Source organism: Gymnogyps californianus, chromosome 1 (genome assembly GCF_018139145.2).
Source record: "Gymnogyps californianus isolate 813 chromosome 1, ASM1813914v2, whole genome shotgun sequence".
NCBI classification, from domain to species: domain Eukaryota; kingdom Metazoa; phylum Chordata; class Aves; order Accipitriformes; family Cathartidae; genus Gymnogyps; species Gymnogyps californianus.
In genome coordinates this window covers 171716911-171785063 of record NC_059471.1, presented here as the reverse complement: position 1 = coordinate 171785063, position 68153 = coordinate 171716911, and the positions used below count along the sequence as shown (strand labels likewise).

The 68153-nt window shown below is 37.9% G+C and overlaps 2 protein-coding genes across 2 annotated transcripts in view; one reads left to right on the top strand and one right to left on the bottom strand.

The window, feature by feature from the left end:
* Nucleotides 1–7606: 7606 nt before the first annotated feature.
* On the top strand, nt 7607–20597 carry NTS (neurotensin). Its single transcript, XM_050914958.1, has 4 exons — nt 7607–7667; nt 11864–11925; nt 18176–18400; nt 20444–20597. Exons 1-4 carry the CDS (start codon nt 7607–7609, stop codon nt 20588–20590), a joined length of 495 nt encoding a protein of 164 aa, XP_050770915.1. The 3' UTR covers nt 20591–20597.
* A 34293-nt stretch (nt 20598–54890) lies between these two features.
* MGAT4C (MGAT4 family member C) overlaps nt 54891–68153 on the bottom strand; it is a 22364-nt gene continuing 9101 nt past the window's right edge. Inside the window, exons 3-5 of the mRNA XM_050902292.1 lie at nt 62667–62822; nt 57935–58082; nt 54891–56047 (exon numbers count right to left, since the gene is read on the bottom strand). Of these exons, the coding sequence (XP_050758249.1) occupies nt 54891–56047; nt 57935–58082; nt 62667–62822 (1461 nt within the window). The remainder of the gene's footprint in view (nt 56048–57934; nt 58083–62666; nt 62823–68153) is intronic.

Genomic DNA, 68153 nt, shown 5'->3' with positions numbered 1-68153 from the left:
ATTTACAGATACAGACAGGCTTAAGTTTTAGCATTTGAGTCATGCTACTCATCTTCTTAAAATTAGGCATGTATGGAGGTGTTTGCAGGATTGGGGCTACATCATCAAGTGATTAGAAAACAGTCCCCTCTGGGTCTCAATTAAACATGGCTCCAGTAGCACAAATCAATGCACCAGGGGGGCAGTTTGAAGCTGAGATCATGTCTACAGCACAAGGCATGGCTGACATCACTGTGTTAATCTGGGGTGTGAGCGCTCTGTGCTCACTGAATCCCCTAGTATACCTGCAGTTATAACAGCACAACTGTTCTCTTGCCAGTCTAACATATTTCTGTTGGGAGGAAGGGGGGGGGGGGGATGAGAGAGGAGTGAGTAAACCAAGGCTTGATGCAGTTATGATATGGATGGCAATCACAGATGTGGAACTACTGTCATGAAACCTGTACAGGAGGGTGCACTGCTCTGGATGGTTTTGATAAGGGATAGAGGTAAAGATTGCAGCTCTTCAGCATTCCCTGTGATAAGCCTTACCAGTAAAAACAAGGCTGGTATAGGCTGCCACAGATGACTAACTTTTTTTTTTTTCCCAGAGCAGTGTATATTTATAAGCTGTATTCTAGTTTAGACATGGCTATAGTTAATTAATGTTTGTAAAGCACTGAAATTGAAAGGTGTTATGCAAATGCAAAATATTCTTCAGATGCAAAGCCTTACTTTATTTTTCAGAAAGGGTGCTTTCTTTCTTTGTCAGTTATGTTTTTGCTTATGTTGTAAATGATTGGTTGCCTGTGTTTGCTGTTGTAACATGTATTCTTATTACCACTTTGTCTGTCTTTATTGGGATGTCTGCTTTTCAATCTCCAAGGAATTTCTTAAATGCTATGCATGCAAATTTCAGTTCACAGATGTGCAAATTACATAGATGCTTTCTATCCCTCATAGGTAAAAAGGCTGGAAGTTGCAGAAGGGGTGTATACTTGGAATGTGCATGCTGGCACAGTACTGAAACCGCAGCTCTTTGAATTCATATTTTGCTTCTGAGGATTACTCCTAAATCAAAAACCATCAGATTTAACAATGATTTTTAAATGGTCTACTCATAAATGGTCAAACCAAGCACCTTATATACGGAGAATAAATTTAGAATTAGTGCTTCTGCCCTGCTTAATGAAATTTTCTGAAGAAGAAAAAATAACTAACAAATTGAATAAGGGAAACACTTCTATGAAATGAGACAGTGATTCTTAGTCTTTTCTCATGTTTCAGTAGAAGAACTGTGGAAGACTGTCCATGACTCTTGAGGCTCCCTTTTATAAACAAAAAAAAGAAGAGGTTACTGGTTGTTAGGAAACCTCTTAAGGACTCCTGGCAAAGAACCCATGTCTGGCCAAGATGAAGGTCTCAGCATAATCTCACTGATTTACAGTAATAATAACATGTTGCCTCTCTACTGTCCACAGAGGAAATATTCCCCAGTATTTTTAGCTCAAAATCTTTTCATGGCTGTGTGATTCTAAATAACTAAAGTGAAATTGTCTCCTGGGTACAAGGAAACAGCATGATTATTTAAGAAATTTGTGAAGGTGGCAGGAAAGAAAAAATAGAATGATTTCAATAGTTTCACAGTGTGGAGTCCAGTTCCTACTTATGTGACATAATTAAACCAGTGCAATATAACAGTGCATATTGCATGTCTTCAGTTACCATGTTCCAGGAAGAACTGAAGAATAACTGCAGACAAAAACTGAATATCACGGGAAAAAGAGAGTCACCCCTCTGAATTCAGATCCATTTCATTTTGCTCTTTCAGGAATTGTGGATAATCACTGTTACCTCATCAGTTCAACAGTAACACTATTAAAACAATAATTGTGCATCTTGTAACTATTTCATCAATTTAACACAGAATTTCAAAGCATGATCACTCTGATGAACAGTGGATTACATGAATATGCAGTCTTCAACAAAGTTATATCAGGCTTTTCACCCAGGTCCATTTGTCATGGTTTAACCCCAGCCAGCAGTTAAGCACCACACAGCTGCTTGCTCACTCCTCCCCCGTCCCAGTGGGATGGGGAGGAGGACTGGGAAAAAAAGTAAAACTCATGTGTTGAGATAAGAACAGTTTAATAACTAAAGTAAAAAAAAAATAATACTAATAATGATAAAAATATAATAATAATTTTAATGAAAAGGAATATAACCAAAAGAGAGAAATGAAACCCAGGAAAAGACAAGTGATGCACAATGCAATTGCTCACCACCCGCTGACTGATGCCCGAGCAGCAATCTGCTCCTCCTGGCCAGCTCCCCCCAGTTTCTAGACTGAGCATGACATTCTATGGTAGAGAATACACCTTTGGCTAGTTCAGGTCAGCTGTCCCACCTATGCTCCCTCACAGCTTCTTGCACACCTGCTTGCTGGCAGAGCATGGGAAACCAAAAAATCCTTAAGATAAGCGCTACTTAGCAACAACTAAAACATCAGTGTGTTACCAGCATTATTCTCACACTAAATCCAAAACACACTGTACCAGCTACTAGGAAGAAAACTAACTCTAGCCCAGTCGAAACCAGGACATCATTGTATATATTATATCCTGAAATTTAAATTAAAATATTCATAGCTCACTGGAGAGAAATGAAAAATTGATTAATTTAGGTATTTGGGGAAAATGTGTAATCAGAGAAATGAGAAAGATGCAGTCTGGCCTGGGAATGCATTGCTGAGAGGTGAAAGTAAAGAGGAGGTGCCCAAAGCATAACTCCCATGACACACTGTGGTGGCACATCTAACTGCACTGTTTGCTTTCTCAGATAGGAGGATTCCAGTAAAAGCAAAAAAAAAGGAAATGGAAATTAGGAGTAGGAGGGAAGATTGTTTTCTTATGGCCTTTTTTAACCAAAATGACTTTTCCTAAACAATTTCCAAACAGTTACATATAAATATATATGACCAAAAGGTTCACATTTTTAGTGGTTTTAACTGTAGGTGTGTAGATGCATACGTGCTGTATTTGCTTTATAGTAATGGAAATATAGAATCTGTTTTTTCATGAGAAGGGTTAGAGAACCTCAAAATCCTGAAAATGTAATGGCTGTGCTTTAATGGAAAAAAAAATTGAATTCAAAAGAAGAAATGATACTTCAGATCATTCTGTTGAGATGATACTTTAAAATATTGTGTGATTTGAGAATCATGATCCCCTGGGATACTGAGATGTTGTTGCTGTTTGAAATGTCAAAGCATCAAGGAAAAAAGCTCTGCCATGCATGTAGACCTCATATGTAGAGGCTACATAGAATGCCACTTTCACAGTTTCAGACTCCGGAACTTTAAAACATAAAGAAATAGCTCATTAGACGTCCAAGAAGTTTCTGCTGATTTGCAGCTCCTTACAAAATGTGGCATAGATTTGCTGCATGTTAAGAAATATTTCTGATTCAGACAATAACATGGTTGCTTATGTGTTTGGGTTTTTTCTACAGCAGTAAGTTCTTGAATATTATTCAGTTGACTCCTCAGGGTTTCCTTAAGTGCACAACCTCACAAATCTAAAAAATGGAGTCACAGAATGGCTAAAGGAGATTGGGTTTGAAGTAGAGAGTATGCTTAACATTTTACTTACTTAGGAATGCTCCAGTGTGTTAACCATCATCTCCTTTTTTCTTTTCAATTTTTTTCTGATATCCTCTGCAGCATAGGTGATATCTGGGATTTTCAGCAGGTGAATACACCATCAATTTTTGAGCATCACTGTCCTGACCAAATATAATAAAAATCCTAGACATATTTTAAGCTCTGAGAAAGAGATGCTGAGAACTCACAATGCCTGGGAAATTCAGCTGCAGTGTCTGACTACGCTTTATGCTTTAAATGTGCTTTGAATACCCTTCCCTGCCTGTCCTGCAGCTTTGCTTGAGCTTATTGTCGCTTGAGCTGACATGATAGAAATTAATTTGAGTCACCAGTTTTCTGCCCAGCATATTAACCTAAACTGCTGATAGCCAAACTGTTGTAGGGGCAAAGCAGCTTAATCACCACAACTAAATTCAAATTTGAGATTGTGAGTGAGCATCTTGAGCCAGTTCGTTGTATGAAATTTTGTCTTGCTGACCACCTCCAGAATGATTCCTCTTCTAGTTTCCATACTTCTATAACTACCACAAGGTTTGGCTAAAAACCATTAAAAAAAAAAATCCACAAACATTAATATATTTAATGACAAGATTGAACAGCTTGAATTGCCTTCCATTCATTCTCACTGTGTTTATTTCTGTTCCCAAGGCATAAGACTGCTAACTGGAACATCAACTGTTCCTTATTATCGTCTCCAGTACCTTCTACTGCAGGATCATTAGCAGAATGGTTTTCTCCATCTGTTTGGTGATTACAGGTTTTGTGTTTGGTGTCATCCGTATGTTATGATGGTAGTTTTATGTTCCAGTGACAAACTAAATGGAGATTCATGTATCTGTTCTTTCATGAATCTGCCATTCGCCTGATTGTTTCATTATCTTCAGATGCCTCACAGTTGTGAATGGAGCTGATTTATAGGCCTGGACAGGCTGTTTAAATCACATGTTGAGGGCAAGTAAAGATAAACTGAGTTTCCCAAGCTGACTGACACTAATGAATAGTTATAAATGTTTTCTTTAGCTGAGGAACATTTAAAAAGAAAGAGGGAGAGAAAGAGGGAGACAGATCTTCAAAGAGGTTTCTTTTCTTATAAAAGCTTCTCTGGAGCACATTTCTCATTAGGAGAAATCTGATATGAAGATGACATGAGGAAGTCAAGGTGATTTAGGGAATTAATTGTTGAAAGGGTTAAAATTCCTAGTATGCAATTCTTAATGGAGCAGTAGAAGCTACAGATGTAGGAAAGAGGTACAAAAAGTAAGTAAAGGAGCATCTGAGAAACAGAAGACAGTTCAGTCCTACTGAGAAAAAAATATAATTGTCCAAGCTCAGTTGTGCCTGATCCAGGGGACTTGAAGATAATATGTCAAGAGCATTCGACGTGATAAGAAAGCAAAGAAGATTTTTAGCACTGAAGTTTCTGCCTTGTTATTTTCCAGGAAAAAAAAAAAAAAGGTGAAAACAGAGCAATGATAAAAAAGATTATGGCCCATAACATAACATACATTCATCCTCTTGAAATCTCTAATAATTAGTATCTCAATATTAAAAAAAAAAAAGGCAACAATTAGATGATCACAGATTTTAATAGCAGGAAAAATGGCAACTACTCTCTTCCTGAGGAAAAAATAAAACTTCATTCCTATAAATTCCAGTTACATAAGAATCTGGGCAATTACACTATTGAAGAAATCTGTGACAGAGAGTAGGCACTAGAAAACATCTATGAAATATGGTTCTCATTCATAGAGCTTTCTGAACTGCAGAACACCCACAGAGCAAAATCAGCTGCAGATTGGTCTTTCTACATCATGGAAATAACAGAAAATAGGACTAGAGGGGAGTGTGAGAGGCTATCTAATCTAACCTCTGTGCTAAGGCAGATGAGCGATAGCTGAAGCTTTCTGGCAGACTAGCACAGCCCGTACAATGTGATAAACATATTTGGGGGGGGTTGTTTGTTTGTTTTTAAATTCTCTCTTAGTAGCACAGAAAGATGTGTTCCCAACTGTATGCAAAAATCCGTGCTCTTAAAACAGCTAATACCACTGGAATACATTCAACTTTATTTCTGCGTGTATTTATTAAACATAAACCAAAACAACATTCAAATTTGAATTTTGTTGTGCTGCAAAAGTTGATTCAGGGAAGAAGGAATTCAGTTAATTAAACGTTTCTCACCAGATGTTCCTTGTGGCAGGATTTTGAAAATTCTGCATGTTCTCTGTTTCTGCGGCATCTATTCAGTCGCATAGATAGGCACAGAGGGTACGGGAGGAAAGCAGCACCCACCACTGCTCTTCGCATTTTAAAGGAAACTTTCTGCAGTGAAGAGAACATCCACGCTAGCAGAATCTACCATTCACAGAATGCGTTCCTGCTATGTGTGGCATGTGTATCTGTCCTTAAACGTATTCACAGAGCTCAAAATGTTCCGCTTTGTAGTATCTGCATTCAACAGATGGAGCATTTGTCTGTATCTGAGAAAAAAATCACAGTAAAAGCCGTAGCGCGATGGAGGCTGATGCAAGTCTTCAGCTTTACATTTATATACTCATACGTTAAAGATTATGCTGCCCTACCCTCCACTTCGGATAATTCTTGTGGTTTTTACGGCTCAGGAGCTGAGACCTAAAAGGCAGGAGAGCCCGGAACAGATACCGGCTCCCGTGCACGCAGGGAGGGCAGGGCGTGCGATGAAGAGACGGGGGACCCCGCGCCCCCCGCGCCCCCCCGCAGCCGCCCGCTGCCACCGCGCCCCCTCCTGGGGCAGTGCGCGCCCGCTCCGCGCCCGCACCGCCGCCGCGCTGCCTCCCGCCTCGGGTCCCCTGTGTGTTTTACTGCGTCTTGAGCTCTGGATGCTGTTCACCGAGCTTGTTCTTTGCTGGTCGTTGAAGAAAGATATCTATTGTAAAATTCAACCGGGAAAAGTACATCTTAAGAGAAATGTCTCTTAGGAGCGCGTACTCTCTTGAAACCGTAGCTGTTGCCTTATGGCAAGCACTCTTCAGAAGTAATAGGAAGTCTCGCCGTGTCGGGTATCAGAATTTTTTGTGCATCTACAAAAAATTTTCTATCAAGTGACTTTCCCGTTATCTTTCTCCATCTCTCTCTCTCTCTCACACAGAGTTCTCCCCCCCCTCCCCCCGCTACCCATGCCCTATGTCACATCCCTGCCCATGCCCAGGGTTATACCCCTGCCCGTGCCCGGTGTCACACACCCCCTGCCCATCCCCGGTTTAACACCCCTGTCCCCGAGCGGTGTCACACCCCTGCCCGTGACCGGTGTGCGGTTCTCTCCCCGTTTTTTCCCCCGCTGTAGGGAAAGGTAAAACAGATGACAGACAAAGCGCATCAGATTGCGACCGCACGAGGACCGCGGCGCTAGGCGCGGTGCTCAGGCTTAGGCGCGGCCGTTTCCCGCCCCTGACCCAGCGCACAGCACGCGCCAGCGGTCCGAATAACTGCACTAACTTTTTTTTTTTTTAAATAATAAAAGAAGAATTATTTCGGGGCTTTTTCGCATCACAGGATAGTTCCCTTTCGGGAAAAGCCCGTTCCGGCCGCACCCCGCGGCGGTGGGTGCGGGGGTTCGCTGCGCGCCCCGCTGCGCGCCCCGCGGGGCTCCGCGTGCGTCAGGCGGCGAGTGGCGTCAGCGCTGGCGGGCGCGGAGCGGCGGGGAGGGGGCAGCGGGAGCGGGGGGGGGGGTGGGGGGGTGGAGGGGGAGGAGGGAGGGAGCTTCATGAGGAGGCGATGGCGGCACCGCCGTGACATCACCCCGCGGCTTATATAGTTGGGGAAGGGTCCGGGTCCCCCGTCTGGTGCCTGCAGCCGCCCGCCAGAGCGCGTGCTGAGGGCGCGGAGCGGCGCGGAGCGGCGGGTCTCTCTGTCTCTGTCTGTCTGTCTCTCTCTCCGTCTCTCCCCAGGATTTATGGACTTTACTTTCTAGAGGGCGGCGCGGCAAGGATGAGAGCCCAGCTGGTGTGTGTGGTGCTGCTGGCCTTGGCCTCCTGCAGCCTCTGCTCAGGTAAGCCCCCCGCCGGCGCCCCGCACCGCCCTCCGCCCGGGCGCGCCCCCACAGCGCGGGCTTGGCCCTCGCCGCCCTCCCCCGAGGTCTCTCTGACCCGTAGGCACGGAGCCGCTCCCGGAGCCTTGAGAGGAGCCTAAAGAAAGGAGGTGAAGTCGCTTCGGGCTGCCGCGGCTATACTCAGTCGGCGCCAAGGAGCTGGCCCTGATAGCGGGCTCTGGCCAGCATCATTTTTTATATCACTCACATAACTTTCTCCCTTCATGTAAACCACTCCTCCTCACAGCATCCATACCATGGCAGTTAGTGCAGACCAGGCATTGGAAATATCAATCAGTGTAGACCATCTGCTTGATTATGCTGCCTCGTTTGTGAGTTATTGAATACCATGTATTTCCAAACTATCATAGAAATTATAATTTCTGCAACTTATATGAATAGCTGCCAGAATCCAAATCAACATGAATGTATCTGCACTTTAGTCACTTTTTAGTGGCAGAAATACAATTCTGGTATTCTGGGGGAAAAATTGCTAGCACCTGATCTGAAATTATGACAAAAAATGCTGAATCAGATGCAGATCACACAATACAGAGGTTAATGTAAGTGCATTTCTACTCCAAGAGCAATTGCTTTAGAAACCTAAAAAAAGAGGATCATATATTAAAATTCATTGCCTGCTCCTTTGGAAAATGACACAGCTAAGTGTGTGTCATTTATGCCCTAAGCTTATGACCAAAAACAGGTATGATGGCAATTAAACAGGTGTATACACACAGACATGAAGCAAAAGAGGCTTCAAAATCCAATCTTATCTAACTTGCAAATTACTTTAATTATTAACTCCACAAAATTTAAAGAGTAATTTTAAAAGTAGCTTCATTTTTCAGCTTCAGTATTCGGGAGGACTCAGAATTCCTAATTCTCACTTTAGATGAAAGTTTCCAATTTGTATTCCCCTGCAGAAGAAAAAAGTAACACATGTAGTACCTGCATTTTATCACAGTTTAAACATAATCATTCTGTATATCATAGAGAACTGGTGATCTTAGTGACAAAGCTTAATATTTATTATTTTCTCCCAATATATTTGAAGATTTTTAAACAAATACTTGACTAGTATTTTCAGTGAGGCAGTTTCAAATTCAATTGTTCATAGAGCCTGAATGAAAGCCCACTAAAGTAAAAAAATTCAGTGGAAATTAAAATAGGCTCATAAAAAAACCCCGTAACAAAATTTTGTGTGTAACTGACATGATGGTTTATTTGCTTGAAAATTTGAAATTATATTTAAATGAGAAATGCCATGGAGAAGCTTGTGTGGAGGTGTCAAATCAGTTTTAACTAATATGGACAGTTATGTCCATATTAGTTCATTTTAATTTTCTTTTGAAAATGTTTGCCCTCAGGGGAAAGTGTGTACCTGTAGAATGTAACTATTCCTGTAGAATGTGAATATATGAATAGAAGCTATACTTCTTGTCAATAAGAAGTGAATCAAGAGAACGTCAAACTGTATGAATTTCCCTCTGATTTGAACACTAATGTGTAATGAGACTTTTTATACATTGCTCTCTGAGAGCCTGCTCTTTTTATGCTTTTACTCCTCATCTGTCTCTCTCACTCCTGAATTACCTAGATGTGCTCCCTTCTCCTCCTCCAAGCCTTGCTTTATTTTTCACTCAAGGAATCTTGACCAGCCTCCTAAATAACGTCCTCCAGACTTCTTTTCTCAATCAAAATGTTTCTTAATACCTACCTATCTTCCACATCTGCAGCTATCTTCCAACCTCAATGGTGTGGAAGCTATCTTCCATCCTCTATAGAATATAAAAACCAGGTGCTAACCAGACACAAGTCCTTTCATTGTCCTCAGCTGGTATGACCCAGGACACCACAAATCATGATACTATCACAAGTATGCCGCTCACCCATTCACAGGAGCTGCTGCTATCATTAGTAGAAATTCAGCTGAGGTGATCTTGTGCTGCCAGCAGCACTGTAGCTAATGGTAAAGCGGTTAAGAGATCAGGTAACACTGACAACCAGTAGTGCTGAAAGGGCTGAAAGGCATTAGGTTGGAGATTAGTTACTAGTGACTTGCTGTAATACTGATCTACAAACCAGTCTTATTTAATGTTTTCAATAACAACTTCAACGCGAAAAGTAAGAAGGAATGAAAGTAGTGTGCTGGTAACACAAAGGTGAACAGGAGCATCACTACAGAGGAAGATCAGCATAACACACAGAAGTTTTTGATGACCTGAATAATAGAAATAAGAATCAGTACAACGGTACAAAATGCAATAGCTTAGGAAATAATAGAAGTTCCTATTAAAAGCTCCTTTTAACAGAAGCACAGCTGTTGGAAATGTCTGAGGAGATAAAAGACTTGGTCATACTATCTGACCTCATTTTTTTGTGAGATACTAAAGTTTTTCAGCCATGAAAGACGAGCAAAATCAAAAAATGTGTAAGAGAGCTACTTCCTGTAGCTAATGGTAAGCATTAAGGTAGTTAAGTAGTGAGGCTTCCAAACTGTACTATGCTGTGCTGCCTTGAGATCACAGCAGGCACAGAGGAGGGCCACTCTGATGAGTTGGGGAATACAAGGCTATTACAAAAGAGGAGAATAGATGAGAGTCTAATAGCTCTGGGCATAGCCTTTCAGTGAAGTATTTATGGGATTTCCAGGGGAATGGTTTATGTCCAAAAGGCACAGTGATCTTGCATTTTTTTGCTAATCACCATGTAAGCATACCCTAAAAATCTAAGCTGGGAAGGGCTGTGATTGCTCTCAAAAAATACATGAGTTGGGTAAATATTACAAGTAGAAAGGTATCACTTGTAGTGAAGGAAGTTATATACAAACCATTAATACATTTGTAATTAGAAATAAATTAGTCTTGAAATTAGAAGAAGGTGAATAACCACTGACAGTTTGGAAGAATTCCCCAAAGAAGAAACACGGTAGTGGTGGTGAGATCTTGTTACTAAGATTGAACATGATCGATTTTTAAGAGCATTTTAATGGTTGGTTTCCTGTGCTAGCAGAAATCTATGACAGATTAGCACATATTTGTATAAAAGGTCCCTTATAGACTCATGTTCTGTGAAAGGTAGTGACACAACATGATGATGATCCCTGAAATGAAGGCATAGGCAGAATCTATCCACAGATTCTGTGGTAGGGTGTTATATGCCAACAGCATTGATCATTTTAATGAAAGTGAGATATGACTTTTATGAATATGGAATAGATTTTGGTTTAGTTTGGTTTTAAATATAAGTAAGTGTATTGTTTGGCTTTGGACTGCTGGTATTCCAGGAAAGCTAAAAGCCACGTGGAGCTCTGTTTCACCTGAAGACTTAACTGATTTCTGTATGTATCTCATCTTTGAGCTGTGATTGCTGCTACATTTTCAAGGCACCAGATCTTCCTTATGATTACGTACAGCACAAAGCAGAAGAGTTTGTGGCTGTTTTCTCTTTCTACAGCAATTTTTACCCTATTCACCAAATCACAGGTCTTGCAAGTCTGTTCGGCTATCAAACGTCAATTAATTAGTAAAGAAAATCCTAAGACTTTCAGTCAGAATACTTTCTTTTGGTATATGCATTGTCAAGAGCTTGTATCACAAACTGGTCAAGCTCAATCCCTTCATATCAGTAAAAATATTCTTAATTTAACTAACAATAATCAAGACTAAATCTTATCAAGTAATCACAACTGCCATTCACCTAAATACTTAGCTGTTACTTAAATAAGTATTCTTTGAAAATAAATATCCAAAATCTTCTTCCAAAGTAAGTAGAGGTGACAAACAGTGATTATGGAAATCATACTGATTTTGAATGAAGAATATTGCAGCTGTTTTGTTTACTGAAAGGGCTGCAGATTAGTGGGCCTGTCTACCAGTGAACTGAGATATTAATGAATCTTTTCATTCACTTCAATAAGCTTGATCATACTTTAAAAAGGTAGTGAGTATCCATTTTAGCATAATGTTGCTGTTACGTGAAGATTCCTCGCAGTCTCTCTAGATCACTTTGCTGTGTGTTTATCTAAGTTGTTTTTTTGTTTGTTTTTTGTTTGTTTTTCAAAATTCATTGATATATCTAAATTCTGTATGCTGAATTGAAATGTCCATGATTTATGGTGAAATAATAAACATATGTTTCTGGTTTATTCCCAGATTCAGAAGAGGAAATGAAAGCATTAGAAGCAGATTTATTGACCAATATGTACACATCAAAGGTAATTATTTTTCTTCTTTTAGCTGACGGGTAGGGAGCAAATGAATTCTCATTACAAACCCAGAAGTCTTTGCACAAAGTAATAACCTATGGTCTAGACTGAAAAGTTCAGTGCTAGACATTACTTTGGTGGAAGATTTTCTCCAGTTCAAAGGAAATTTAAAGGTGTTGATGTGACACACTAAAAGTGCTCCTCACTCCTAACACTGGTACTTTCATTAAACTGTCAAAACTGTGTTATGTGCAGAGATGTAAATTTATATGAGGAAATGTGTTTCCAATAGGATTATGCCCGATGAAAGCTAAATTAACCTTGAGTCAAATCGGTGAGTGCTATTTTTATGCAGAACTTTTCCTATATGCATATAAAATTAAGACAGTCATAAAGCAAAAACTGTTAATACATATGCTGATTTTGGTTTAGGAATTTAATCATAGTGTTAGTACAGGAACATGGGGACATGACTGTGAAAATATTAATCTGATAAGTGACATTCCCTTCACAAGTTGCCAGACTGTGAGCGATGTGCATGTTATTTAATACAAATAGACAAGGATTCAGTTCCAATCTCATATTGACAAGGTGAAGCAGCAAGTGTTGCACATATGTATTGAACAGGCTGATAGACAAACACTTTCGCAACACTGTTATTTTCCATGAATGATCTAAGAAATAAATACGTTTAATATTTCTTCAGCAGCATATTAAAGAACAAGCCCTGAAACAAGTGCCATGGGCTTAAGGTTGAATGTTTTAATTCTTTGTTCTAATGAAGTTCAAGTCATGCTTAAATTCAATGGAAAATAAAATGAGAAATGAAAAATTTCCCCAAAAAAAGAATTTCATAAGCCAATGACTACTTGAAGGTTAAGGATAAAACCTGCCTGGAAGACTTCTGTATTTACTGTATTTGCTTATATGTGAGCTTTTTCACAGGATCCTTTGAACAGACTAGAATAAGAAATGAGGTCAGCAAACACATTGTTTTGATCTCTCTGGCAGTTCGTAGGTTCCCATGTTCTTTACTGGCATGGTAATTAACGTTAGATGCCAAATAAACCTGCTTGCCGCTCGCTTCTCTAAGGTACAGAAAGATTTAATAGATATTCTTTTCCTGAGACAAATTTAAATGTAGGAGGCTGACAAAAATAGTTCATTCTCTGTGTGGCAAAGCATAGTCTGTCCTGGGAGGAAACCCTGCAGCTATTGGTATTTCTGCTACTGACTTTAGTGGAACTGTGAACCTAACTTCCACTTCCATCTTTTCCTCCCTCTCAGCACAGAGCACGATCTCAGGTAACTAAAAATGCACAAATATAGTGCACCAGTTGATAATGTAATGATGTTTGCCATAATATTCTTATATGTTGTTTTACATCATGTAGCTTGCTATTCAATTTCCTTATGGTATATACCATAAGTCAAGTGACACCTGAAGTTGACAGAAGCAGTAGATGCGTGGTGGAGACATTGCTTTAATTCTACGTTATACTGCCTTAAATCACCATCTAAAATTCATTAGTTCAATATATATTGTCTCTTGACGTCAAAGTAAGGCATGGTGGAACCGCTAAAAAGAGTGCATAAATGCTTCTACAAGAGGCATACTACTATTCCATGCATTACTGAAATGACAAATTCTTTTTATTTTTTTTCTGTTGTCCTCTGCTAGCTTTTAACCCTCATTAGAACAAAAGTATGGTTCTGGTGTGAGAGACAAATTTGAGGATGGTATGTGTGATAACTGTCTTGTATTATGCCTGAGATGTGGTCCCAGCTAAGGGCAATTACTGTTAAATTGCATTAACCATCTTTGACACTGACTTGGTAATAAGCAGCAAGGGAAATCCAGACAATTTAAATAGTATTAAGATGGGGGAAAAAAAGGAAAAAAAAAAGAAAAAAATTGTTTATGAAAGCTTAGATGTAAAAATACAGCAAAGTGGATTATCACTTGTTGTTCTAGTATTTGGCAGAAAAAATCTTCCTAAGTAGGCACTTGTGAAGTATGGTATCAAGACTACAGCTAGGGTTTAAGCACACACCTTTTGCAACATTCAGTAGTCTATCCAATATTATGGAAAGAGTTACCATATGCTTTTGACTTCACAGACTGCTGTCCAGTGTCTACTGGCCCTTTTCAAACTACTCTTTAAAGTCATCTATAAGCTGAATCACTCTCCATCTTTAAAGGACATCCATGCTTATTACAACCTGTCTTCAACATTTAATACAGTTTATTACCCTTCTCTGCTGTTCCATCTCAAAGAAGATACAGGGATCAAACAAGTCCCTAAAATACTTTAACTGTCTTTCCTCTAAGATAAAATCCAAAGAGCCATTTGGAAGATCTGGTAAGACAACACAACCTGAAGTGTCACAAATATGCGGACAGTTATCTACTGTCTTTCTTTTGTATCAAATTGATAGCTCTATTCCCAGTTTCCTAAATGCTTGCCTGAAACCACTTGCATGAAGAATGTCCTGAACTCAAACAAGATTGAGATAATGTTAGTTAAGGGGGGGGGGGGGGGGGGGGGGAAAAGAAAGTGTTTCCTTGAAGAATATATCATCACTAGAATATACTCCACCTTTGGGATCCCCACTCACATTAATTTTCTGAAGTCTTGGACCCTCTGAGCTTCTTATTGTTCTAGGATGCCTCTTACTGACTGTATGCGCCCAGACAGTTTAGCCTCCTTGTCAGAGGCAGGCAAGGTTACAGCTGCCTAGGAGTTACTGACATCCTGACTCCGTCATCACATAAAAATTCATTACATTTACAGGCATTAGTATACATCATGGAAGAAGTAACAGAACTCAATACCATATCTGCTTAAAGACAGAGAGCATTTTTATTATTTCTATGGTTATATTCTGAACAAAATTCAACTACTATTCTGAAAAGGAACCATAGAGATCCTACATTACCTTGGGTTTTACTTGGTTATGAATTTGTTTTTCATCTGCTTTCACTCGATAAAGATAAGAATATAAAAAGCAGAGAATTGAACTTTCTTTTTCTAAAAAAAAAAATAGCATTTGGGAGGTATGCATTATAACATAAGAAGTATCTTAAACAAACTATCAGGGGTATCATTCAACCAGAAATGGAAAGAAAAAGTTATCATATAAGTTATAACTTGGGATTCTCTTTAATCTTTCATAGGACAAGCCTGTTGTCAAAGAAGGAAATATTCTCAAGCTCATTTCAGATTCTTAGATGATTTAAAATTCTTTTTCAAGATATATGAGGTGTGGGAAACCATATATCTGAATCTTATTTCAGAAGCATGTTCAACAATGGAAATGCATACATCATATTCACTTCAGCATTAATAACTTGTAAATTCTGATTCATACTGCAGTCTCTTTTGTTCCTTCAGATCACTCCCAGATATTTTTCAAGTTAGTCTTAAAAAAATTAGTTCCATCTTGGCAGATATGGGTTCCTTGATCTCTTGTGTAGGTGTTTCAAATGTATCTTGAGCAACTGTAGTTGGTATTGCTTAGACCTGTGTGGAAGATGCATCACACACAGAAAATGTACCTGAACATTTGAGTTATGGTCATCTTAAACTGTATTTTTGCATATTCCTTTAGGATAACCACCTCAGATTTCCCACAACATATAAACCAAAGCTGTCTGATTGTAATGCTTGCTGTAATAGTGAAGTGGAGTAGAAAAGCAACATGACTACTCTGTTCAGTGACTGGACATGATCTGGAGAGCTCCATGTTCAGTTAAAAAAAAAAAAATCACTCTTGACTGAAGTTCTTGATGCTTTATAGTCGCATTCTGTGAGCTGGGAGCAGTGTAAGTCAGAAGCAGGTGTACCCAAGTAAAAATACTTTGAGGTGATATATGAGTGGTATTAATGGGAATTAGACTCCCTTATCAAACGAAGTATGCTTGCAGACAGCACTGCAAAATTTTTTTCCCCTAACTTCATAAGTAGCAGCTAAGATCAATTTCACCTAATGAAGTCTGCTATTTAAGTATTTTAGTAATATACAGAGGAAAGTTCCTTTAAACATAGACATGCATCAGGCTAACATAAAGCAGCAGCTTTAGATCAAAAACATTCTATAAATTATGCAAGAAGGCATAACAAATTTCCCTATCCTTTCCTCTTCTCTTCTGTTCTCATCCACTGGAATATTTTTGGGTTTTTTTAACTCAAAACTCTTACTTGCTCACGTAGCACTGCCCCTAGATTTTATTCTTCATTGCAATTTATCTATTGTAGTGCTAGCTCACATTTCTTTCGTATACCCAGGAGAGAGAAGTGCACTGTAAAAGCCTCCTCATTTGTCATGGAAAGGTTCATATTTTTATATTTCACAAATATTTTAAAACAGACCAAAGAAGATTTTGAAATTGCAGTGGACACTTGCTCTTTTTGCTAGTTTAACTTCTGTTAATTAAATTAGACATTCTGCAAAGAGGTTAATTTTTGTTTTGAACCTGTCACATCTTTTCAAATAATTTGACAGACTAATTAGGGCACCTAGATGGGACAACAGATGAGCTCAAAGTAAACAATGTAGAACCAATTTCAAGCTTCTTAATAAGATTTGAGATTTGTTTTCTTCTTAGCCTCAAAACAAAATACTCTTTTTTTTTTTTTCCTGAGCCCTGTCAGGAATCTGAGAACACATAGTGGTTTTATTAAAGGGCTAAATTATTCTCATTTCAAAAGGCATGTGTATATCAGATGTATATTGGAGTAATGATTATGGCCATAACGGATTTTTTTTGTAACTAATGCTAATAATGATGCCAGCTTTTCTTGTTTCTTCCTCACTCCTCTCCATTTTCTTTCTTTTCCCTCAAAAAATAGTAAAGTGTGGTGGTGAATATGCATGTATCTTGCATGCAATGCCCCTTTGTTAGGAAGGTACTTTAAAGAAACAACTGATTATGTGATTACCTAATGTTCAGCTAAGCAAGCACTGCATCCACACTCTTAATTAATGCTGTCAGTATGTAAAAGGCAATGTCTGTGTTAATGTAATACCTGTATTTAACTTTGTACATCCAGGAAAAGAAGCAACTACATTTGAGTTCATAGGTAAAGTGTGATCCTAACATGCACAGCAAGGAAGCCCTTGCCAAGTAATAAATAGGAATTTGCTATTTGGCTTTTGATTGGAGGTTGCTATGTCACCAGTTCTAGTTTAAGGAAACTAATTTCTATACTCACCACTAAAAGGAATATAATTTGAAAGACATAATTAATAGTGGGAGAACCAGGAAAGTGGCAAAGACATGAAAAGCAGTGAATGAGGTAGGAATTAGGTTTTTCACTTATTTTTTTCTATTGACAATCAGAACTAAAGAAGACTAGTGCCACAACTGCTTGGAAAGAACAGTACCAGTAGAAAAGTAAAAAATTTTTTTCTCCACATTTTTTAAAAAGGTTTAAAGTTAAATAGCTACTAAATAATGCAAGATACTGGAGCAAGAAAAGATTGAGACAAACCATGGTGAAATTTCTCTGTTTCTGTCTTTCTGTAACATCTCTGAACAGGTCCATTATGGACCACCTAAGTACAGTTGGTCTGAGTTTTTCAGTCCGGTTACCAAGTCAGGAATACATTGTTTGCACAGCTCTGTTTCATCTTTCCTCCATCTTCATCTAAGGCCGTAGACCTTCGATACACATCTCCCAGGCTCATGACTCTCCAGCATCCAAAACTCCTGGGGCTTACAGATTCCATAACTTCAGACCCAGCCTCATCAGACAGCTTGCCCTGAAGCAGGGACTCCATTCCTTTTCTCAGGGAATTTTGAAATGACTGGTATTTGTTCTGAACTGGGGAGGTGCGTCTAGTTAACCACAGGCATCCACCTTGGATTCCAGTATTGGGAATTTATCCAGTGGGTTTGACTCATTGTCCTGATTTACACCTGTGAATTTATATTATATTAATTTCCATCTGTGTTTTTGTTTGCACCTGTGCAGAATGACTATGAAATGCTACCATTCTGGTTGGGTAGCAGTTTAGTTTTTCATCATATATATCTACCTGTGGGGTAAGGCTGTGGGGAAGCAGACTTGGTGTGTTTAATAAATGAGTTGTCCTAATTTCAGCACTCTCTAATTATTGTCTAAAAGTTGAGCAGATGAAAAGTACTTCAAACACACAAACTTGTTCCTACCAAAATGTTTGAATGTCACACATTATTACCAAAAAACAAAACAAAAATTGCAACACGTTAAATAGTGGGTATTTGTATTTTCAGATTAACAGAGCAAAACTTCCTTACTGGAAAATGACCCTGCTAAATGTCTGCAATCTTGTCAACAACATAAACAACCAAGCGGGGGAAACAGTAGAGGTAGATGAAGAGGATCTTGTTTCAGGAAGACAGTTTCCTGCTGCTCTGGATGGCTTCAGCTTGGAAGCAATGCTGACAGTATATCAACTTCAAAAAGTTTGCCACAGCAGAGCCTTTCAGCATTGGGAGGTAAAACAAACTGTCACAAATGCATGTTTCAACTGCTATTAAACTCTCAGGCTCTGTTTGTAGTGATGTTTTAAACCCATATCCATGTGACCCCCATCACATTGCTGAGCTTTCCTTCCTTTTTTTATATTCTCTAATACCTCTAATATACCTCTTATTGAAAGAGTTGTGAATTAATGTATTTTCTGACAAGCTGTCTGTTTTTTATAACAACCCATGGATAAATGACAACTATTCTTAACTACATACTTTCTCCACTCTTTGTAGCCATTCCAAGGAACCAACCAAACATATGAAAGTGAGCTCTATGCCAGAACACAAAATTAATATCTGCTTAACAGACGTGAAGTTACCACAGATTTATTGAGGCATAACTAAATGTAGGCAGAGTTTCTGAAAACCCTTTTAAGGCCCTAAGACAAACTGGATTGAAAATGCACGGACACATGCCCATGTGTACGTGTAATTTTACCAGGTACTCTGGGCTTCTTATCATTGCTAGGAAACTGATAGCAAAGGAACTCTTGCTTTTCACTTCCCCACACCTGAGGGCCCTGGAAGTTGATATTGTGATTGTATGAGGATTGCTGCTCTTAAATAGTGATTGTTTATAGTCCATTTGTGGTATTTATCTTAGTGCAATGATCTCACAGAGGCACACTGGGCTTGCGTTGTTATATATTACACTAAAAGCTGCTTTGTATCCTTTGAAAAAGGGTATCTCAGTTTCTTCAGCTATCACCACAGGTTCACGGACAGTCTGGCTGAATCTTGATCCTCTTTTGTTTGCTGAATCACGGCTCTGTATTTGCAGGCTTATTCTCAATCCTTTATATTAGCTGGGGTGGTCCATACAAAAGACTGCAATATCTTTGAGAACCAGAGTTTTCTGAGGACTCTCTTCATCAGTACATTTATTGCTGAAAAGGAGCTACCATAGACCTGACTATATGCAATAGCCCATATGATTTAATCACAGTTCCTTACTTTGCATTTGCATCACCTCTTGCGGTGGTTGGGAATCATCACTCCTAACAGTACTGCAGGTGAAATTGAAAAAAAATATTCTTCTCTCAGCTTAGGAACACACTTATGCAGTGCAGAGGTTTATAGGACACAATGAAAGAAGAAGGGATAGAGCCAGAGGGAGAAGGCTTGCAGAAGGCTTGCAATAAACAATTTATCTAATGAAATAAGTTCTTGTGATCTTATTCTTCCAGGATTGACTCCAAAGTCTGTTGAAACCATGAGAGTCTTTCCATTCATTTCAATAGAATTTAGATGAGCACTCATTTATTAAGTAATTAAGTGAGTAACAAAGTTTGATTGCTTAGGGAAATACTGAGGTGAGTATAAAAATGTTTTCAGTTTAATGCCTTTCAGCCAGACAGTAGGACTGTACTTGACCATGGAAGAACGTGGTGAGAGAATGGATGAAATCTTAACAGATAAAGCAAGAACAAATCTGAACAAAACACTTTAAAAACTCCAAGTAAAACTCAAAACACAGTTACATAAGAAATTTTGATTGACAAAATTTTGGCTTTCTTGTGCTTTATTTCATTTCTTATTTGTTTATTACACATTTTGATTTTTTAGCTGTAGGAAGTTGCAGATAAAAATATTGCTTAAAAGCTGAAACCAGCAAGCAGTGGGTGTTTTAGGAGGTGTTTAGCCTAAATGAGTGATTACAGAGTGACAATCATTAGGAAGTTTTCAGTCAATCTGAGTTTTAGTCCAAGGAGAACATACCAGCTTTTCTCTAGTCAAAACCGATGATCTCATTTGTTTCAGTGGAATTTAAATATCACCTCTGTAGGATTCAGCTCATCTTTAGCCTGATCTTAGTTTTGTGTCTTGAGTTTTGGGCTTTTTTTTTTCCTTCCTTTTTTTTAAAAAAAAACCAAAAACCTGCAACTATTATGGTAAAGATTTTTCTTGGTGGCAGATGTTAAAATAAAGTTTTATAAAACTTTCTAGGAATTGATAATCTTCATTACCAAAAAAAGCTGATAACATTGTGTCTCTTCTTGCATCCTGCAGTTACTTCAGCAAGATGCTTTTGATCTAGAGAACTCAAGCCAAGACAAGGAAATAATGAAAAGAAAAAATCCCTATATTCTGAAACGGCAGCTACATGTGAACAAAGCTAGAAGACCATACATACTCAAGAGAAGTTCATATTACTGATGCAGCAGAAGAAAACAATGTATATTTAGTTTATAGGTAACTGTGCGTTATGGTTATCTTATTTAAATCTAAAATCATACTTGTGTGAAAATATACTATGGAAAATCATCAAGATGATAACATAACTGTGTCTTTTTTGCAATTGCTGTTTCTTGATTGTGATTTTTTTCCTACTTGAGATTAATTGGACCAATACATTTGCAAATAAATCTAGTTTCTAAGCATGATGTATTGTACAAAACTGAGATTTCAACATATTTCCAACAATATTGTAGTCTTTTCCTATTTTATAAAGCACACCAACATACACCAAGTAAATTGATATTGTCCATAAACCCTGCTGAGATCTTACAATTTCTTAAGGCAACACCTCATACATATATATGCTTGCAAATTTTTGTGTAATGCACTCGTCAGAACTGCCACAATATTTTATATATTGGTCAGTTTAATTTATTAGGGATTAGGTCGAAGGAAGGAAGGAAATACTATCAGCTAACTATTAAATGGCAATTTCAAAACTCATTTTTTAAATAGCCTGCTTGTAAATGAATTTTAAGTTCTTGACTCCTAACTTGCCACTGAAGAGTCATAATTTAAGAAAACAATACATAAATGAGACTTTAACAAAGTATGCTAGTGAGAACAAACCCAGATGTTCTTCAGAGTCTTGTGTATCGCCGACTAAATAAGGAAAACAGTTTATTAAATCAGTAAAAGAATTTACAGTGTTTACCTAATCTATGAATGCTCGGGGTGGGGGGGGAAGACAAAAAGCAAAAGCTGATTCGTGCTCCTGTGCTGTCACTGTTAAAGTCAAAATACTAATCCGGTTATATGAGAAACTTGGGAGAAATATTTGAAAGAGGAATTAAAATTAGAACATCTTAAACTTACAATTAAAAGGCATTTCCTTTCCCTCCCTCTACAAATTCGAAATAACAACAGGCAGTTTCAGGGGTTAAAGACAGTCTTGGAAACTGATGGAGAGGGAAGCTCCCAGCATGGAAAAAATTGTTTTCAAGCCATGAGGAATCAAGTGCCACCTGAAACTTACACATTTTCCAGCTCTGTGTCTGTGATGTGTACATGAGACTTGGGATCACAATGATACTGGGTTCCAGTCTGGAGGAAAGCAGTCTGAAAGAACTGGGGGTCACAACAGTCAAAACAGAGGGATAGTCCAAGACCCATGAAGCCTGGATGCTTAGACCAGGAGGCAAAAAATGGGACAGACACTGCTTTTGAAAACCTACCTGTTTTCTGTTTGAGGTATTTCCTCAAAGCAATACTGTTCCATCAAATTGCCAGAAAAAAAATACTCAGAGAATTTCCAAATCCTCTCACAGGTCAGATTTTCTGTCAATTATTATTGAACATATACAGGGATATGCATAGAAAAAACACCCATACCAATGGTTTTACCAACTTTGTTACATGGGGGTGAATGGTTTTTTTACAGTAAAATGTATTTTCACTATATTAAAGCTAATTATATTTCCTTTTCTGACTGCAAATGTTATTAATCAGTTTATTTATTCAGTAGCCACTAAATGCATGCGCTCACAAGATATAACCGAGCATACACTAATTACTGTAATAATTGTTATGACTTGAATACAGCAAAGCACTTAAGCACATTTGGTCTCAATGTTTTAAACGCTTAATGCGCTTAAAGGCTTTGCTTAAATAAGGTTCTAGTAGATTCATATCCTTTATTTTTTTTATGAAACTGTCGTAGAATTAGACTGGAGACACAGTATGCTCTCAAATGGCTAAGAAACATCCCTCTTTCCAACAAACCTACAAGCTCCCTAGTGCTGTTATGCACACTTTAAATTCTAAATTACCTGATGGTCTGAAATAACAAAGCAGAGCAGAGTTTGTTCCAAAATTCACTGCTAGCAATATATGAGGAAAAAAGAAAAGAAACTTCAGATCCCTGTTTCATGGGGAACACAGAAGAATAAGACAAAAAGAAACAGGTTGCCATGATATTTTTCTCTCATGTTCAGTTTAAGAGTATAAAAGTTAAAAAAAAAAGTAAGGTAAAGTAATGTGGTTGCCATCTGATAGAGGATGTTCAAATTTTTGAAAGCAAAAGCACCCTTCCATTTTTCAGTTTGGAGGTGATTTAGATATTCAGGGTGATGGCAGAGGACCTCAAATGATGATGATTAACTGTTCTACCCTCATCTAGTGCTCTGCACTCAAGTGGGACTTACTTACCGTGTGACTGTGTACTTGTTCCTTGCAGTGAAGAGTTAACAGGGCAGCCAGACTGACTGGCTGAAAATGGCTTAAAATAACCCATTTCCTTTCAGCATGCTGTGAATCCACACACTGTCAGCTACCGTGTGTCACTGGAGGAGGCAGAGCTTAAAGTATGGCAGAAGGCAGCTTGTTCAGTTGTTCCCTAGCCTCTGATGGAAGTGTTCAGGGAGCTGTCAGAGGAATGTCATCCAGAGTGAGAGACAGTCCTAACTAGACGAGGAAACAATATCCATAATTTTAACATCGTCAGTAAAGATACAAAAGCCAATGCTGGCATTTCAGCTTATTGGTCAGTGGTGAAAAGCAAGCATAGCAGCATTAAAATGTTAGAAAACACACTTAAACCATACGCTTAAGCCAGATACACAGAGCTGTTAAGGGATATTTTGATGTCTGGGGGACCCTTATTTTCTTGAAATCTCTCACTTCTACCTGTTGCTACCTTCTGATGACCTCACTGCTGTGGAATTGCAGCCTTTCTTTAGTCCTCCTTTTTGGATTATGGCAGCAAAAAAATAGGCAGGCTTATGCATATTTGCCTCTATTTCGCACATTCTTTCAGTGAGATCCTCAGGGTACCTGCCTTAGTCCTAGCTGTGCATTGCCTGCAAAATTAGTGCTGTATTTGCAGCAGCAATGGGTGCTGAATGAAGTTCAAGCCAGAGGAGGCCCTCACAATATGTAAAGATTTGTAAATTCAGACAGCTTTTTTTTCTTTTCTTTTCTTTTCTTTTTTCTGCAGCTCATAATTGCCTTAAGTTTAAAAATGTTGTTTTGAAGACCATTAACTCAGATTGCTACCTTGGCTTAAAGAACTGCCTCTTGATATGGACAATTTTGTTTTATAAAGGCAATTACTGAGAGATTTGCTGTCTTTCTCTGTCTCCACAGAGGAGCACATTTTTCCTGCATATTCCTTTGCTGATGTTTTTATGAAGTTCATAGATGAATAATTATACCAATTATTCAGAAACTTTACACTTGTTTATTTCTCATACTCCTAAAATATTGGATATTGTCATACAGAGCAATTGCAGAAACCTCTCAGTTATTTCTAATGTAGAATTAAATGTAACTGAGATTTAATTTGTTTTTATATATTTTTAATAGTTACCATCCATAATCTTACAAATGCCCTATACAAGAAAAGTGAAACATAGAGAAATGAATAATTTTATCATCTCTGAAGCATATATTTGTTAGATTTTCTTTAAAAGAAATATTAAAAAATAATAGTTACTGTTCTCAAGGTTAAATGTGGTGATAAAATAAGTCTTCAGCTTTCTTGAGTCTTGCTTGTGGTATATTATAAAATGTGCTGTTTTCTGTCTTTTCTATTATAAGTCTAAACTTTGTTCTATGTTTCAGGTAAGAGGTTAATGACTGTGGTGTGAACAGAGTGGATGAAATGTGGAGTTTGCAGATTAAAAGAGATTTAATTTTGCGATGTATGATTGTGGCTATGCCTCATATCCTACTCTTAACTAACACACAATGGAGACATGATAATTTGGTCTTGTTCTTTATTCTTTTTCCTCAAGATTAGTTATCAGTTTGCACTATGCGGTATCAAACTGAAGATGCAAGCCACCACTATAATACTTGAGTGTAAGAGGGCAGAAAGAGGAGCAGGTTCTTCTGAAATTCCCCAAGGTTCCAGACTGATCATTGATGTTCTCCACATCCAAAATATTGGGCTGACTGAAGGCAGTCATAAAACAAGAGTGGCAGAGAACCTGCAAAATAAAGTATACTGACTTCTGTGACATAACGATAGAGTCAGAACTTGTACCTTGCTGTCCAGGAAGCAAAGAAAGTGGAGGGGGGGGTTGATCTTCACAAGGAACCTGGGGAATGAGATTTTCATTGCTACCAAATTCAAGCATTCAGAAGTTGTGAGTGAGGCTGCAAAAACCTGCAAATAAATAAATAGATAGATAAATAAATAAATAAATAGCCCTGACATCTAAATAAAGTAATAAATAGACATCAAATGATTATTTCCCTCCATTTATTGGACTGCCAGGGAGCATCTGAATCACATTTTTAAGCTTTGTCAACAAGAGGAGCTAAACCATATTTGTCTGTTTTTATTCATTGCTACTGAAAATTGACATTCTCATCCAATCTCTTGAATCCAGCAGGTGTCACAGTAAGACACAAAAGCACGATGTTGATGATCAGATTTCAAAACCTGTCAGATCCAGGATACTTGGATGGGTCTGACAGACCCAATAATCAGACAGTGGACTAGAAAGAGCTTTGTGGTACCTCATTAACAGGCAAGCTTTGGCTGGCTGAATGACTCCTCTGAGGTGGCAATATGGGGAAATGGCATGGGAGCCACCCAGGAACTTTTGGAGGGGTGGCAGCTATTAAGAAACATAAAGCCTTCAGGAGCTGTTAGTTACCCAACTAAGACGTGCTTTTTCCAAGTAGATAAGAGCGTACAGCTGTTGTCTCAGGAGACTCCTCACATCCCCTCATACAGAAGGAAAAGATGGGAGTATACATAACTGGACTTGAATTACCAAGGAATAGCATTTGTCTGTTTGAGCTCCCAGTGGGTCAAGTACCCGTCTGTTTTGTCTCGAAAGTTACAGTGCAGTATTAGTCTGGAACCATTTTCTATTTCACTCTTGAAGTTCAGTTGTAGGAATCTTTTGTAGGATGTGTTTCTCTTATGTGTACATAAGGGGCTTCTCAGATAGTCTACACATTGCTTCCATAAATGACTGCCAGCAGCCTGAGGACCTCTGTCCAGATGTAGTGTCTAAGCTGCTTAACAAAGTGTTAACAGTATGTGAATGAAAAACTGCTGGGTTTGTATGTCAGTGAATCTGATCTTGAGGATAGACTGGAAATGTCCTAAAAGACAATCTTGACATCATTATTGCAGCTTTTTCTGATTCATTATTTAAAAATCCAAGCTGCATAACAGATTTTTGTAATCCAATATTTTAGAATTTAAGATTTTTCCCCCTTATAAATATTTACCTCAAGGTCTAAAATAAATGTGTACACAAAAAAAAAAAGAAAAAAGAAAAAAGAACTAGTGTGTGCTATATTGTGCATTATTTTCTTCTAGAAAGTTGTCACAGAGCAATATGACTTGGGAATAATTTTGTCTGGAATGAATGGTGTGGTTCCTCCAAAATTTTTTTTCAAAACCATATTGTTTGTATGTAAAGACAACTGTTCCTAGCATCTAATATTTTAACGCCTTTTATTAGAATGCAAAAAACAATTTAGTTGATTCAATGAATACTCCCTATGCTTAAAAAAAAATCCTTCTCCTCCTCCTCAAAAAAAAAAAAAAAGATTTCCTATTTTATAGCAGGTATAGAGAAGGTCTTAGAAACAGTTTACTTAATAGTTCTTGCATGAATGAAATCTCTTGGTTATTTTTGTGTACTACCAAGTCCTTAGGGTAGTTGTATAACCCATATACTGCAGTTGTTGTTGTATTTTGGTATCTTATTTAATGATCTTTTAAATAAATAGCTGTTTGGAACAGACAACATGCCTTTTGTTCTATTCAAAAAAAGAGGAATCAAAAAAATAACACCACATGGGGCAAAGGTATATGTGTATGTACCCACGAATGAAGAGTTTATTCAAATTATTCTGAATTTTACAGCAAATAAAGTGTAGCTTATGGGGATATGTAGCCATGGAATACTATGGTACCATGGTACTTTTGCTGTTTGCTGTAGAAATAGACAATAATGACACAAATTTCTAAATGATTGTCTTTAATATGCAGAAGACACTGAAGTACTAGGATTGCAGCTGCTTTTGAAGACAAAATCCTTGGTGAATACTTAACTTCCATTCTCCTCAAAAGTTCCTGTTTACTGAAGGCAGTTTTTTCATTACAGTGGAGTTAAGAGTTACTATTCCAAGACACTGCCTGTGGAGAATGAGGGAGTTATGAACACTATAATTTGGGTTTTTTATAAATATTACATGTACCTCCACTTTATCTTTGTGGTTTTACAGATTTCTGTGTTAGAAAGCTGAACTGAAAGGGGCTGTAAGGGAACAAGTAAATGGGAAACAAAATACAGACATATAAGGGACTTAACGAGAAAATGTGGGAAGATGTTAACTGGGTATTCCTTCTGTCTGGCTCCAACCAAAGAGTGTCAGAGCTGGCTGAGTCATGGGTCGTATGTATTTGGAGAGAGGGAGGGAGGGAGAAAGGGAGGGGAAAGTCAGGGAGAAAGGAAGAAAGGGAATCTAATACAGAATTAAGTCTTGCTAGGTTAGTGTTAGTTGAGGACTAAAGTGTACATAGGCTGTATGAACTAGAAGATACAGGATATTCTGAAAAAAGGGGAGTTCCCAGCAGAAGATAGTAAGGGCAGCCATCTGGCACCCCATTCACAACACTTTCCCTGAATCAAGAAAAACAGCTTGAAACTGAGAGGTTTCAAATTGAGAGTTTTTAAGCTGAAACTGGAACAACTAAAGAAAGCTGATCAGGAAAAGGAGAGTGGGTGGCAAAGGTCAGGAATGACATAAATTAGAGTCAGTTCAATCATTCAGTAAGATGTGCAGAGCCAGAGTATCGATACTGAGTAGGGCAGAAATACAGATTGCTGTTAATAGTTTGGGGTTATCATCATCAATCTGTCCAGGTTTGAGAAGGCTTGTGGTTTGAATCTGTGTCTCAAGCAAATTAGCACCATTTTCTCATGCTGGTCTCAGAATTCCTAATTCCTTGTCCTACTTCAAATTCCTGTGTTGTTATTTACTCTGGTTCACTTAGCAAGTTCCCTAATAGGGGTGAATCAAATATTAGTGAAATAAAAATAAATTACATATAGTGCATTTAGCATGTATTAAAAAAAATTTACCAGAGAAAAATATTGAGTCATATATGAACTGAATTTTATCCCATTTTACATGTATCCAGTTAAATTTTCCATTTAAAGTCTCAAATTCTACTAAAATTACATTAGTCTGTAGTTATACAGATTAGTTTTCTTCCCACTAGCTCTTAAATATAGATTTGTTATTTTCTCTTTGTATCATACTAGTCCAAGATGTATATATTGTTAAAACCAATATCTGCAGCTTCAGAATTCAGATCTATTTCTTTGAATGTTGGCATGGAGCTTACCCAGAACCCTGTCTCAATCCTCTGTATCATTCATGCTCTGATAATCTTTAGGAAGTGTAGCAAAACATTCCTTTTCAGAAAAATGACACTCAGCTAGCCATCTCTTTACATCCTTTACACTCCCAAAGAAACAAAGACAGACAGAAAGACTTGAAAGTAATTTCCTATTCCACAAAAGAGTTTTGAACTAAGAAAACAGAATTAGAAAGTAATTTTGTATAAGCTTCATTATTGCTCATGATTGCATGTGGAAATTTTTGTATAAGCTTCATTATTGCTCATGATTGCATGTGGTAACACCTCAGGTTTTATGGTTTTTCTATGTTAATAAGATATTTTGAATGCTAGAAATATCTAAAACTAATATCTAGCACTAACATCTAATGCTAACATCTGACGCTATCTAACACTAGCATAGAGAAGATTATGCTTTAGGGAAAATTCACCTTTGCTTAGAGGGTTTAAATATGATCTGTTTCCCACTTTCTTCTTTCTATGTAAGTAAATACTTATTACTAAAGTAAAGTAAGGAAATTACTCTTTGAACACGCTAAGGAATATCTTTGTTAAATACTTGTATATTATTTAGGACAATGAAGAAGTCCAGGGACTATTCTAATACAAACTATGCCTAGGTAATAAAAGCTTTACTGAAGGGTTGCTGCACATGCTTTTCAGTTAACCTGAAAAGAACAAATTTAGCTTTTCATAATGTTTTTTTTTTGGTGGTTTTGATCTTTTTTCTCTGTATTTCCATTCTTAGCGCATTCTATTCTGTTTACTCTACAGGGCTCTGGTTTGTTGCTCTGCTTCAGATAGGATGCTCTTACAATTGGAGGGAATAGAGAAGGCCAAATGAGGGTGTGTGGTTGCAGAAAACCCCAGTCCCTTCACTTTAGCAAAATGTGCAAGTCTTCAGGGTTCAAACCTGGATGATTTCTGCATGGCCAGCACTCTAAATCAGGTTTCCTTTGAATGTTAATGATACAGAAAAAGAACAGTAAAATATCTGTTGAGAACCCACTCACTGTGTCCAGAAACTGAAATGATCCAAGATTGCTGATATTAGACTTCATGCAAAAAAATCTGTAAGCCTACATTTCTGAATCCCATGTTGTCATGTCCTTTGGGGGAAAAAAAATACCTATGAGAAAAATACCTCAGAGAAACAATCTCTGTGAAACTTCTCCTTCAGTGTAAGATCAAGGAGTGGCATTGGGAACTGTAGCTTTTATCAGACAGGCTTCACAGATAAAAGTTTAGCAAGAAACTCCAGAAATTTATATTCTTTTAAAGAAAGTAATCTGGAACTGGTCTTTGAAAAAATTAGATTTTCTTCATGTGTCTAGTGTAATTGTGGCAAATCAGACAGCCTACTTCAATGCATGGTTCTCTGACCTGGTCCTGAAATCCGTGTTTCTGTAACCTGGATGGATATAGATTATAAACAAGATCTCTCCTGAGCATTCAACAAGGCAGAAGGCAAAAGAAGATATGCTGTGCTAAAACATTTTTTATGCCTTATTAGCAGCTTTCAGTAGTGTGTGAAGAAACATAATGTACTATTTGTACCACTTTCCAAGGCATGTCTTCATGTGAAAGAAGGAGCTGACATTTACTGTGAAAAGTAAAGTCTTTATTTAGATAGAGTGAATGTTAAAATATCTGAAGCATGGTGCTTGTAAACCTGATTTCTGTTCACTTAAGCACTTCAGTGCTTTTCTGCTAGAAGTGCATCTGCCCCTTTGAGGATCCTGAAAGTCTCTCTGACTCATCTTCCTTAGCTAAACTTTTACCAAGAAAATGTGGTTGGCAACAGGTGTGAAAGAGAAAGGATAGCTCAGATTCACCATTATAGATATTCATTGAGACTGATAATATAGAAAGCTAAAGCTTACTAAAACAGTAGAGTTTCGTACGACCTGTTGAAAAGGTTTGGGGAAACAGGGAAAAGGTCAAATAAATGGACAATATTTCTTTTGCTAATATATAGGTACACATACACACAAACACACACTTGTATATGAAGACACTGCACATAATGTCCTTTGCCATATCTCTGTTAAGCTGTATCTCATCACAAGAAGATCTTCGCAGGGATGTTACTTGATTTTTCTGGCCAAAAAATGAATGTCTATGCTTGTTTCATGTATAAAAAAATGCTGAAAGTTTCATAATTCTTGCTGTATATTAGCAGAGCTGGCCAAAATGATGAGCATAGCTGATCTTGTCTAGTGTGGGTGTGAGCTGCACAACTGGGTAGTATGCCTGATGGTCACCTTCCAACATTCACAAAATCAATTCCATGTCCTGTACAGTCACACTGGGCCTGAACTGAACACACAATTTGGAGTGGGAGAAGAGGAAAAGATGTGGTTGACAGAGAAGTCTCAGTCTTCTAAGACAGCAGTAGACGTATAAAAACCCTCAGATACTGCAAAGGTGATAGGAGGGCAGCCTTCTGGAAGCTGGAAATGATGATCAGATAAAATAGCATAGGTGACGCAAACAAAAAATGGAGGAAATGGTTTCTATTAAAGGTAAATGAAGAAAACAGAGACGGAGAGAGATATTATGTTGCTCCCCACATAACATAACATAACATAAACTTTAAAAAGATGTTGCCATCCTTTAAAGTTACTTCCTTTCTGACACTGAGTACAACAAGCTTATGTTTGTCCTCTTCCAAGAACAAGAAACAGCAGGCTCTTACCTGTCCTCCTGGGATTGCAGAAATCAAACTTGTGAGAACTAGTATTTCAATTTTCCTACTGAAGTAGCACCTAGTCAGCAGTAGAAGGTGGAAGTGCACAAGCCAGAGTCTAATCTTGTTTTTTGAGACGAGTAACTGATATGTGCATATCCTACTTCACTTAAAAAAATCTTTTTTAACTGGTCTCTAGAAATTTGGTCCATTCTAAATTACAGGAGATCAGTACTACTCAGCAAAATGGAGTTTCCTCTGTAATGTCTTAAAAGCATCCTGATTGTTGCATGGATTGTAAAAGTAGAGTTACTACAGAGATGAAAGTGCATGAAATTTCATGTGAAGTAACACAAAAGACAATAAGAATAGAAAATACCATCCAGGTCACTGAGTTCAATCCTTCACAATTTTAGACTGGCAAGTATTAGACACTTTTCATGTGGAATTCATCTCATGTAGCTGTAACCATCTGAAAGTCAGATATCTAGGTCTAAGCTAGTTATGCAGAATTATCTATCTGTAACAGTCTACCTTGGACTAGACACTTCAGCTTTAAGTGTTACAAAGATGCCAGATGAATGTTGGTTTGAACCTATAATGAGTCATAGAAGTTTCTCCCTACACAATGATCAACATCAGACGAAAAATATGAGCCAGCAAAAGAACTAATTCCCTGAAACAAAGGTGAAAAAGAATAAAGAAAGATTTGAAGTAATAATCACCTTACTAGTAGTGGTATCTGGTGTCATAGAAAATATTTTTCCAGTACCATGTGAGATATTCATTCAGTGAATGTTTGAGAGAACTATCAAAGATTTAGGAAATATTTTGGAAATTAAAAGGGAAGAGAAATAATATTTCAGATAAAATGGACATAAGGTAAAATTTTAGCCCTAAGTTTATATGTATTGAATTAAAAATTAGATTCTCAGATCTGATAGAAAATATTAGCATGTGGCTATGAGCGTGTTATATACTTGCAGCTAAAGAAAGCCTCAAAGACAATTAACGTAAGGAAGTGTTGAAAAAAGATTGCAGAGTGTGGAAAAATGATTGAAGATTAAATTTTTGTTTCAAAGGATATATTCTGTGAAACTGCTATGGCCACAGAGTGATTAAGAACAAGCTTATTTATATATGGCGGTTTGGAAATTTTTGTCACTGAAAAAATGACAGGAAAGTTTGAAAACTTTCTCTAAAAGGGAAGCTGACTTACAGTGTGTGACAGAATATTGCATATATTGCAATATTTAGGTCTTGATTCAATAAGTATTTGTGAATGTGCTGAAGTTTATGTACTTTGAATAATCTATCTGTACAAACAAATTACTCACCCTTCTTTAACTTATCTTTGTTACCAGTGGCGTGAGTATTGCTTTCTTTTTCATTTTACAGATTATCCAGTGTTCCTGGGTGAATTATGAATCTAAAAGAGATCAACTTTACATTTGTAATTCTGTTACTAGCAAAAAATGTGTTATTGAAGTTTTGGGCTGGCATTCACAATTTTCCTTTCAAAAGTGTTTGTGATTACTGTTGACATCTTTATCAGATTTTATACACTACCAATAGAAAGTTCAGGATTTGATTTAATTTTGGAACCAGAGACTGAAGTTATAAAATTTGCATTTGTATTCCAAAATATTGTCATCAGATATGTAGTCTTTCTTTAAATCTTTAACAAAAATGGAGATAGTGGTGAGTTGGTGAATATTCTGGATGGAGAAGACAAGGAGGAAAGAGAGAGAGGGAGAGAGAGAGAGAGACTCTAAGGATAATGCCCTTTCCCTTGTTTTATAGCAACTGAGTAAGCAACACAGTGTCTTAGACCTTATCGTTGCAACCAGACACTACTTGACCTGTTGTAAAGTAAGGAATCAATTTTTCTAAAGTTGCTAATAGCTCTGCATGCCTCATTTGTACCATGTTAATCAAAATCGCCTTTTAGAAAATGGTACTTTCTGCATGCTGCTTTTTTTTTTCAAACTATTTCAAGCTGAGCACCTACAAACTGAGGCAGCCTGTAACCCATAAACTGCCACTTGAAAATTATTGATAGGTTTTTGATCAAATTCCCTGCTCTAACAATGTTTCAGGCCCATTTTCAGCTGTAAATAAAGCTATGAGTAAATTACAAAAGTTTCCATGACTCTTATGCTCCATCAGTTTCCCAACCCATGGGGAACACTTGATTTTAACAGACAAAACCATGCGTTTTCCCTTCATCTTCTTTTTTGGATGAGGCAGATTAGTTCCTACTGCGGACTTGAGGAGATTACTGGCAATACAAGAAGCTTTTGTAGAGAACGCCGCCAGTTTAGCATGTACCCATGTCACATCAGCCAATTCGTAACCCAGGGTAAGGAGACCAAATGATGAGCTGCTGTTCATGATCAGTGGTCTTATGATGACCTGCGTTATTGGTGAGCAGGCAGCTGAGGAGGCAGCAGTCAACATGGCAGAGAATAATTTGGCAGAATACAGGTGATAGCTGGGAGTTTGGGCTGCTTCATGTTTGGGACGAAAGGGTAGAATATCTGTTTTAATTACGTTTAGCTTCTGAGACTTTGACTTTCACATGAACAGAGGATAATTAGAAAACAGTCCTGCTCCAGGCTTGAAGCCTACTTTTCACATCCACACAGCTTAGGGTGGAGTGTCAGGACTTGTGCTAAGCGTCATATTCCCAGGGGCCCCAAGCTCAGCCTCTGGAACTTACGGATTAGCAAGTTGGACCCTTTTACTTGTGAATGCATATCAAGGCATTGCCTGGAGAGACACAGTGAATAAAGCATAGACAACAGCATTATATTTTGCCTTTTAAGTTTTTCCTTTGTTAAAATCAGTTGCATACAGCTTCCATTCAGTTCAGATGATGAGATAACAGTTTCCTAATAGAAGAAAACTCACTGTATTCTCAGATGAGAATATAAAGTTTTTAACTGGGAGTCCTTCAGCATTTTTTTTTACTTGTAAGCACTTAAATGTCTACATATATAGATTCTAATTCAATACCACAATACTTGGAGGTGAAGTGTAAGAGTATTAACTACCCAGAATAAAGCTTGAAATGTCACGAGTCACATCACCCCTGCCACCAATACCCATGGCTCTTGCAAGAAAAACCCATACCCTGTAAGAGCTTCAAAATTCACTGTTTCTACCAAGTTACCCAGTTCTAGAAGGTGCTGGGGATGCTGATATGGCTTTATGCACACACTCACCTGTTATCTGAGGTAGTTCTTTCAGAATCAGTGGGAATCTTCCTGCATTGAAACCAAGGCCCATCTTTAAGGCAAAGTTAAATCTTCCTTGAGCTGATGTCAAAGCATTCAGAACATTCAGGAGTTATATCATGGTATCTAAATACAGTTTAAGTACTTACTTTGGAGTGCCCAGGACCTTACACTTAATCCACCAGAAAGGTGCACCAGTATTACAGGTGAGACAGAGAGCAAAATACAACTAGTAAACTCTGATAAGAAGAAATAGATGAAAATAGTGTAGTCAGGAATCACTGCTGAAGTGAGATAGAAATATATCAATAAAATATTTTATTGAAAAAAATAATAACTGTGAATATCTCTTCTACTCAATCTGTTGAAAATAAAGCTATCTGACATCTGAAACGATAATGAACAGACTAGAAGGAAAGTCACTTTACTAATGAAGAATTTCCCTTGCTTTTAAGATAATGAGTGGAAACAGTCTTCACGGGTATGTTTTTTTGCAATTTACCACCATCTGGTGGAAGTAAAGAGAAAGACAAAGCTTTTGAGCAGTTAACCTTTCTTGATAAATGGGAAGATTTAGTTTCCTAGTACTAATTGACTTTGACGGGCCCTTAAGGCTTTAGTGTACCAAATCACTCAGAAATATGTGAAATTTCCACACTGCTCTATTCAGCTTATTTACTGCAAACAGTTATTTAATTTTAAGGGATTTACTTTTAAGGGTCTTAAGGATGTTCTTAAAGCTAAATACGCACTTCAGTATTTCTTAATATATCTGCTCTGTAAGACAAGATAGAATTTTGCACATGATGATATAAGATATTTCAAAATATTTTGCTAAACATCAAGCAAGATTTATCATATAGACTACAGGCTATTGCTGTGTATTCTAGGTATTAGTAGAATTTGATTTGTTTCTCTTTCAAAAAATTGGTAGCAAGATGACTTTCTTTTTGTTATTAGGGTTTTTTTCCCCTCATATTTTGGTTAAAATCTTAGGGAAAAAATTTTAGTCATATTGCCCATGCACTTTAGGAGCTAAATTTCATTTTGCACTGCACTGAAAATTCATGTGTTACCAGAGTTCGTGATATATGCTGATAGTATTGGTGCTCTCTCTGTGGTCAGCATGTACTTTCTGTGTTGTCACCAACAAATATTGTTAAATATTGTGAGTACAATAAGATTAGAAATAAAATATATATCCATTAAAAAAAAATCTTACTAGAAAAATATGGGAAAAAAGCCAAATAACTATGTTGATGTTTGTTTTATTGTAGAACTAAATATTCTGGTCTGGAGCTCTTTTCCAGCATCCTCACACTTATTTTTTGCCAGCTGCTAGGTTCCCAGGCTAAATGCTCAGGCATCCCAAATGTCCACCAACTAATTATTTGGGGAATTGGGGTCTGGTACCACCAGATGTTGGGGAATTGGCTGCAGGGAGACCTAAGCAGGCTTATAGCCAGGCACCTTATGCAGCCTTGGACACCAGCAAGTCAGTAAAAGCTTTCCAGGGGAATTAAGAGTCTTGCTGAGCTAGGCGACATGGTCACAGCCAAGTGATCAGCCTGTCTGCCAGTTTCTGCTGGAGTTTTGGCAAGATCAGCCAGTCCACAGGAGTGTGCCAAGGCCAGACAACTGGCATTTTTTGATGGGAAAATGTTTTGTTACAACATTTTGACCAGGCCTAATAGCACACTGTGGATATAACTGTGGCATTGGCTTTGTAACAACTGCCCCTCTCGTATTCAATAGAAGGATCCCCTCTGGTCTCTAGAAAGCCAGAGGGAGTGCAGCTGGCAGGAGAGGGCCTTCAATGGTGTAGAGCTGCTGATCCCTTCCAGCGTGCCAGGGAGGAAGAGATCTCAACAGTGGCATAAGAAAAATGTTGAACATGACATATGTTCACAAAGGCTGCCACATGTACAAGGTGGGATAGGATCTGTTTCTCTTGCTTGCTGTTCTCCAGTGAGGCTGTGTTCAGGATGACACAATTCGTAGCTGGACCTAGCACGTGCGGACACCTGCTTATGGGCCTGGGTGCTGCCCTTTGCAAGAATAGGGGCTAGCTGTTAAATTTGGTTCAATATCCAGAGTTTGACTCTCCTCCTATTTACTAAAATCTGGAAGGGCTCAGATGCAACTTTTAAAAAATTAGGACTTTGTTTCTGTAAAATCATAATCTTGTATAGATTAAAAGTGTTCTTTTTTTATTTATTTATTGTAATTTCAATTAAATTTTGAAGCAAAAGCCTAGAATAATTTAATTGTACTATATAAAGCAGGTATCACTTTCATAGTGCATCTAAGCATGTGGGACAGGGGCTTCAATTCCACTGGGAACAGAGGATCGGGTTTAAGCTATACTGCTGAAGAGAAAATGGGAAACCTACATCCAGTGGAAAGTGCAGCTAAAATGACTCAGAAGATTGTACCATTTTAATGCCACAGATATTTATGAAAGCAAGGAATCCATCTATCATAATAATATTGAACAGCTTTGTTATACCTAATATTGCCAGTTTTGTAAGCAATTGTTCATTCCTTTTCAATCACATGCCAATGAGTTTCACAAGTTAATCGTGTCTTGTAACATGAATCCTTTTTGGATATTTTGAAGCAGGGTGGCTTTAATTTTTGTTTTCAACCTATAATTACGTTAACCTTTAGAGAATGAAAAACAGAATCGTTGTTATCCACTTTTAAGGGGTTTTTTTTGGACAAATAGTCTCCTTTTAATGAGTCCTTCTGTTTCCTTTTTAAAACTAACGTGACATGGCTGTATTACATTGCTCCATTACCTAAAGTTCTGTTGAACCACTGGCCAGATGATTGTTTGTTCAGAAAATTGCTTTATTCCTAAAAGAGATTCTTGTATCGTCCACAATACTTTTAAAATTATTGTATGGCTTTTTCAGTTCTCTCCATGCATTGTGGTTTAACGCTGGTAGGCAGCTAAGCACCACACAGCTGCTCACTCACTCCCCCCCACAGTGGGAGAGGGGAAGAGGAAAGGAAGGGTGAAAGCAAGAAAACCTGAGTGTCAAAATATTAACTAAAAAAAAAAGTTTAATAAATGAAGGATAAGTGGAAGAAGAGAGAAAGAAAAAAAACAAGTGATGCAAAGGCAATCACTCACCACCTCCCACAGGTAGACCAATGCCCAGCCAGTTCTGGAGCAAAAGACAGTTAAATCCCCTCTTTTCCCTTTTTATTGCTGACCATGATGCTATATGGCCTGGAATATCTCTTTGGTTAGTTCGGGCCATCTGCCTGGTTGTGTCCCCTCTCTACCTATTGTGCACCCCCAATCTATTCAGTGGGGGGCAGAGTGAGAAATAGAGAAGGCCTTGGTGTTGTGCAGACACTGTTCAGCAATAGCTACAACATCAGTGCGTTATCGGTATTGTTTTGGTCACGAATCTAAAACAGCACTGTATGAGCTGCTATAAAGAAAGTTAACTCTATCCCAGCCAGGCCTAGTACAACATGTTATTGTTCGATATGACTGAAGCTCTCCAAAACATCTGGACTACATATAGCACCGAAAGCAGTTTCATACACAGCCTTCAGTGCAATAAAAATTTATTTGAGAAAAAATATGAAATCTTCCATTCTGTTCTTTGCCTGAAGGAAGTGCAGGATTAGTCTGCAGTCTCCTTTTTCACTGCAAAGAAGGTGATTTTATTTGTCCTATTTTTTGCCAAAGGTTCAGTTTTCCCCTGCTTAAGGTGACAAAATTAGTAAACACACCTAGCAGTCTGCCAATTTTATCAAAAAAAACCCTGCAAACACCACTACTCTGCCCCAAATTCTGGATTTTCTAGTTGGTTTTCTGACTTGAGTAAAGGTTACAAAAACTTATTTTACTAGTTAATGTCACATCTTTTAACTATCTGCTGCCTGGTCTGAATAGCCACAGTCTTTCTGATCTTCTGAAGCCAGTTCCGTAGGTCCTTTGAGCTTTGTCCTATCTGTCTGCAAGTATGGCAGCCTGAACTGAACCCCATGTGTAGAAAAACAGATCCTAAATGATATATTTCAGTGGCAGTGTACAAAAGTTAATGTTATGTTCCTGTCTACGTTACACTTCTCAATATATTCTTTGCTTTTAGACTTGTAGTAGGCAAGGGTCTGAGGTTTGCAGTTCAGATGTCTAAATTGGTGCTCAGATCTTTTTTATCAGTGGATAGAGTTCAGAGAATCATAATTAATACATGAAGAATGAAACATCGAATCATTGATTCTGCTTTCCTCTACAAGGGAGACAAAAGCATTTAATCAAGGCTAAAGCTAATTTTCCGGTCCCCATTTGAAGACTTCAAAAAGACAAATAGTCTCACTCCCACCTTTGATCATTTTTCGCAAAGACTAATCACCCTAACTAATGAAAATTAGAAATAAACAGTGCAAGTTAGAATTTGTCAAGTGTTAATTTGTAGCTATTTTTTTATGATGCTTTTCTCCACCTGATTAAATATCACCCTTAGTATCCAGTAATTTTTCTCTGTAAAGTACCTTATAAATGTCATTTAAAATACCTCTTGATTTTTTTTTTTTTCTTAAATTAAATGCTTTCCATATTTACTGTATGAAATGTTTCAGGCTCAAATCAGAGCCGATTCCAGATTTTCTGCACAGGCAAATTCAATTTTGTGAGAAATGGCAGTGGTCTGGGGGGAATGGAGGGCATGAGGTAGGAAGAATCAGCTGTGGCAGCGGGAAGTTGGGGCGAGTCCAGGAGAATGGCGCCCGTAGGCTGGTGGCAAGGAAGGGAGGCTGGGCCTTTGGGTATGAAGGTAGTGGCTGCAGAGTCTGTGGGGCTTGTTTTTACTGTGTGGGCAGGACAAAGGCACGTAAATGGGAACTTTCAGAAAATTGGCCTTAGGAGTGAGGCTGGAAAGAATCAGCGGTATTTCATATAGCTGGCTGTTTAAGGAGTGAGTAGTGTGAGTGTGCTGGGTGAGGAAAAGGAAGAGTGACTGCTGAATTTCTCCTGACCCAACCTAGATCACGCCCCTCCTGGCACTTAAAGGACTTCATAGTCTCTCTGTGGACCCTTGCTACTCCTAAATGAAGCTCCACCTCTTCTTCCCCTCTTCTCTGCTTCACATGTTGGCAGGAAACGGAGGCTGAAGAGGTTGGACATGCCCTACTGCTGCTGCAGAGGCAGAAAGTGTGCGGGACAGGGTCAGACACCTGAGCTGAAAATCATGAGTAGGAAGACTTTGTTGTTCCCTATGTCCTTAAAGGAGGGAGAGGTAAGAGCACTCTTTCACATTTCTGTGTAGGAAAGCATGTGATTCTGGAGACCGTTCCTGCCTAATACTGGAGAAATTAAGCTGTTCATTCATATACGAATGTTTACCTGCATCAATAGAACTATACACTAAAGCAAGAACAGTTGGCCCCCTGCATATTTGTCTCAATTCTTTGGCCTTTATTGATACATATATTTAAAGCAAAAAGAACATTGTTCCAATCCACATGTCCAGAATGGTATGAAATGATGGGAAAGGCATGAAATTAGGTTGTTTTAATCAATAGGGAAGGAATAGGTGGCACTGAAGTAAAAGAGGATATTTTTCAGATAGTTTCACAAAAAAACTTACGGCCAGTAGGTGGTACCCTTATTCCAAATAATAAATGAGGGAAAAAAGGCAAGCTGGAAAGCTGAACATTAGCTCAAAATCGTGAATATTTTCCCTCCCTGTTAGCCACTGCAGACTCCAGCACACTCTGTAAAGAGCACTGGGCAAGCCTAATGAGGGTTTGGGCAAGGCAGCTGCATGTGAACTGTGAAAGGGCAAAGGGTCAGATTCTGTTATTGACAAGTTCTTATTGCTGGAATTAGACACTGTAGTTTTCCGCAGTAGGAAGCTTTAACCATCTTGGAAGCAAGCTTTTATGCATTCAGCAACTTGATATTCACACTAAGTACATAAACCTCTGACCCACAGATTGTACTACTGGTGAATATGATTAACTAAATAATGCTAAAAGATGTTTAAAAACTTTATGCTTAATTTGTGAGAACATCACAACTTTTTTTTTTTTAAACTGAGACAAGCTTCCTTACTATTTTAGACAATTTTAGAACATGGAAGGAAGTTATGAAGAAAACTGAGTTTAATAACATAGAACATTAATTAGTCAATGTACTGTTCCTTGCAGATATACACATTGAAGTGATTAGGGCAAAACGTCAGTGCCTCTGAAATAAACCCAGGCACAAGATGTTACAGTAGAATGGACAGCCTTTCAAACTGTTCCTCAAGTTTTTGTACAAAGAATTGAAATTAGTAAACCAGTAAACTGGCAATAAATATTGCTCTTTTTTTTTAAAAAGTATAGAGACAAGCATCTTCAGTTTAAAACATCTGTTCGAGTACTCTTTGGGGTGGAGGTGTGGGGGGGAAATTGAACTAACGAACAAAACCATAGAATACGTGTCACTCAATCAGTCCACTCAACGCTAGAAGTCTTGTCTAAGCTAGTCATCCAGGTCCCATTACAGCCTCTTGCGAGAGAAGTACCCTGAGAGGTTGCCATCTCTCTTTGGCACTTAAATCAACCTAGCATGCAATGAATAGCTCTCTGGAGACAGCATCTCTCTCTACTGACCATGGACGCTCCTACACTGGTTATCTTAAACCAGATGCCTCAGTCTTAGGTTGCTTTAGTATTGAGTTTTGTTGCTGTTTTTTATCATGAAGGATAATAGTAATACTTGGCCACCAGCTGACATCTCTGAAGGCTGTTTATTATGTAAGATCACATACCCTATTGATCAACCCTGGATTTCAGATATCTCCAATACCAAATAATATCTGAAATGGCACTGAACATCAACACTCATGAAGATGAATCCTGTCCAAGAACAATTACAAACTTTTCCCATTTATTGACCAGAATCAAGTTAAATTCATTTGAAAATGCTGAAAGGTTAGGTTATTTTTCTTTTCTTTTTCCACTTCCTTCTCTTTGTTTTTCTTAATTTTTAATTTAAAACAAGGAGAATTACAAATGTGAGATATTGTGAGTCCAACATCTCTGATATTTTTACACTAACCTGAAACAGAAATTTAAAAAAAAATTTCTTAATTAAAAATAATGAGACTGTGTAATCAAATAAATTGAGTAGGTGATAACACCTGTATAGACCGGGTTCATTTGAAAATATCTTCTGAACCAAACTCAGCTTTAGGCCTTTCAAGGTGCGCATAACTCAGAACCCAGCCTTCACATTGAAAACCTGCATGTAATATTAGTAGAGATTTGGCATCTCCAAACCTAAGCTCATAGGTCCCGTTAGACTTCACTATTTTCTATTCTAGCACTAAAAAAAAGAAAAATAAAAAAAAAATAAATTGAAGAAATAGGAAATATAATTTTGTCTGAATTGTTGGCTTCTTTAAGTGACAGCTCGGAGAAAATTATTCATGTGAGTGTAAATTTTATTGGTTTGCATTCTTCATCTCCAGTTTCTCTGTTCTCTCCTACCTTCCTGAATCCACCTAATACTGATCTATGCTATAGCTCTCTGACATCTCTCAGTCTCTACTTGCCTCCCAATGGGCCTGGTTGCACTAGAAGCTTTTTTTCCCACCCTTGTCATTTTTTTTTAAATTGCGTTACTAAAGGTCATAACTTTTCTGTCCAGCCCTCTATGAAATGGAAAGGATTAGTGTAGTTTTATCCTTTCCAGCGTTACAATCTCTCTTTCATCCTATAACAGAGTTTTTCTGATATCATTATTTTTAAAGCTGAAAGCTCCTGTTCATCTTGCACACAGAAAATTGGAGTTATTTTACAAAACTATGCAATTCCAAATGTCCTTTTCAATCTTAAAAAAATCAAGTGATTGTGGAAATTACATTAGAAAATTGTACAAGACTTAATTCAATTAGTCTTCTGTTTTCTATCCCTAGGTTTACAACTACGCAGAAAAAACACTCCTCTCTTTTTTCCCACACCATTCTGTCCACACTGACATGACTTTGCATGATCTCACTATGAAGCTTGTTTACTGGCAATGAAGTCTGCCTCCACAATTTTCTTCTGCTCACACTCTTGAGTGTCTTGGGTGAAGGAGGAAGCTTCACACAGTAGTGGGAATTGTGGGATATGCTGAAGGTAGACATCTAAACACAGAAACTGGGACAACTCCAAGGTCCTGCAGTAGTGTCTGTGCTTATTCTCTGCAACCTCATGCACTCTATTGACAATTATCAATGACATGCCATGCACATTTATTCACGTTTATGCCTTTAGTATGTGTTAAAAATATGCATGTTCTTATGAGTTTTGGAAAAGAATTGATAGACTTATAGGCTCTAATTGGAAGATTTTTTTTTAATACAACCAGAAGGTGATTCTTAGGTTTTCTGGTTTTAATTTTCTTAACTCATTCATAAAGCTCCTGGTTTATACTCAGCTGTCTTTACCAGTCTGCTAGCAACAGTGTTCACCTCTTTGGCTATGGAGACTTAAAATCCATACCTGGTATTCAAGTAAGTCCTAATTTATGCGTTTCAAGCTGAAGTTCTCAAATCAGTATGTTTTTAAAGTGTGGAAAATGCTTGTCTATAACAATAGTTAGCAAAAACGTAGCAGGAGACATGAATGAAATTAAAGAGAATTTATTTACAGGAATTGCTTTTTAAGATAGATAACCTAATAGGCGATGACTATTTTGGGGGGATTTTCTTATGGCCACGAGATTACAATTTATGTAAAATTATAAAAGGCCAAAGAAGAAGAAAAATCAAAACAAAATATTTGCAACTGAACAATGAGAAGACATGGAGACCTGGGCCCAGCTAGTGGCTGTGATATAGTTTTACTTTATGGTCTTGGTAACTCTTAGTATTTCTCTGCTTTATTTCATCTGCTTGGATTAACACTTTTTCGCTCTCTTGATTTATTGTTTTTATGTCTTTAGATCTGAGGCAATAAGAAGATTATTATATGTGCTAATACAGATGCTAAAGGAAAGGGATTATAAATATCTCAGGGGCTACAGACAACTCCTTAGACATTAACTACACAGTGTCTTCTTTCCGTCTAATTGAATTACATTAGCTCCAATCCCTCAGCTATGCCAGCACAAGCAGATATGGCCAAATAGTAACTGAACTAACACCAAAATTTTTATTTCTAGCTTGGTTATAATCCATATTTTATTCCTCTCTTTGATTTGCTATCTGACTCCCTGGGTCCTTGTACCAGCACAGTGCAGGGAGGTGGTGGAACAGGAACAGAAGCAGGGCAGGGCCGCAAAACCCTATTTTCAGCTTAGAGGAAATTGTGGTAACTGATTTTAATTAAATTTTGCATAACTCTAAATAAGATTTCTTAAAAAACATCAATACTAACAGTGTTTTGTTTTCATGGCTATTGTCTCAAAGTGCCATCACTAAGACTAGTTTACTGATTAGAGATAATTTCCAAATTAGGATGTGGTCAAAGACCTGTTGAAATGAAGGCATACACTCCTTTTAATTTCAGTGGTCTTTGGATTAAGTTTGAAATATTTTGAATTACAGAATATTTTAGGAGCACTAGAAACATCTGACTCATCCTTTGCTTTGTTAGTGACTGTCCCCTTCTTACATCTGATTCCTCTTCAGCAGCTGTGAAATTACTACCTTCAGGCTCGAGGAATAGTTTTAAATAAAGTAATTCCTCTGCTTTGCCTGTTTAGATGTAATCCAGTGTGTCACCCTACATGCTCACTACCAAAGCATGGTAGGGCATTCCAAAGGAAAAAAGCCCTTCAGTAACAGTGCTCCGGCAATTTAGCCCCACTTCTTTCTGTATGCTTTCTTTTGTAGTAGCAAAAAAGAAAACACAAGCTCAATTTACCAGATGAACTGTTTCTTACAAACAGTTCCTATTCTATTAAAAAACAGAAAAAACCGACCTCCAAAGAGAAGCTGTTAGCATGTCTTCATCTGGATTCCAGTACAGCCGAAAAAGGAAAAAAAAACCCACAAAAAATCACCTCAGGTTCATAACAGACAGTGATTGCTTAGACACAACAGAAAACTAAAAAAAGCAGCCAAGGGAAAAAAAAAAAGGTGCATTAGCACTTAGGAATATGTTGCAAATAGCAGTCTGAGTGCCAAAAACTCTGTTCTGAGGTGCCATATGGGAGAAAAAATCTGTTTTCCAACAAAAGGGATAAAAAATGAACAATTCTCCTGAAGGCTATAAACATTTTTCCTAATTGTTTCTTTGTGTCTCTCACATTCTTGTCTGAAAACTTCAGTGAACTGAAGCAAACAGGGAGAACAGAAATAATTCCTGATTGTAAAATTTTATGTCATTAAAGACCGAAACCTGAAAACTGGGTCTATTAACACAAGCGCAGTGATGGTAGTTAAGCTACTGAGTGCAGCATTTTAGAAGTGTGGGACGAGCAGGAGAAGCTCTCTTAAGAGTCCTAGTAGGTGTACACCTCGTTTATGAAATTATGAATTTTATCCTTTGGAATAAAGACTGTTTTGGAAGAAAGGTGCTTTTCTGTAGCTCATATTGAGATGAGAAAGGAGGAAGGAGGCTCTGTTCCAGGTTCCTGAGATTCAAAGATTCAAATTCTTGGGAAATCTGCTTTAGCACTTGCTTTTGTGAGACAGAAGGGAATTTAAGTCTCTGGTTTCTTACTCTCAGTTAAACTAAAGATCCTGTTCCCCTTAAAAGGCTTTTGAGGCTATTTTAATCATCTCAGTCTACTTAATTACAGCATTGAATTGAAGAAAATAAAATAAAGAAGGAAAAAAAATTAAGTATAGCTTTTGTTTTTCGACTAGTATTGGAAGTAGTTATTTGCACCAAGGTAATTCAGATAAGCATCTGGCCCACAAACTATCCTGGCACAGACAAAGGTTTGTTTTCTCTTTTAAGAACTAGGAATTTTTCCAAGATGTCCTGACTACTGGGAGCAGAGTGGCTGACCAAACTATGCTTACCAGATGGTAGATGTTTCCATGTGGGTAAATATTAAAAAGTTGTAAATCTGTGCAAACTGGGACGTAAGGGTGGGAAAGGTTTGCTGTTGTTTTTCAGTTTTAGTTGCCTCTGCAACTAATAAATGTGAGAGAAAAAAACCAAAAGAAAGCTAAATTTAATGGAAAAAGAGAAATGTCTCCTAGTTTGTTACTGGATCTGACCTATTGTTAATGACTAATTTGGGAAACTTTAGAGTTAAAAGCTTTTTTTATCTTTTCTTTTCTCTTTTCTTCCTTTAATATCTTTATTACTTTGCTATTCAAAAACTTGCTGTACTAAAATGTGATAGCTCCACGAGTAATGGCAAGAAGGATTGTTTTGTGTAGGTGTCCTGGTTTTGACTGGGATAGAGTTAATTTTCTTCCTAGTAGCTGGTACAGTGCTGTGTTTTGGATTTAGTGTGAGAATACTGTTGATAACACACTGATGTTTTAGTTGTTGCTAAGTAGTGCTTATCCTTTTCAGTTTCCCATGCTCTGCCAGCAAGCAGGTGTGCAAGAAGCTGGGAGGGAGCAGAGCCGAGGCAGCTGACCTGAACTAGCCAAAGGTGTATTCCATACCATAGAACGTCATGCTCAGTATATAAACAGGGGGGAGTTGGCCAGGAGGAGCAGATCGCTGCTCGGGCATCGGTCAGTGGGTGGTGAGCAATTGCATTGTGCATCATTTGTCTTTTCTTGGGTTTTGTTTCTGTCTCTTTTGTTATATTAATTTTCATTACTATTATTATTATTATTATATTTTATTATTATTATTGTTATTATATTTTATTTTACTTTAGTTATTAAACTGTTCTTATCTCAACTCATGAGTTTTACTTTTTTTCCCAGTTCTCCTTCCCATCCCACTGGGAGTGGGGATGAATGAGCAAGCAGCTCCATGGTACTTAGTTGCTGGCTGGGGTTAAACCACAACAGTAGGGAAGGAAAAGTGGAAAAAAAAACCCCAACCTGTTGTAAGGGCCAGTTGAAGGCTTTGTACAACCAACTCCCCGCCAGCCACTACTGCCTGGTGGGGCAGGAGCAGAAGGCAGTGTGGCCCAACGCTGCTGGTGTGCCAGGTCCCCAGCCTGTCAAAATATTTGAAATACTGATGAAAGTAGGTTTGCACAAAGATACCACATTGAGCAGTGGCTTTGCTGAGCTCTTCTCTTCCACTGGCTCCGCTGTTGAGGCTGTAACTTTAAGCAAAGTGAGGAGAGGGGAATACAACAAAAGCTGGCGAGTGGTAAGGTTTTAAGCCACTATAGCTGTTGGCTGGCTGGATGCGAGCTGGACACCTATGGTGCTATAACGCACGCCTAAGGAGTCTTCTAGGTGATGTAGCATGCCAAGTTTGGCTCTAGTACCCAATCTCAGCAGGAGCAGACACCTCTCTAACTTAACCATCTGCATAAATGTTTGCTGAGTTAGTAATTTATTCCAGATTTAAAACCATGTAGGCAGCTAGAGGGTACATCTACACAGCACAGTGTAGTTCGACCAGAAAGCAAGCTGGCTTACATGACAGAAGATTTATAGCTGAAGTGGCATAGCAAAGCAGTGCAAAGCTGATAGAAAAGTTCCCACTAAGTGCAGTGAGCTTCAGAACGTGTATCCACAGAGGCACATGAAATGGAAGAAATGTCACAGTGAAAAGGCAGGGCAGCAGGACAAAATGTTCTTTAGCTTTCTTTGTACTGAACTTGAAATATCTAAGACAACTTCTAATTCTCTCTTTCATGCTCGCCTCTCTACCAGAAACCTACTGCTTACAATGCCTTTCTGTTTATTTGGTTTTTTTACTGTGTGAGTGTGTGCCTGCAGTGAACAAAGGAGTAGAAAAATTTGGACATGAAGAAGGTGATGACAGAAATAGGTGATGTAGAAATACAACCAATTTTTTCTCCTCCACTCCTCAGGAAATCTATCTCTATGAAAATAAATAAATAAAAACAACTACTAGCCACTAATTATCAAAACAATGAGACATATTGACCAGAACTTTACAATATTTTCCTCTTTAGGACAGTGGAAGATAGCTGTTCAATCTTTAATAAGCAAAAAAGATAAAAATTCATTGAACAAAATGCATACAAACCTGATGGAGATCTGACTTAATTTTGTGGAGGTGATGAAATACATGATACAAAGAAACTGGGTTTCATGAAGCAGAACTGGAGAAATGTGATGCCTTGCTCCTGGCAGAAGAAATGGAAGTTTGGGAAAGGGAATTTTTCCAGTAATATGGTCTTAGTTGTGCATTTTTTTCTCACAAAGTCCTGAAACAAAGATACTCTAGTGTTTTTTTTAGAACAGATAAATGCTTAAATATACTTTTATGGCTTAAATACCTTTTCTCAAATATGGTGTAAGTATAATGGTAGAATCCAATTTCATACCAGAATACATATGTGGTTCCTAATGCCTTGTTCTAGAATGTTTATGCTAAAGCTATTGAAAAGAACAAATATATTTCCTCAGTTTAAAAGAGAAAAAATAAGCTTTCAAATAGAATAAGACAAGAAAAATATTTTATCAATAGTTTATGGTCAAGGTAAATGTACTAATTATAATCAATATCCAGGAAAAGTAACATCTGTTTACAAAATACATGCAATGGATTGGAAAGAGATATTACCCAAGAGATTATATTCTATAGAATTGGCTTAATATCAGAAGAAAGAGTGATTAACTGTAGAAACGTTAATGTCCAAATTATTTCTGACATACTGCTTTGATCAAAAAATGGTTTCTCTCCTTAGCCAGAGAGCTTAAAGTCTTTGGTGCGGAAGGCAGCTATAGATGTGGTTTTTTGCAACGTTTTCATTAATGCACTTATGCATGCACATGCATACACTTACCTAAAAACCGTTACCTGACTTTTTGTTTGTTTGTTTTTGTGTGAGGAGCAGTTAACACAAACATGCTTGAGCAAACATTTTATCTCTTTTGAGGGAATATATTGCATATCTCATTTTGAATGCTTAAAAAAAAAAAAATGGACAATTGAAAAAAGTCGCTGGCATTTATTCCCCAAATGTAAGAATTTCTGCGTAAACTAAAACTATCCCTTTCCAAAAGAAAAATACGAGTGTGCAGATGGAAGTGTGTTGAGGTATCAGGAAGGAGGAGGAGGACCACATGTTGATTTTCATATACAATTTTGAGGGAGAGAAGGGAGGAAACATACAGAAGAAATTGCATCTTTGAAAGGTAGCAGAAAACCACTAGAGAGAAGACCTGTTTGGGGCATTTTTTTTCTTCCTTGAAAGACGCTATTCAGCTCTGTGGAGGAGAGAAACCTGGCTCACTTTGCAAATGCAAAACCAGACTGCTGCCAGGAACCATTTGCAGGAGTGATTAACAAAACCAGTTTGCTTTATGAGATTTTCACAGAAGTAAAAAGGTATGCATATAATTTTAACACAGTCAAATAGTGCACCCTTAGAATTATATGGCAAAAAAAAAATTAGTACTTCTCCCTTAAAAGAGTGTCTCGTTGTAGCATGCTTATTGTCTTCTCAGCAGATGTGGCATTTAAATATAGTGAGCAATGGCCAAATAAAGGAAGTAATTCTGCGAAATAAATGACAGTAATGGTCCCAGTTTCCTGAATGGAGGTGAGAGTGGTTTGGCAATATTTACCGAAGACTATGTTCATTTATTCAGTATTGAAATTAAAGAGAGAGGAAGGAAATGCCTGTGTGTGCTGGTGAAAGTGTAACGCGAAATTAGAATAGACTCTGAAGTTGCAGATGAACTGAAATATCCCAAGTGGCATCAGTGCAAAGCAAGGGACTTTCAGTAGCAGCAAATGTTGGTGTAAGGGTTTAACTTATGCCTTAAGATCTCTGCTTTTAGTGGTGCAAGGTATACTAAGGAAGAAAAACCAGAATATTTTAAATTACAGCTCTAGACTTCAGTTTGAGCAGGAACTCTAAATCCAGATTATCAGAAAAATGTGAACATACATTTGAGAAAGCAAAGTATACAATAATTCGTTAACAAATTTCCTTTAAAGTATACTTTTTCCTCTTGGGTTATATGCACTTTTGGCCCAAGTTAAACAAATGAAAATGTGGTATCTACAGTTAAAAGAAAGTGAATAGTACTGTGGTTAAAGAGAAGGGCATTAAGCCAAAGGGTCTTTTCATATCTTACATTTATTTCCAAAAATATTACAGGTACTGTAGCAAGGATAGTAACTGCCCCTTGTTACATTTCCACCCCCACTCTGGTGGACATAAGTATTCCAGTGCTGCAGTACAGCAGGCTGGACAGAAGGCCAATATTGTTCTTTGTGTACCACATCAGTGTGCATGCTGAAGGCAATGCTTTTGAAAGCTGAATCTATTATTTTTATTGAGATAGCAAAAAAGAGCAGTTCTGGGGGCCTTCACAGGCTCCCTTTTGCTGTAAAAGGGTTAATACAAGGATGATACTCTGACAAGCAACCACCTTTAAATGATAAGTTAGTTTAAGTACAATCATACAGCAGAAATATACACACGTAATATTTATTTAACCTTTTCTTGCCATCATGGTATTTTCATCTTTTCTACTTAAATTGCTCAGGATAGATGAAGCCTGATCACAAAGAAACCTTTGAACCTGGTTTTAAAAATTAAAAGTATGTCTTTTGCATAGCAGGTTTTTTTTTTTCCTGGTGATGTCTTTTTTAATGTCTTTGCTCAAAGCAGTTACCTAGGAAGAAAATCCACTCTAATAACACCAAGGGAGAGCCCAAGAAGCTGAACACTCTGCTTGTGCTGGTTTTCAAAAAATGGTACATGTCTGTTAAGAAACAGGAACATTTCATAAAGTACAAACACAGTACCTTTGAGACTGAGAATTCACAGCCTGAGATTTCCATGGCTGCCAGGCAGGTTTTCCTGAACTGGCAAAACCAAAACCAACGTTAATGAGTAAATAGCAAGAAAGAAGGCAGGCAGCTATTTAACCAGCTGAACGGAGGAAATGAGCATCAGCTTTTGATGTTCAGCTTTACTCATTAAATGTGAAACTTACATAAGCCCAGCAAAGGGCTGGCAAAGTGTTTAATTAGCAATATAACCCTACTTAAAGTACTTTCAAGTTCTATGTGGAATTTTAAGAGCCTTTTTAGAACTGTCAGGACAAAGTGGAATTTTATTTGAGAATTTGTAGTAGGTATTATGACTGTTGAAAAACATCTAGAAATGTGGCTGAAAAACAGCCTAGTACCTGCCCAGATGCCAATTCAATTTTATGCCAATTTAACAACAAACTACTATTATGGAAATGTTATTGTAATTAATCTTTCTCTGTACTTAATTTCATTGTTAAACTAACATGAAATAAATAATGCTTTAGATTCAAGGTGGAGATTCATATTCCTTATTTTAAAGCTGAACAAATTATTTTCATTGAAATTGCAAGACAGTATTTATGAAGAAGATACTGAACATCCCTGCTGTGAAGAGTGGTGCTGATGATAGGAAATTATCTGTAAAGATTTATATGTATCATATGTTTTTATCTAGATTTATATGTATTACATGTAATCATGCAAAAGAAACAGATCTCCTGTATCTCTAATTATCTAGGAAATGAACGTTCAGGCCAAACCACTTGCATAGCCTCCCATAGTCAGTAGAGAGAAACAGATCTTAGACAACAATTGTATGCTGAGATTACTCTGGACGTGCTCCTCTTTCTCTCCATTTACAGCAGAAGCAGCAACCTAGCCTTAGTCTACATGCCTGACTGTGCTGCTGAAGGGCATGAATGCCTAGGTGACACAGAATGTATTTGCTGTGACAAAACTAGTAAAAGAGGCAAGAACTTGGAAAATGCCATCTGGAGGTACCAAAACACATCTGTTTGGAGACTATTTTCATTGCAGCCTTCCAGGATGGCTAAAACTAAAATGGAAAAGGTAAGACAAATATTTGTTTATATTTTACAATTATTTTACAAACACTTTCAGTCTTTTATGATATATAGGTCAATCCTGCTTCCAATAAAGGGAGTAGAAATTTTGTAGTTTTCATCTCCAAGGACTAAGGAGAAAAAAATAAGGATTAAGCCCCTTGTTTTACTTCATCTGAAAATCTGATGGAGTGGTGGAGACACTTCAATTCATTTGTCTTTTTATATAGAATATGATATCAAAATCACTTAATTTGTTTTCATTATAATACATCTGTATTTTCCACCTGTGTTTTGCAAAACATTATACTGTACCATTTGAGGATACGACACTGCTTGAGCTGATGATACATGATCTGCATTACTACTCATAATTTAATACTTATTGAAATGTAGCCTAACAGAACTGCAATTTAACATGACAGTAGTAAGAACTATAATTTCCATCAGAATCTCTGAAATGCTTCACAATGAAAGCTGATTGCATCTGCAGTTTTTAAGACGGTTAACCATGTTTTCTTTTCCTTTAATAGTTTTCCAAGATGAAATATTTTCTAAGGTGTTATAGTTTGCTGTTTATTTAACTTTTAATAATTCAATAACGAACAAGTTCCCGATTTCCCTTTATAAAAGCAAAAACTTTAGTATCTAACACAAGAGAATATTAAGCAGAGAGTAAAACAGAGCATCATGTTAGAACATTGATCTAAAAATAACACATTCATATAGCACCTTAGTGAATTATCTTTATCATAGTACATATAGTAAACATGCTAAAACTGTTTTGCCTGAAAATTACTGTCTTCTGGGTTTGTTTATTCTGCACTGAACTAAGGGCTCAGTTCTTCCTTTAATTCACAGTGAGTATTATTTTACTTCCCAAGAATTCCCTATGTCGTAGGGATTACACTATGTAAAGAAAGATAGAAGACAAACTGACTTTTAGTTAAGAAAACAAAAAAAGGCCCAGGGACATTATACAATGAGGAATCCCAAACAGTACCAACAGGAGCAATACATGTATGTTAGTGAAGAATAGATCCATCAGCGTGCAGACCACAGTGTAATATTTTCGGTATTGGCATTTCAGTATGAAAATATTGATGTTCAGTCCACAAATGAACCCAGGAAATACACACCAACAGAACCAACTGTATACACCAATGAACGGAGCTTTGTGACACTGCTAATCTTTTGCTTCATCAGTGAAAAAAAGAAAATCCAAACTTTGAGAAGTATTAGTGAACATATACATGTCTGATTAAATATTTTCCTTTCAGAAGGCAATCACTTTTCTTAGCACAGGAAGGAAAAAAACGTATCTTTAAATATATCTTTCTGAAATCATTGATTTTATGGCTTTTTTTTTTCCTCTCAAAATTTGGCAACCTTTTTCATGTGAACGAGTTGGCTAAAATATGCATTCTGTGAAGGAGGAGCTGGGAATCGTGCACTAAGGTGAGTGCTCAAAACACTAGTTTACAGAACTGTGTTCTTGCCTCTCCTGGAATAAATGTATTGTTAATTATTTTTTCCAAATCAACTCAAATTCAACAGGAAGAGTGGTGCATGCCTCTCTTCCCAGCACATACCACTGTCCACACCCAAGGAAAGCTTCCTTTGAGGGCATTCACTTGGCATTTGTGGGTTTGACTCTCAGACTGGTAACAGCCAGATGAGAGTTCTCACTGCTAAGCCATGATATCGAAGATGAGACTCATTACTACTGTTGTTTTAAAAAGGAATGCAGTTTTGTTCAGCTCCTAATTCAAAAATACCATTTAAACTGCTTCAGGCTTATGTTGAGAGCATTTAATTTGTACTAGCCATTCACATTGTGTATGGTTTTGATTACAAGAACATTTTAAACCTTGGGATTGAGTAAATTTTCCATTCTAATTTAGAAGATTGGTTTGGACATACTGCATTTCTGAAAAAAGTAAACGTAATGTTGCTGGTTAACCTAGTTATGTTTACTTTGGCACTAATAGTTAATGATCAAGGAAAGGAAAAATAGAAGAATGACAGTTCATTAAAAAAATTGGTGTTGACTAATGACTAATTATCAGCTGATTATTTGATAATCATGGAAGATCAATGTTAAAAAGCAAGTCCTTCATAAGTATTTATAACCATTTGAGATTAGCATGTATTCTTTGTTTTAAAAAATGATGTTATTTTCCTTTTCAGGTGGAACAAGTACACTGCTATTTTACTGAAGATACGTATATAAAGAATAGAGACTTAGGTGTGTATTAAGGAACAAAGAAACAAAGACTTTCTTTGAGAAGAGGATGTTTTTCTGAATTATGTAGAAGCATATATCAGAAGACTGATTTTAAAATGCACCTTACTTCTGTATTGGGGGATTTGCCAAACCTGGACCTGAATTTATCAGGATTTATGAACCAGGAAAAGCAATTGCATTGCTGTTTTGTGTAGATTTTTTAATAATTTACCCTTCTGAAATAGCCATGTTAGGTTTGAACGTACTGAGTACAGTAGTTAGTTCACTCTTAGTCAGTGCAGGCATTCTTGAAATTTAATCGTTGCCTTCCAGGTTTAGGTAAAACCCATACATGCAATTAGATTATAACCACAGTATTCATGAGATAGACAATACAGTGTTCATCTGTGTCACATTTGATACTCCTGGATTTCTTAGTGTGTCTACTGAGAAAGTCTGGAGAATTTCTTAGAGGAAAAACCCCCATAGATTCCGCTAATCCAAATGTATGCATATAGTATAAATCATATAGCTATACAGTCTCCCTGTGTGATGCACTAAAAGCCCAGAGCTGACACTGAAGTCATGAGGACTGAGGGAACTTTTCTGCTTATTGGCTAAAGCAAGGCAAAATAAGCTTACAGGGAATAACCAGAGGCAATGGGAAGATGACTACAAAACTAGCATGATCAGAGTTAGAAAACTGAAGAAAAAATAAAAACTGATTTAGACACATATTAATTTTCCATTTAATCAAGATTCTTCATTTTGCGTCTGCTCTATTGGCTAGAGATCATCCAGGAAAGACTGGTGATTACATTCACCTCCAATTGATTTACCCTATACACTTTATGTTTGTAACATACATGGACTGGACATATAGATATGGAAGGCATAACAGTCCTCAGAACGCTTGCTGTAGTATTCAGCTATGTGCAAATTTCTTATGGGGAGTTCTGCATATCGTGAAGGAACAGAAAATGTTGAAGCTAAGATCTGTTAAGATGCCTGTCTAAGAGAACAGTGTTGCCCTTGAGGTGCTTGGGTTTGATAGTGACATCTGTACTCAAGCAGAATGCTAGCTTACTGTGAGGCATTTTGTTCGAATAAGGAGAGTAAATTGGTCCCCTAAGTAATAAAGAATCCAAGTAGTGCTCGTTTCAGTGAAAGGACCCAGGAAAAAGAACAAAGGATATTTGTTGAGACAGAATAACAGATGCAATTATCTATTTTTTACGTAGTTGTCATGTCAGATTTATAATTTTACATACATTCCCTTTTGAAAAGAAGTTGCAATGATTAGCCACACTACTTTCTTACAGTGCTCAGAATGAAACTGCCAGTTTCAGGACAGGTTTCCTTGTCACAAGTGCCTTTAAAAGAAACACATCACCAACTATTGTACAAATACACATACTACCATAACATTTTAAATTTATATGTGCATAAGGTGCAATCCAATTTCTTTTCACAACATACTGGTCATAGCTTTAAACCTTTTGGTAATTATAGGATATTTTGTTTTGTTCTGTTTAGTCCAGAAGATCTCTCTTACAGAGAAATGATAATAAAAAAGGGGTTCAAGATCTCAAGAGAGGTCTGAGAACTTTGCATTTCCTATAAAATTCAAAATTTTCAACAAATAAGTGTTTGTATATTGCCTGACCAAGCTAGTAAAAAATAAATTGCTTTGCTCGTTTTGTGATTTCCCCAGATTTTCTGTGTCTCTAGTGAAGAGCTGGAAATGTCAGGTTTTCTGGGGAATGGCACCAGTTGGGACCCAGCTGATTGTGTGCACTCTGTACTTTCTCAGGTGGCTTTGCTTTATTGATTTGGTGTTTGAGAAGTCCAGATGCTAATGCTCCTAATAATCAACCATTCTTTTTGACTTTTGGTAACAAGTATTCTCATGCAGTTAATATCAAACAGAACTTTGTGCTCTACATCTGTTATTTCAAAATTCCCATTTTTGAATTCCCCTAGTCTCAAGTAAGTAGTACATTGTCTCCCTTTTTTACTCCCTACAATCTTTTCTCCTACTTCCAGGGCCCCATGATGCAAAATGTCATTTTGCCGATCTTCAGTTCCAGTGACAACTTTAATTTTACTGATTTTAATGGGCTTTTCAAATACAATCCCATAGAAGTCGCCAGTAGAAGGAGCTTTGCCCCAGAAGTACTCATCAACGCTGCTGTAAGCCTTGCTTGCCTCATAGTTTTCAAATACATTCATGTTGGTGTGCAAGTTTGCAGGTGGGTTGTCAGGGATATCAAACGATTCCTCTTCAAAATCATCATCCTTTAGCTTGTTTTCAGCTCCTTTGTAAGACGAGTAGTATCCCATGTGCTGGAACAGAGATGGCTTAAAACGTATCACCTCCTTTTGAGCTAACAGCCCACGAAAGTGGATGAGCAGCCAATCGCAAGGCATTTCTTGGTAGAACATCAACAAAAAATGGGCCAGGCGTGGGAGGTCATGGGAATGGTAAAGCTTTCCAATGTACCCCAGTTTGGAGAATTCCAAAGTCACCCAGTAGGATCCTTCTCGTGAGGTAATTACTTTCTTAATAGCAGTCAAAAAATTCTTTGAGCAGCGAACATCATCTTCTAGCATCACGTAATAGTCGGAAAGATTAGCACAAAAGTTAAGAAGGAAAGCATAATCTACATTTTGTTTGGATCGAAACTTCACACGGTCCTCTGGGTCATTGTAATTTCTCTTGAGGCCATCCAGTACAGGGTAATACTCCTCAGGGACGTGAATAACTATTAATCTGCCCGCAATTATGTGATGTGCAAATTTCTGTGAAATATCCTGGACCATCCCTTCACACCAGGCTGAGTCAAAATCTGCCAGCTGCACTACCACTGCAATTTCTTTGAGTTCCTCATAACTTGACTGCTCAAATATGGACTTGATGGTCTCAAGCAAGTAGTTTCCCTTTTTCCGTTTCACAGAGGATAGCCCAATTGTAAGATACCCTGCACAAAAGACAGTTCAAACAAAAACTGAGTATCTGATATTGGAAACCATTTCACCACAAAGCTATCCTCCAGAGCTGTGCTTATATTAAATAAACCTTTTGAATAGTGAAGACTGAGAAACTTGGTATGTGAACTTATTAAGCTGCATGCAACAAAGGACGTTTATTGCCTTTTCATGAAAGAAGAATCGTAGTGCAAGCAAATAGACATATGGAGACTATTGCATTAAACATTCACTTGTTAACTGCAAGGAATGGCATGTAGTGGACAAAAGCCAAAGCAATGTGCATGCATATGCCTGGTAGAGGAAACCGCATAGACAATGCTAAGGCTGTAAAACCTGCTAAAAGAAAGGAGATTATGAGATATGATTCACACAAAATTTTTAAAGCAAGGAACTATGAAATGCAGCACAAAAACGTGAGCTATAGATTAATTGCCAAACTTTTATAATTTTAAGCACTCTACAAGACTAGTTACACTTATGCATAACTTTACAGTTTTATGAATTTTGCATGGATAATTTTTTTCTGTGTGTTCATTTTTTAACTGAATTTGTCCAATTTTTCCTTGCTAATAGTTGTTCTTCTAACCCTCTTTCAGGACTCATTGAGCATTTTACAGGGAACTCCCTCTTGCAAGATGTAATTTAGATACTATTTTAAAGTAGAAGAGAACTTACTACTGCATACCCGTGCTTGTATAAATAATTTTTAATGCTGTGACATCTTTCTAGGGAGAGATGCATCTTAATTATAAGGGAAGAATTTTCATCTCTGCTGTTTTGGAGTCACTGCCATTGCATTTTTACCAGCAGTCCAAATCAGTTTTTTCAGATATTTGGTAATATATCCCCATTTTTCTAACTTCTGTTGTAAAAAATGTTAAGACTTTATAACTGACAGGGCGTACTTTAGTTGAACCTACCCCAACTTTCTTAAAATATTGTGGTTTGTAAAAGACTGCTCTGATAAAGTGATTCAGAGTTTCCTTCGAGGCTTAAGTCTGCTCAAAATGCAGTTTTACAGTGAAGTACAACCCCCCAGAAGCCTTTTACGCTGCCTACAGAGCCCCAAATTTCTCAAATCTAATTTGAACAAACTTTACTTTATAGCTTTCTATGAAGATCAACAACTCACAGATGATTTTATTTTACCTTCTGTGCTTGGACTTCTAAGCCTTGTTTATGTTTGTGAAATGATTGATTTGGAACCCAAAGGACACCTGTCTAAAAGCTAGGTATGACCATATTTCACTTCAAGATGAAAGTCTTGAACCTTGCCTGAAGTCAGAATAACTAGATAGTCCATCTGCAGATGGCTGCGAGAAGAATCCTACTTTACTGTCCCCATAATAGCACAATTCACCTCCCTCGTTATCACAGTTAAAGGAACAAGGAGATCCATTCACAGCTGCTGGACTGGCAGAACAGGGGACCTGAAGAATGTATCTACGTGACCCCAAGCATACCTTAGATTGGATTTACTGGTTATACAGACAGAGGCTGACAGTATGGTCTCAGAGGGAGATTACAGAGCACCACCAGCATGTGCCTTGCTCCTGCTTTCTAAATCATCTCCCTCTGGCCTGGAGGGAGATCCACAAAAATATGCTTGCACAGACCATCCAGGGGCTGCCTGTAGCACGACTACAAGTCAGGCATTTGGTCAGAAGGTAACCAGGCTGTGGGGCAGTCACTGCTAGGGCTGAACTAGCAGCTGCCCAGGAGCTGCCTATGCAGAGAGAGCGAGCTGTCTCACTAACTTTCTGAGATCGCCACTGCTTAACTCAGCCCCTCTTGCCTAGAAATACCACAGGGACTATATGGATTTCACCCACTTTTAAATTACCTCATTTCATAACATTCATATTGCAGTTACTTACTTTTCCTTGGCAAAGGCGTGCCAGCTAGGTAGCGATAGGAAATGTTTATAGATCCTGAGAAATTAGACAAATCTTTAAAAGTGTGAACATAGCGCTCTGGGTTGAGCTGGTGCGTGGCTGTTTCTCTGATTAATTGCTTGTCCCCTTCCTATTAGTGAGAAAACAAAAAGAATAGGAGAGGGAAAGAGACAGAGAGAAACACATTTGTGAATGCCAGCCAGAGAGGAAACACAGACAGGCAGGTTTCCAAGAATAACATTTTTCAGTGTCAGCTTTCGTGAAAGTATGTAGATGTCACCTCATGTTTTTAAAAACCCATTACTGAATATCATACATTTGGCTACAGAAAATCTACCATAACCCTTCAGATTACGGTAACAGGAAAAGGAAAAAAAAAAATATTTTGGACAAAAACTCTGGAAAGGTTGCAAACACTAAATTATTGCCAAAAAATGCTGAGGTATTCAAAATAGGGATAAGAAAGCACCAGTCAGCAACAGATGAGATAATTTTCATAGATGGAGAAGTGGTGGAGATTTTTTGAAAATGTTTTCAGTGATTAAAAAACCACCAAAACTGTTGCAAAGGAAAGACGAAACTAGATCCTGGCATCTGGCTCATTTTGCCACTTTTCTGAGTAGCTCTGACGCAGATTTGTGTTAAGAAGAAATGCATGTGATCATCCAGACAGCCAAAGCTTTCTCTGGATTTGGTGAACACCGTTTGATGGTACAGAAAAAAGGCAAATTTATCACCATGCCTCCTCTTCCTGCCTCCTTCTCCTGTCTTTTTCTTCCAAGAGGCTTCCCTAGCCGTAGTAAAGTCACACAAGGGAAGGAGCGGCTTCATCAGCACTGCCCTATCCGTAAGCTCAGTTGGGTCTCAGAGAAAATCTGTTCCTTAGTCCTTAAGAAAAGGGAAAACTTCTAACAGGTTGTAGGTCATGAGACTGAATTTAAAGGTAGGAATGCTTATTTGATTTATATGGCTTCATTCTAGTCTGATGACAGGCCAGTGTATGAATGAGTTAATTTCTTCTGATACATACAGTATGTTAACGCACTAAAAACCTCCTGTTCTGTCATTAAATAGGAGCATTGTGCAGCGATAGTACTGCTGCTAACAAGCACAACCACAGAAATAGTAAACAGCACTCATATTTAATGGTATAAATATTCAAAAATGTGTCATATATTTTATAGCACAAAGAAATATTTCTGTAAACTGATCCTAGGTTCATTTTAAGTTCATTATTTTTCTTTCATAGCAGTAGTAAATAATCCACTTCTGACCTTAGTAAAGATCTTTGGTGGACATCCAGGGGCATCTACCTGCACTGTTATGCTCTCTTGATCTGCAATGTCTCTCCAGTAATTTCTTTCTAGTGCTGCTATGCTACTTTGCATTTGCTCATAAGTTATGAGAAGAAGGTTTATGTTGATCAGATTCCAGATTAAAATGTAACTCAATGGGCTAGGAAGAGAATGCACCAAAACATCAGGAGATTTTCCATGAAAAATGTCAAAGGGAAAAAAAAAAAAGCTGGTCCAAACCCTTTCTTTTCTTAAAGTCAGCCTTTCTTTAATGTCAAAACATCGTGTGTCATTGGTTTCAGAATGGAGCACTGATATTCTTAATTTCCTAAGAAGGTTTTGGAATGGAAACCCATTCTGCTGAGGTTTTTCTACATAAAAAGTTTCAAAATGTTTAGAAATAGAGAATGTCAGGACAAAATGTTTTGATTTTAATGAGCATAATATTTAAACTGACCACAAAAATTTTCCTCTTTTTTTTCCTCTTTAAAAAATGCCTTTTGTGGCTAACAATCTTTTTTTAAATTGTTGTTGTTTTCATTCCTTTGTTGAATGAAAAGCAAAACTGAAATATGGATTTTTCGAAAAATTTAAAATCTGGTTCTTCTACCTCTGACTACTACTCAGAGATCAGTGAAGCTGAAGAGCTTGATTAGCTCTCTTTAGCTGTCTTCTCTTATTTTTTTCTATGATGGTTCTGGCTTTCATCTGTTAACTAACCTCTAACTTACATTCCAGTGTTTGCTGGAGTTTGGGAGGCTGCTGCGGGTGCCATGGGATGAAGTGCCAGAAGTTCTCCGTTCTTTATAGATATACTCTGCTCCGCTAAGAATGCTGTCAGCTACAATAGTACTATTGTTTTCATAGTGCCCAAAATAATTAGTATTCATAGAAGCGTGCAGAAGGCATGCTTCACTTACAGTTCACTTACAACTCAGAATATATATAAAAAAATCACTGCATATATTGTGATATATGGTTATATTAATTCAGTATGTCTTCAAAATATTTGATCAGATGTGGTTCACGCACTGCAGACGAAGAACCTTAAACTGCTCTGTTGACACACATGCATCAGCACTGTATACCCCCTATCAAACATACTTAAGCAATTTTCCCAGGTGGGCCCTTACTTTCCATCTCCACAGCAAATGCCCTGCAGAAAACAGTGAAGAGATTCTTTGGACATGTGAGAGTCTCTGAGTGAAAAGGATAAGTTCTCCTCTCCCTTCTTAACATTTGGCACAATGAATCTCACTTTGATATTCTCACGTCCTGAAAAAGGCCACTCATCTCATCTTACATCTGGTGAAAAAGATACCAGCCCCGCATCCCCTTTGCACAGCCTGCTGTCTGAGACTGGGAAGAGAAACTCAGGGTCAGCTGCCTTCCTCTATCAGTTACCTTCAGGAGATACTCCAGCAGAAGACTTGCTACAATTAGAAAGTTAGAGGGCCTTCGGGGCTCTGAGGACTTTCAGATTCCCATTCCCTGAGCTGAACTGGTTAGCCTGCTGTCCTTGAAAGCTATCCCCAAGTGTATCTCTCCTCACCACCAACAATGAAACTGCTGATCTTTTACCTCAGCAGAGAAAACACACCAGACAAGTTAACGGAGCTGTCAGACATGGTCAGGAAAGTTGAAAATAAAAATAAATAAATAAACTAAAAAGTCAACAGCCTAACACATTTGAAAAATGCTTGATGGACCATAAAGGTATCAAGAGATCTGGGAGAACTGTCAGGAGACTTGGCAAGAGACTTGGCTGGGAGCTACATGAATGCAAACATGCCAGAACTGTGATGAGAGAAGCAATGAAAGAGAGCAAATTTCTAAAAAAGGGGGAAAAAAGAGCAAATTACAAATAAGACATGGAGCCATCTGGGGAGCTGGCAAATAGGACAGGAAAAGATTTCAAAAACAAACCAAGAGGAACACCATTAGCAGTGGTAATAAAAGCACTTGCAGAAACATCTGGGGGATTTTGAAGCAATTAGTGAACAGAGAAGCAGCATCAGGGAAAATACCACTGGAAAAAAAATAATGTGATAAGCCAGATCAAATTCGATCACAACCGAGAAATGATGAATAAATAAATCATAGTGCAAAACCTTAGTGCAAGTACTGTTAGAGAAAGCAGTATGTCTGTAATAGAGTAACATGCTAGAAGCATGGGTTATCTTTTCAATGGTTTAAAATTACTAGCATAGTCTTAATAATATTGTAAATATTTACAATATTGTTATAAGTAATGTTATAAATAAAATATTTTAAATTAAAATCACTAGCAAGTTATCTATGGTTCTGATAAATTAATGTAAGGATTTTACTACTTGTGTATTGCACTTTTTTCATACTATGATGTTTCTTTTCAGATCCAACTGAGGTCGGACTTCACCTTTCAGAATATTGGAAATCCCATACTGTCCCAGTTCGATGAATCAGAAAAAGGGTGGCATAGAGGATCAGAAAGCCACTCAGTAATTCAATTTAAGATCAAGAAAGAGGACTGTCTAGTCATATCACAATGTTACATATTCAGTTTAGTCATTTTACTATTTGCAAGCTCCAGTTATTAAGCTACCATGTTCTTTTACTGGGCCTGGTCCAACCTCCGAAGAACTGGAAATTCAGTCCATTAATCAAGTCTTCAGGGCTTACTTGGCATTCAGCACTGAGACACCCATAGGTTACATATAAACAGTAGAGTAATGTTACATTGTCAGTAGCTTACTTGATGAAATTCCTAACACAAATCTTTCCATAAATCTTTTTCACAATCATAAACTTACACTAGGTTTCATTTATGTCTAATTGTTAATGCTGTAGCACTGAACCTGCAAGACTTAAATCTGAGACACAGAGAGTGAGAAAAACATAAAAATAAAAGCACTAAAAAGAAATCATTCATGCAAGGAGCTTAAAATATATGGAATTAGTGTAAGTTCTCTTCTATAATTGTATTTCTAGAATATTGTTTAATACAGTATTCACAGGTGAGATTTGCAGTGTGGACTGAAAAAGGAGCTCCTAGCTCACATGAATATTTCAGATGTAGGCAATTTTCAACATTAAAATTGAGGGAAATCCAGAAGTATGGAAAATACTGGGGATGTTTTGACTCAAAGGAAGATACCTGATGGAGATACCTCCATGTTTTGCTACATTCATTATCTCCCATACTTCCAATAAACAGTGACACACTTCTGTGAAAAGGACTGTTAGGGTCTTACTGACACACACAGTGTGCAGTACATATTGATAAGATGGCTTCATCATAAAGGACAAATTTTGAGGATAATTCACTGTTAATGGTACACTAACAGGGGAAATTGCAGGAATTACGAACTTTACTGGTTAACTAGGGATGTGTCCTGTTCTGTTGTTCCAGGATCATTTCTTCCATCTGAGAAACTTACCAAAACATAACCATCTTCAATGTACAAGTTCATGAACAGCAAGCAAATGACAAGGACTCCTAAGAACGACACTGCTGATCGTTTCCGCAAGCATCTCATTTTATCAAAATATTTCAAGCTGTGTCTAATGTGAAGAAAGGCATACAGTAGAGTCACCTATGAAAGAAAACCACAGTATTACAAGAACTGCCCGTCTGATAAACATGATAGCAAAACAACTTACCTTCAGATGTATCAAAACCCTCCAAACACGCATAGACTATACCCTTTAAGGTGGAATTAATTTCATTTAATCATTTTAATCTTCAAATTTAACATACAATCTTAACTATAATTTAAGCTCCCCCCCTTTTTTTTTTTGTCAGTAAAGAAAAAAGCGCACTTTGTCCTACCCATTTTAGGCTGGAATTATGATGTCACTGTGGCAGGAGTGCATCAGCAGTTCAGTTTCCCATGTATAACTGTCAGATCCCAACTTGATCGTGAGAGATGATGTTGTGCATTGTTTCCCTGTGTACCCAGATCTCCTTCCAAAGACAGCTCAGGCCAAGAGTCAAGCAAGAAGCTATTGCATGACTCAGTATCATTGCCAGTAGGCGAATTCTGGATACCAGAGCTGCCAGGCACAAGTGAGGTACCTTCCCTGCAGTGAGAAGGCAGTAGCAAGACTGTGCGGCATCCCTTAGCCTTAGACCTCTGTACTAGGATGGAAAAACTCTCACTGGAGGTGTCATTTTCTCCAGAAGAAGAAAGGTGGATGTCTACCTTAGACCAGACACGTCCGAGCAGAGTACTGGGAAGTCCTTACTGTCCCAATCAGATGAATCAGACAAAGAAGGGTGGCATAGAGCATCAGAAAGCCACTCAGTAGTTCAATCCAAGATCAAGATCAAGATCAAGATCAAGATCAAGAAAGAGGACTGTCTACTCATATCACAATGTTACATATTCAGTTTAGTCATTTTACTATTTAAAACAAGACGAATGCTGTTCTTGGCTATCAAATCATAAGCATTAACCTGTGTAGGACTACATGTATTTGAACATGATCTGGCCATAAACTAAAGAAACAGACTCCAGATCTGACTCCCCAAACTCTGAGGGATTTTTAACTAAAAAGTAGATTTTGTCTAATAGCCAAATGTATTTTGGCTATTGTCCGTAGCAATGTCTGATTTTTCTATCAAATTTAATATATAGAAGCCATGTACAAATGGAGAGTTTAAAGCTAGCATATGTGAAGTAGTAAATAGCACTGCACGTGCAGTGGTTAAACCCTTCATTTAAATACCTTCATTTTCGAAAGTACTGAACATCTAAACTGACACGAAATAGGCCAAATTAGGAGTTCCATAAAAGATTTGTCATGTCTTATAGAGAATTTTCTGGCCTAATAAGAAAAAATCTTCCAAGTGCAAAATGCAATCTATATTTGCTTTGCCAAACTGATTAAATGTATCCAACAGTATAAAATATGAGTCCATTCAACTCTAGAGAACATGGAGGTAAATACATCAAGTATTAGTAACCCATTTAACTGCAAGGTTTTGTCCATATAGATTCAAGATGAACTGCAGTAAATGGACACCAGTTGTACACAGAATGATTTTAAAATCACTGTGTTGCAAATAAGAACAACTCACATGTTGCACAAAGGGGAAAAAAAAAACCAAACAATACAGATTTCTGTCCCTGTTTATTTAAGAGTGGGCTGAATTGCAGCAGGCTGATTATCCTGAAGATGAAAAAGCCCAAAGTAGCTATTTTTTAAGTTACAGCAACGATTTCCTTTTCCTTAATATCTAATGAAAATAAACATCAGGAAGGAGCTGTCAGGGCCATGAATCTCCAAAATCTTGCCCCTCCCACCTGTGACAGCACAGTGGTTACTGGGTGTCTGTGGATTCCAGCAGGCTGTTGTGAAAATGAAAGATTGCCCCTGCTCTAGAAAAGACCATATTACACATTGTATTGGGTTTGCATGGCAAGGTTTTGGTAGCGGGGCGGCTACAGGGGTGGCTTCTGTGAGAAGATGCCAGAAGCTTCCCCTATGTCTGATAAAGCCAATGCCAGCCGGCTCCAAGACGGACCCACTGCTGGCCAAGGCTGAGCCCATCAGCGACCGTGGTAGTGCCTCTGGGATAATATATTTAAGAAGGGGAAAAAAACTGCAGCTGAAGAGAGGAGTGAGAATATGTGAGAGAAACAACTCTGCAGACACCAAAGTCAGTGAAGAAGGAAGGGGAGGAGGTGCTCCAGGCACCTGAGCAGAGATTCTCCCACAGCCTGTGGTGAAGACCATGGTGAGGCAGGCTGTCGCCCTGCAGCCCACAGAGGTCCACGGTGGAGCAGATATCCACCTGCAGCCCGTGGAGTAGCCACGCCGGAGCAGGTGGATGTGCCCTGAAGGAGGCTGTGACCCCGTGGGAATCCTGTGCTGGAGCAGGCTCCTGGCAGGACCTGTGGCCCCGTGGAGAGAGGAGCCCACAGTGGAGCAGGTTTGCTGGCAGGACTTGTGACCCCGTGGAGGACCCACGCTGGGGCAGTCTGTTCCTGAAGGACTGCACCTCATGGAAGGGACCCACACTGGAGCAGTTTGTGAAAAACTGTAGCCCATGGGAAGGACTCATGTTGGAGAAGTTTGTGGAGGACTGTCTCCCATGGGAGGGACCCCACTCTGGAGCAGGGGAAGAGTGTGAGGAGTCCTCTCCCCGAGGAGGAAGGAATGGCAGAAACAACATGCGATGAACTGACCGCAACTCCCATTCCCCATCCCCCTGAGCCACTCGGGGGGGAGGAGGTAGAGAAAATGGGGAGTGAAGTTAAGCCCAGGAAGAAGGGAGGGGTGGGGGGAAGACGTTTTTAAGATTTGGTTTTATTTCTCACTATCCTACTCTGATTTGACTGGTAATAATTTTTTTTTTTTTTTTCCCCAAATTGAGTCTGTTTTGCCCGTGACAGTAATTGCTGAGTGATCTCCCTGTCCTTATCTCAACACACAAGCCTTTCATATTTTCTCTCCCCTGTCCAGCTGAGGAGGGGAGTGATAGAGCGGCTTTGGTGGGCACCTGGCATTCAGCCACGGTCAACCCACCACACACATACAGTTTGGGTCTCATTTTTTTTCTTTTTTTTTCTTTTTTTTTTTTCTTTTTGTCTTTTTCTCCCAGTATAGCTACTGATTTTCAAAGCAATACACTCTTTTAGAAACTTATCAGGGGATCACTGGATGGATTAAATACTGACGGTTCTCAGATAAAGGCATGAACTAGCCTGACTATTGAAAATTCAAGTAGTCTGGGTTGGAGTACTTGCAGCCACTGGCAGCTTCAGGTGTGGAGGTGCACTACAGTTACACATACTGAATTTTTTCTTTGGAAAACTTGGGAATAAATAAACATGTTTTCAGTCACAGGATGACTGTATGTGCCGTATTTGCTGATTGGACAGCGGTATTACATGGTTCTGTCATCTTTGCTCTGAGCAGCCTGACTGAAGTCCCTAAGGGTGAGGAAGGGGATTTACAACTATATTTGCTGCTCATATTATATTAGTTTTTCCCCATTGCAGTTTTCATTAGATCATTACTATGTTGGATTAGGAATAAAAATTGAGGGAATTATGCAGGTGAGACTGGAGGAACATAGGACTGTCATTACTAAAGCTGATGTACAGAAAGAGAAGAGCCCAGTATGGCCACCATTCAGAGGAAAACACTTGAATTTCTTGTGTTGGTTTCACACGAAGTCATTACAACATTCCTGTTTTACAAATAGAGTCCGTGAAACAGTTGAAAGCAAAACACCATTCCAGTGAGGTTTCTTTGTTCATAAGACCTATTGGTAGGTTCATACCAACTGAAGGAACCGAAGGGAAGGACTCCCCAGTTAGGGTGTGACCCATTACGGACCCGCATCACAGAGGCGGCACTGACGCCATCCCTAACACCAGATGGCAGTGCGGACGCGCACTTTCCAGCCTTCAATCTGCTCCTAAACCTGTTCCTTCCAACCAGTTTGTCTGCAGGTACTATTTGACATACTTACTTATACTGTAAGCCTTTAGCTAAAAAAGTGCATAGACTCATACATATATACATACAGAATTCCTTACATCTTCCTAGAACTGCTGCTTCTTGCAGCTCCGTTTCCAATCTGTAACATCGCATTGTGGAACGTTACGCAAGTGAAATTTGCAAAGAAAAAAAGGTAATTTTTACCTTTTTGCAGATGATGTCAGTCATCTTTTGAAAAATTGCCTCACAACTTCCTGCAGGGAGACCCATGATGTTCTTTAAGACCGTATGAGCAGAATATTCACCATTACTCAAAACTAAGACTTTGACATTGAAAAAAAGGCTTCAATTCATAATTCAATTCTGAAGTCACAGCTTTGCTTGAAGATTTTATGCCTTCATTATTCATGCACAATTAAGTAGCTATCAGTATGGTATAAATGCAATTTGTTTCATAAAGCTGGCATTAAGAAGTTAAATGTAATAATTAATAAACATGCATGAATTATAAATCTATTCCTTTCTAAATGAGACATATTGTTTTCCTCAGTCTCTTCAGACAGAACTCTTAAGACCCCAGATCCCTATGCACATGTATGTGTTGCTATCACACATACATGTGCAGTTTTACATAGTAATATGAAACTATAATTCTTTTGACTTTCTAAAACGATACAGGAATGAAAAGACAATGAGTTAAAAAGTGTAATGACATACCTTTGCAGTGTGAAGCTGTTCGTTATAGGATCTACAAAGGTGTGAAAGCTATGTAAAGGCCAAGACTGATTTTTACATGATAATGTGATGTTTCCTTTTGCAGAATTTGCAACACTCAGAAGAATTTTAAAAATCATTTTAAAAAGCAAATCCTGAATGACCTTCCAGTAAGAGTCTGTTCTTAATAAGCCAAGTTCTTGAAACCAAAAAGAAATTAAAATATTTAAATTTAAAGCTGTTAAAATTTTTAAACATATTTCAATTTTGATGTCAATGTAGCTGTTCCCAAGAGGAAAAAATGAGACAAAGCAAGATTTTTTTCCTTATTTTCCTGTTTTCAGAGGAAAAGGCTTTTTTGCCAGCCCCTTAATAATTTCTCCAGACCACATAAATACACACTCACTGTGGTGAACCGTTTCATATTCAATCCACTCTAACTCTTCATCACTTTCTGATAATACTAGGGATTTGTGCTTTGTCCTGCTTTCAGAGATTATTGTTTACTCACCTGATCTGTTTCCTCCTCAAACAGATAGATAAAAAGGCTCTGTGGTGTTCCTTTACCCTTCAGTATGCCAACTTGTTGTGGTTTAACCCCAGCCGGCAACTAAGCACCACTTAGCAACAACTAAAACATCAGTGTGTTATCAACATTATTCTCATACTAAATCCAAAACACAACACCGTACCGGCTACTAGGAAGAAAATTAACTGTATCCCAGCCAAAACCAGGACACAACCTGAGTTAGTGACTT

Excerpts from the sequence above, each read along its gene's own strand:
- NTS (XM_050914958.1), top strand. The coding sequence starts at position 7,607 with ATGAGAGCCCAGCTGGTGTGTGTGGTGCTGCTGGCCTTGGCCTCCTGC. Across the intron at positions 7,668-11,863 it reads CTCCTGCAGCCTCTGCTCAG|ATTCAGAAGAGGAAATGAAA; the intron begins GTAAGCCCCCCG and ends GTTTATTCCCAG. Across the intron at positions 11,926-18,175 it reads CCAATATGTACACATCAAAG|ATTAACAGAGCAAAACTTCC; the intron begins GTAATTATTTTT and ends TTGTATTTTCAG.